General features: G+C 46.0%; 2 protein-coding genes across 2 annotated transcripts; one reads left to right on the plus strand and one right to left on the minus strand.

The window, feature by feature from the left end:
- Nucleotides 1–7044: 7044 nt before the first annotated feature.
- On the minus strand, nucleotides 7045–42647 carry LOC130474749 (kyphoscoliosis peptidase-like). Its single transcript, XM_056846448.1, has 14 exons — nucleotides 42557–42647; nucleotides 40672–40716; nucleotides 37740–37793; nucleotides 36420–36482; nucleotides 35053–35127; nucleotides 33170–33211; nucleotides 25513–25569; nucleotides 21704–21760; nucleotides 20468–20550; nucleotides 19855–19963; nucleotides 17309–17426; nucleotides 12684–12872; nucleotides 9538–9728; nucleotides 7045–7949 (listed from the first exon to the last, which is right to left on the minus strand). The coding sequence occupies exons 1-14, from the start codon at nucleotides 42645–42647 to the stop codon at nucleotides 7045–7047; spliced, it is 2079 nt and encodes a 692-aa protein (XP_056702426.1).
- A 15446-nt stretch (nucleotides 42648–58093) lies between these two features.
- Nucleotides 58094–59101, plus strand: LOC130474760 (zinc finger protein 436-like). The gene has a single exon (XM_056846460.1). It carries the CDS (start codon nucleotides 58094–58096, stop codon nucleotides 59099–59101), a length of 1008 nt encoding a protein of 335 aa, XP_056702438.1.
- The last annotated feature ends 1847 nt before the right edge of the window (nucleotides 59102–60948 follow it).

Here is a 60948-nt window from a genome sequence, read left to right on the forward strand (position 1 = left end):
AAGTTATGAAGGTTATAATATGTACAAATAGTGTAGAGAAAATAATAATTTACAATGTAGTTCTTCAAAGGAAGGTGGGAACATGAGACTGCAGCTCATGGTACACGTGGTAAGATGAAATCTTAATAACAAAGTCAGTGAAAGAAATGGATTGTATAAATAATGTGAATGATTCTACAGTGGTAACTATGTTTAATTAGACTACATCTGCATCGAAGCAATTAACTGCAGAAGTTTCCCACCAGCCATTAAAATGTATATATTTGAATGTTTATGCTGTCTTTGTGGGTGTGACACCCAGGGCACTTTGGCCTCTGGATCTGCATGCCATAAACCTTTCCCCCTCTTTTTCTCTCCTGCTCTCTGTTTCTCTGCTACACACTTCACTCAGTGTGCCTAAACAGCACACAAACACGTTCACATTCTTAAAGTTGCAACAATTCTATGCCAGCCAGCTCGCTGTACTCCCCTCCCGTTGCTACGGCAAAGACCTTCAGTAGCATCTCCTGACCAAAGAATTAGTTGTTTAAAAGGTTCTATTGTTCCTTGGAAATAACTTTCTGTGCTTAAGTCAACTGCAGTTCTAACACTTTTTGTCCTTTTAGGGTCCCTTTGTATGGGCCCATTTTATTTTTGCGTTTTGCAATTCTATACTAAAATTAATGGAAATTATAAAAAAAATCTCAACATTTTTTTCTTTTGCTTAGTCCTTTTTTTTTACTTTTTCAACTACTTCTGAAAATTTGTCTTTTCCCTCATGATGCAGTCAATCCCATCTCTGATAGTTTGTATGTGTGTAATGTCATTTCTCAGGTGGAAGGAAGCTACGTGTCTCCTTCCTGTGATGACAATCTCCTGAGTCTGTTCATTGCTTTGCGCAATCACGTGGCAAAGTGCACTGAATTGCTGTTTGTTGCTCATATTCGCAGTCGTCAGCCCTTTCCTGGCATCATCTCTGAAGGAAATGCCCGGGCTGACTCCCTTGTTTCCTATGCAGCTCTCTCCCCCATTGAGAGCCATGCCATGCATCACCAAAACGCCAATGCCTTGGCAAAACAATTTCACTTGCCCCTTGCAGAAGCCTCTGCCATCATTCGGCAATGTCCTCAGTGTTCTGGACAGGCTTCCTTTCCTTCCACTGGTGTCAACCCTCGAGGTTTTGGAGCCAATCAATTGTGGCAAATGGATGTTACTCAGTTTTCTTCATTTGCTCCCTGGAAATGTCTCCATGTGGTTGTGGACACCTATTCTGGTTACCTGTTTGCTACTCCCCAAAAAGGTGAGAAAGTTAAGCACGTTTGCGCCCATTTAATTCGTGCCTTTTCGGTTATGGGTGTTCCCTCTGCTCTGAAAACAGGACAATGGCCCTGCCTATTGATCCTCCGCCTTTGCTGCCTTTTGTGCCCGGTGGCAAGTACGCCATACCTTTGGCATCCCATATAATTCCACGGGCCAAGCCATCGTGGAACGTGCCAATGGCACTCTCAAAAGAATGCTTGACAAATTGAAACAACAAGGGGGAGTTGGCCTCTCCCTCTTGGACAGAGAGGGCCTACTAGCTCAGGCTCTCTTTACCCTCAACCATCTTAACCTTCTCTCTTTTAACTCAAAATTTGTTACTAGGACTCAGCGGCATTTCCAGGCCGACAAGCCGCTGCCACAGCCCCTGGTGCGCTACCGCCGTCTCCCCGACCCCCTTTGGCACGGGCCGGTGCCTCTCATCACGTGGGGCCGGGGCTACGCCGCAGTCCAAACATCTACTGGACCGTTGTGGGTGCCTGCACGGTGTGTTCGCCCTTATCTTCATGGCGTGGCAGCAGGATCTCCCCAACCTGAGTCCTCCAGCCAACCTGATTCCCCCCGACCCGAGTCCTCCGGCCAACCTGATTCCTCACTTCCGCCTTCAGTTGGTGGACCCTGAGCCCATGGCCGAGAGGCGTCGTGGTCGTCGCAGATCGAGCCCTCCAGTAACTTGGGGGGCCATCAAACGCTTGTCTGAGCAAGCTCAACTGGAGTTGGCTAAGCAGCACCTGCCCATGACCCCAAAGAACTTTCTGGCTGCTGTGTTTGCCCAGCTGACTGTGAACTCAGTTATGATCGTCTTATGTTTATGCCTCCTGAGCTCTGGGGTGCAGGGGGTCAAGCATGAGTCCTCTACTCCGAACTTATGGGTTCGTCATGCTTCTTACATGTTTGCTTTTCATGGCAAGAATGTTTCTCTGATTTATGAGCCTCCTCTCTCTGCCTCTGCTATGTCCTTTTTGCCTACTCCCTTTAACTCTCCTGAACTGGTTCTGTCTGAACTACAACATTTGAACCACTCCATGCTGTTTGCCTCCACCACTGACCCTCACTGGAACAGTACTCCTTTCCAAAGGTTTCGCTTTCATCGCTACCTACCTGGGTTGTGCTTCTGATGTTATGCTAGCAATCCTCTGTTTTCCCACTGGACTTATACGACTGCTGCTGATCAGATGTGGGGAAATAATGCAGCCAATTATACTGCTTGTTCTGACCGTTTTTACCTTTGGGGTACCTTTAACTCTTCTTTCCAACCCAATCTCCATCTCATGAACACTACCACACAACAGTTGTATCACCGTTTCCCGATGTTTTCCCCAAATGCTTCCCTGCTCACATCCGGTAGCATTTGTGGCAATTGGCTCATCCGCGATCCCAACCTTTGGTTCTTTTGGGGGTCAGGGTGGGCTACCAACTGTCATCCTGGGAAATATCAGTGTGCAGCTCTTGGGTATCTTACCTTGCCAGTCCAAGTCCTGGATGCTTCTGGGACACCTTTAGCCAATCACAAAGTGAGGCGTGCCGCAGCGGCCCCCCTTGGCCCCGGGTGTTCAGATGAGGTTATTGTGGACGCCCAACTCAGTGGGGGAAGCGACTGGGGTCGCGCCATAGGGGCTGGTCTTACTGGGATTTTGACTCTGGGGAGCTACCCAGGGATCATTGCCCAGGAGAACCGCCGTTCCATCTTAGGCCTCACTTGTAGGTTAGAAATGACTGTTAATGCTACAAGCCGCTTAATTCATGATTTACAGCAAGAGATTTCTGAATTGCATCAAATCACCTTACAGCATCGCTTTGCCTTAGATTTTCTCCTGGCTCGTCAAGGTGGGTTTTGTAAAATTGTTGGTCAGGCAGGTTGCAAAGTCACATTCCATGACCTCAACAAAACCATTGAGGACGAGCTGGAGAAATTGCGTCATATGCTCACTAACAATGTTATTACTTCCGGAGCTCCTGGTCTTTTTGATTGGTTGACCAGCTGGCTACCTGACTTTGGGTGGCTGCGAGCAACTTTTTTAGCGTTACTTGGAATCATTGCTGGTTTTATTGCATTGGGGTGCTTTGTCCAATGTCTGCCGAGCCTTTACAATATGTGTGCTTTCTCTAAGGAGCATGTGCAACGTCACTTTCTGTATTATGCATATCATCAGCTTAAAACGAAAAAGGGGGAAGTGTAGGGTTGTGGCCCTCTGGCGACGCTGGCAGACCACCGCTATGACCACTAGGCCGTGTTTAGCGAGTTGGCACACTGCCGCTATACCATGCACGGCCTTGGTGGGGCAGTCAGGTGATGGCTGGCAGGCCACGTCACTGAGGCTGCCCCTCCTCCGTAGAGGGGGGGGTAGAACAATAGACAAAGGCTTCTAGTTCCTGCACCATATATGCTCGGCTGACCTAGTTTGCTATCTCTGCCGCTACCATGGTTACTCACAACAGTTGCAAGTTACAAGCAACTGTTATTTACTACTTGCTATAAATAAAACGCAGCTCTGAGACCAGAGGTCTGTTTTCCTTGACACCGAGTCTTTGTCTTCACTCTCTCAATTCCCACACAGCACCATCCAGCTCTGGCATTGGTGTCAAGAAACGCCCCATGTCTGCAAACCCCAAGACAGAATTAAGATTCTTCACAAGGGGTCCACCTGTCCTGAACACAGAAACAAAACAAGTCTATTCAAATCCATTCGTCACTTGCTCAAACCAAGCTGAGCCTTTCTGCCTTTGTTCTGAGATTCTCAAGGTCAGTGCTAGTGACCACCAGTCATTAGGCCCCAGAGGACATAAGAACATAAGAAAAGCCTTGCTGGATCAGACCAAGGCCCATCAAGTCCAGCAGTCTGCTCACACAGTGGCCAACCAGGTGCCTCCAGGAAGACCACAAACAAGACCACTGCAGCAGCACCATCCTGCCTGTGTTCCACAGCACCCAAGACAATAGGCCTGCTCCTCTGATCCAGGAGAGAATAGGTATGCATCATGACTAGTATCCATTTTGACTAGTAGCCATGGATAGCCCTCTCCTCCATGTACATGTCCACTCCCCTCTTAAATCCTTCCAAGTAGGCAGCCATCACCACATCCTGGGGCAGAGAGATCCACAATTTAACTATGCATTGTGTGAAAAATACTTTCTTTTATCTTCTTTGAATCTCTCACCCTCCAGGTTCAGCAGAGTTCCCGATCATTCCTCCTGGTAATGAGGGCAGAGTGTAGAAATCACCTTATGCAGCTATAAAGATTCTACAGGTGTCTTGTTTAGTTGCTGGTTGCTTAAAAGGGAAAAAAAAGGGCTGACATCCAAAAGATTATTTTTGTATCATCAAGAGTTAGAGCAGAGGAGTCATTCGCTCTCTGGCATGGTGAAACATAGGGAACTTTGTGGCTGTCCAGTGTTTCACAAGCCAAACTTTTGAAAGATTGTTCAGTGCAGATCTCTCTAATGTTGCTGGGGATAATTCTCACGCTAAAGAACCTGGGACCTTCTGCATGCCAAGCAGATGCTCGGCCCCTGAGCCACAGCCCTACCTGTTGCAGTATACAGACTTGAAGAGAATTTCTGCACGTGATTCCAATCTTTCCTGACAGTGCAACTTTGGGGCCTAACGCACTCAGTATATACTACGTTTTAAAAAATGTGTTATCCAGGTTAGATTGCACCTCAGACCTCCCATTTCGGCTTGGAAATGCTTTGGAAGCGCCAAACATGTTTTTCCCCAAAATGCCTATACCACGATGTATTTCGTTATGTCGTTTCAAAACCGGCAATCCAAGGGGTGCGTTCAGTTACATATGCTATTCAGTTCTCCTCCCCTCTTTTTGCAACACCCAATGAAAAGCCTTTCTCCTCCCATCCCACCTTCCCCCTCCCCTCCTGTTTGCATCCACCAATCATTATTGTTACTTATTCCCTCCCTCCAAGTGCTTGTGGTCTTACAAAGGAACACGGGAACATTGGAACATTAGACCAATCATTTTTATTTGTGCAGGGTCCCAATCAAACATTTTCCTCATATGGAATGTCCTTGAAGTGGATTTTGTAAACAGTTTGTGGGTTTGAGGGGGAAGGAATGAAGAGGAGGGCGAGGGCTAGAAAAGTAGCAAAATTGCTGAGAGCGGCAGATGGGGGAGGGGGAGCAGCAGGAGGAGGAAGGAAGAGAGACTGAGGGATAGAGAGAGCGCCCGCGCGCACACACACACACACACACACACACACAAATCAGGGCTCTCTTGTCGGCACAAAGTTTCTCCCCGCCTGTTCCTCCCTTTCTCTGCCTCCCTGCTCTCAAAAAAATTTTTTTAATGTGCTCGTCCCAATGAAAAAATGCAAGATCGTTGGACCAACGCCCGAAAAGACGGCAGCTCTGTGATTAGCACTGTGCAAAGAACGGCTCATTTTGGGTTTTTTTTTGGGGGGGGGAATGCCTGTATAGGTTGTGATTAGGGTTTCCCTGCCATCCAAATGAGGCAATTCTTAATGGCGTACAGCGCTCCTTCGGATCAATGATATTGCACATACGTGAAAAAAAAGGGGAGGGGAGGCAGGGAAGCATCAGTGACGTAGACATGACGCAGTGCTCCCCCACACTCCTCCTTGCGATATGACGATAAACCGTCTTGGGAGCAGTCTTAACAGGCACGGTGCAATCGGAAATGAAGAATACGCATCCAAAACACACTCACCGAGCACAATGATAATATGCTGTAAATTGTTGGTGCGATAAGCCCCTTTGTCACATTAGCTAATACATACACCCAACAGTAGCATTCATTGTGGCTGCATTCTTCAAATACTGTAATATTATTATCAAATCTACATTATTATGACAGAAGAAGAGTTGGTTTTTATATGCCAACTTTCTCTACCACTTAAGGGAGACTCAAATTGGCTTACAATCACCTTCCCTTCCCCTCCCCACAACAGACACCCTGTGAGGTAGGTGGGGCTGAGAGAGCTGTGACTAGCCCAAGGTTACCCAGTTGGCTTTGTGTGTAGGAGTGGGGAAACAAATCCATCAGATTAGCCTCCACCACTCATGTGGAGGAGTGGGGAATCTAACCCGGTTCTCCAGATCAGAATCCACTGCTCCAAACTACCACTCTTAAGCACTACACCACGCTGGCTCTCACAGGTGGGGTATATGTGAAGAAGGGCTTGTATACTGCAAAGGTCACACTACACCCTCTACCTGAACCTTGTCAGTGAAGGCTGGAGGACCAGTGTCGGGGAGGTTTGGGGCCTTTGCATTGGATTCCCAAACACAGCCCTTCACTTTACCTCATAAAATGGAATAGCCGCTGACTTGCAGAGGAAATAGTAAGGGGTTTCACTGTCAAATGTGGGGACACCATGGTTTCTGCTCTAGGGAATTCCAACCACTGAAAATCAAGCCCCCATCAATCTATGTGACAACACCCAATTCTGTCTCATAAAAACATAAGAAAGGCCCTGGTGGATCAGACCAAGGTCCATCAAGTCGAGCAGTCTGTTCACACAGTGGCCAACCAGGTACCTCCAGGAAGCCCACAAACAAGACGACTGCAGTAGCACCGTCCTGCCTGTGTCTCTTGGTCACACTATGTGATTGAATGTTGGGAACTGGGGGGTATCCATAATGAGACAGGAATCATGAATGTTTTATTAACAGAGCACCTGAGGGTTGGATTGGCGATCCATAGAGTACAAGTCAAAAATCTTGATTGAAGAGACTGTCCACCTAATTAATGGCTTCTCGATGATCTGAGCTAATGAGTCTCCACTTTGTACTCCAACAAAGACCAGAGGGAATCGTCAGCATCTTTGGATATTGTGACAGTCACGTTTTTCCCGCCTGAGGTGTTAAAGGCTCCCTCCCAGAAACCAGCTTCACTCAGAATCAAAGGGAGAGATTTTTCACCACATTTGACTCTTGCTTGGAATACACCTGGCAGCTTGAGCTTAAACTGCACCTGGCAGTTGGCTGGCAGGACACCTGCGAGAGGTGCCACTAACTCATAGCCGTCCTCCCAGTTCGTAAAACTCTGTGGGAAAACCGGCCACACCACACTCTTATTCGGACAGGAGAGGAGGTAGCAGAGGGCACACTTGTGGCTACCCGGATCAAACGTCTTCTTGGCCCAGATGAGAAGAGCAAAGTGCCCCGCGTGGGGCAGGTAAATCTTTAACTCGGCCTGGTTTCCTCTGCAGGTTTTCCAGATGTGATGCTTCATCATGTCCTCGGGTATCCTGCTGTTATCGGCCTCGAGCGTGGCAAAGAAATCCAGATCTTCAGTCAGCGTGAAAGTGATGGTGCACCGCCCGTCATCTGTGTGGATAACAGGACCGGGAGGCAAGGCCTTCAGGACCCCTGCCTGCTCCGTGAGCCAACTAGGTCCCACCGGCTGGATGAGGCCTTTGGGCAAACAGATGCTCTTGTCCACAGAGCTGCACTTCAGTGAGTACTCTAATACCAGACTGTAGCTCTCTTTCGTGTCTTTGAAGTGTTTGGCATAGATCTGCAGACAGTGAGTCCCTGTCTGCTGGGGATACACCTCTAGCTTCATCTCATTCCTCTGGAGTGTCATTAAGCAATTCTCCCTCACCTTGTTTAATTCAAACACGAACCGTACTGGAGAGCGAGTCTCAATGACGATGGTTGCTTTGCCATTTTCTGTGAAACGACAAAAACAATTGTACAAAATTATTCCATGCACGGACTTTGTGGATGGCACGATGGGATATTATGTCATATGGGGACTCTCAAAGTAGACCAGACAGTTCTGGCGCCCTACACTTGCATGTACACGCATCATTTCAGACAAAGATGTTGAGCGAGTAGTCTCTGGACATACTCACAGACTGAAAACCCCACTGAATTAACATGAAGAAAGAAGCGTGCTCTTCAAGCTATCCAACTTAACAGTCCTATTTTCCTCCTGCTGCTCACAGGAGAGAGTGCAGACAAAAGAGGGTGGGACGCAGGGTTGGAGTTCCCTCCATCCCTCAGCAGTCACCTGGCCACCCTAGCTGGCAAGCACACTAACCCTCCTCTTCTCTCTCTGAGCCCTATTCCTTCCAACAACAAGAGTTATGGTTCACCATGTCCTCATCCGCTGCCTCCCTTTCCCCTTTTAACTCAACCAAAGGCCTGGTTTTAATGATTAGCAAGGGCCTGGCTTTCTGCTTTCACATGAGCCATTGGGGTGTTCCTCTCTGAAGCTTCCCGAAGACCTCCGTCTTAAACTACCAACACCCTGGGATCTGGCCCAATCACAGCTACGGACAGCTGGTGTCCACTCCGATACTGGTCGACCTATCTCCCCTTCCCTCCTTTGTCTGCTGACAAGGACCATTTTGTTTTGATACTGCTAGGGTTGCCAACTTCCAGGTACAAGAGACAAAAATAACCCTGTGCCAAACGCAAAGAGGGTGATCAAATCAACAGCACGGTGGCCAAACTATATCCCCAAACAACACAAATTAGTATTGCATATTAATACACATTCAAGAGTTTACAAATCAACTTTCACAATATCACAAAAATTTTATAATGAATTTCCCACAAGTAAGAATGCAGGTAAGTATAACATTTCAGGTATTGTTCTATAACTAAAAATACAAGCAACTATGTAAATTCTTCATTATAATTTTTTTTTGTAATATTGTGAAAATTGATATGTTGACTCCTGAATGTGTATTAATATGCAATACTAATTTGTGTTGTTTTGGGATATAGTTTGGCCATCGTGCTGTTGATTTGATTACCACCTCCAGGTACTAGCTGGATGTCTCCTGCTATTACTACTGACCTCCAGCCGATAGAGATCAGCTTACCTGGAGAAAATGGCCGCTTTGGCAACTGGAATCTATGGCACTGAAGCCCCTCCCCTCCCCAAACCCCACCCTCCTCAGGCTCTTCCACCAAAAACCTCCCACCAGGAAGAGAGACCTTGCAACCTTAGACACTGCCCAGCTCCAGGCCCCACCTGCCACCATCTAGCTGGGTGTTGGGCAAGTTGCTACCACCCATTCTTCTCCTTCCAACACGAAGTGCCAGGCAAGTCCTTAAGGGACCAATCCCATCTGGTGTAGGCATCAGCTCTTCTCCCCTCCCGCAGTAGCCACCCGTTGGGGGGGAAGGGTGACACCAGCGACCCCCGACACTATCCCTTAAACAATGTGGACGTGGTCCCTTTTATATTGCCACTGCATTAATACAAAGAAAGAGGGGGTGACAAAAAGCTTCTTGTTGTCTTTACCTGTTTGAATGACTGTCGTTGCTGGGGTTGCTGCCACCAGCCCCTCTGTATAAAATTCAGATCTACTCCGCATATTGCGTTCAAACTGCTGCAGAGTCAGGCTTGGTTTCAGAAGCTGCCACTCGTGGTCTTTTGGGAAGTGATCGGCGATAAAGAGAGCAGGATGGGTCAGGAAGTAAAAGTCTTTATACCTGAAACAAGGGGGAAGTAATCTCAACCAGAGCAAAAATCTATCCCAGGTTCCCATGCCTCCCCTCCTCCATTCTGCCCCCACAGCAATGCTGTCAGCTAGCTTATGCTCAGTGACTGGCCCAAGGCCACCCAATCAGCTTCATGGTTCAAATGGGGATTTGAACACGGGTCTCTTAGACACTAGTCCAACTCTCAACCCAACTATGCTACTCTGAAATATTGAAGCGTATCACGTTTAGGAAACGAACTCTGGGGACAAGGAGACAAAACTTCCTGCAGTGGAGTATGAAATTCTTATTGTCTAAAAGCATATCCTTGTTCCAGTTCTTTGCAATGCTTCGCTTTGGGGCTTGTAGTAAATCTGTAATCAGCAAGCCAGGCGTGTTTCATTCCCAGCTATTAATCCTGGGAGTAACAGAACTCAAAAACAAAAGAATGGAGCAATAAAGTGTGGCAGTGAAACCATCTAAAGCGAACGGAACTATAAATCCAAGAGGCGGCAGACTTTGTAACAAGCTGCTATGAGATGGTTATATTTTATTTCATTTTGGAGATTAATTACATTTTTATCCGACCTTCCCTCCAAGCAGCTCAGGCTGACAAAGTCCTGCCCCTTTCCATTTTATCATCATGACAACCATGTGAAGTAGGTTAAGGCTGAGGGCCAGACTACATGTTATGATTTTTAATGCATTGCGCCTGGGTTGCCCCAGCAGTCCTTCATGAGGTGCGAGGGAACTTGTTTCCCAGGGGTATGGAGCCAAGATTCAGATTGGAACTGCGGAGCAGAGAGAGACGGGGCTGTTTCAGGTGAGGAAAACAACATGGGAGAGAAGGCTGAAGTCCCTTCTCCCCCCACCTTGCAGTCCCAATCTGAACTGGGACCCACATGCTTGGGAAACAAGTTCTTTTGCAACAAGATCCTCTGAAGATGCCTGCCACAGCTGCTGGCGAAACATCAGGAAAGAAAATACCAAGACCACGGTCACACAGCCCGGATAACCTACAAGAACCAATCCATCTACTTGGTTCCCGCTATGGCTTTATTGTACCGTGTATGGTTTTAGGGTGCCTTAGATTTTTAAATTATGTTATAGTTTTAAATTGTATACTGTGGTTGGTTTTAATTGTGTGAAACTGTTGTGAGCCGCTCTGAGCCCAACCTGGCTGGGAAAAAGCAGCATAAAAGTCTAATAAACAACAACAACAGATCTGTTCCACAAGATTCAAGAAATCAAAGGGAAATTTAAAACACGATTAGGCATGCTGAAAGATCAACACAGAAATACATTAACTGAACAGGACAAAATAAAGAAAAGATGGGAACGATACACTGAAGAACTATACAGAAGAGATGAAAGGATGACATATTCCTTCAAAGAAGAAACTTTTGAAGAACCTACAGTTTTAGAAAATGAAGTGAAAGAAACCCTGAAAGCAATTGGGAGAAACAAATAACCAGGAGCAGATGGGATATCAATAGAGCCATTCCAACCCATAGAAACAGAGCCCATCAAAATCTTTAAAAGAATATGTCCACAAATGTGGAAAACAACACAATGGCCCACAGACTGGAACTGCTCAATTTACATTTCAGTTCTGAAAAAAGGAGATGTCAAAGACTGCAGCAGCTATGGGACCATTGCATTAACTTCTCACGCAAGTAAAGTGATACTCAAAACCTTACAACAAAGACTGTTACCATATATGGAATGAGAAATGCCAGATGCTCAAGCTGGATTCAAAAAGGAAGAGGCACTAGAAGTCATATTGCAAATTTACATTGGTTACTGGAGTATATGAGAGAATTTCAGAAGAAGTCAGTTTAGGTTTCATATATTACAGCTTTTGACTGTGTGGATCATGAAAAGCTATGTTTGGTTTTAAAAGAAACTGGTATTCTACAATATCTGATTGTTTTGATGCGCAACCTGTACTCTGGACAGGAGGCTGTTAGGACAGAATATGAAAAACGGAATGGTTTCTGATTGGCAAAGATGTCAATCTGTATGCAAAACATAAGAAAGGTGGATTAGATTTAGATGAAGGTGCAGTGAAAAATGGTGGAAGGAATATTCTGAGATATGCAGCTGAAGACTTGAAACAATTACTGACGAAGGTTAAAGCAAAAGTGCCAAAGCAAGATTCTAGCTGAACATCTGAAAAGTCCTTGGAAAGACGACTGCACCATGGAATTAAAAACAACATATTTATTACAGCTACAGAAATCATTAACACACGCAATGGCCGCAGCGGCCGGCTAAAGGAAAGGAGCAGGAACAGAGATAAAACACGGAGCATAACGCCCTTTACTTAAAGGGCTAAAGCTCCCACATAATTAAGTATTGTGAGCCAAACAGGTCAATACATTACACATCAAGAAGACAGAAGTAATGACTACTGGGGAATTACACACAGCTGCTATATTGAAGGCACCTAGATTTTATTGCTATTGTTATTTTATTGTAACTTGGCTGTTTTAAATTGTTTTAAATGGTTGTAAGCTGCTCTGACCTGGATGGCCCAGGCTAGCCTGATCTCGTCAGATCTCAGAAGCTATGCAGGGTCAGCCCTGGTTAGTATTTGGATGGAAGGCCACCAAGGAATACCAGGGTTGCTGTGCAGAGGAAGGCACTGGCAAACCACCTCTGTTAGTCTCTTGCCATGAAAACCCCAAAAGGGGTCGCCATAAGTCGGCTGCGACTTGACGGCACTTCACACACACACAAGCCGCTCTGAGCCAGACCTAGTTTGGAAGTTGAATAAACGAAAACTAAATTTACAGTTGAATTTCTGCTGGTTCTGTTTACAGAGATCAGTGCTGCTGCTTATAGTGCCACCCACTCTGGTCCCAGTAAAGGGACAAACAGGAAAACCCTGAAGGGAATTGCATCCTCTTTGTGGCCCATACTGCGTCAGGTCTTCCTACTGCACCACAATGTTCTTGGCCTTACCTGAAAGTGAACTTGGCGCAAGAGTCGTCCACAATCCCACTTCCCCACGTGCTGTCCAAAAGGTGCCACCTTCCATGGAGGAAAACAGCATTCCAGGCATGATCTGTTTTCCGCCCAAAGACTTGTCCTAGTTTATATCCATGCCCTTTGGAGTAGCCAGACACTTCCTTGCATTGGATCCCTGCAACACTGAGGGGAAAAATTGTTAGAAATTAGGCCCATGGATCATTAAGAACATAAGAAAGGCCCTGCTGGATCAGACCAAGGCCCATCAAGTCCAGCAGTCTGTTCACACAGCGGCCAACCAGGTGGCTCTAGGAAGCCACTAACAAGACGAGTGCAGCAGCACCATCCTGCCTGTGTTCCACCGCACCCAAAATAATAGGCATGCTCCTCTGGTACTAGAGATAATAGGTATGCAGCATGACTAATATCCATTCTAACTAACAGCCATGAATACCCCTCTCCTCCACTCACCTCTTAAAGCCCTCCAAGCTGGCAGCCATCACCACATCCTGGGGCAGGGAGTTCCACAATTTAACTATGCGTTGTGTGAAAAAATACTTCCTTTTATCTGTTTTGAATCTCTCACCCCCCAGCTTTAGCAGATGACCCCGTGTTCTAGTATTATGGGAGAGGGAGAAAAACTTCTCCCTGTCCACTCTCTGCAAACCATGCATAATTTTATAGACCTCTATCATGTCTCCCCTCAGCCGCCTTCTTTCCAAGCTAAACAGCTCTAAGCGTCTTAACCGCTCCCCATAGGACAGTTGCTCTAGTCCCCTAATCATTTTGGTTGCTCTTTTCTGCACCTTCTCAAGCCCTGTAATATCCTTTTTTACGTGTGGTGACCAGAACTGTACACAGTATTCCAAGTGTGGTCTCACCATAGATTTGTACAAGGGCAGTATGATATCAGCAGTTTTATTTTCTATTCCTCGTCTAATTATGGCCAGCATGGAATTTGCCTTTTTTACAGCAGCCACACACTGGGTTGACATCTTCATTGAGCTATCCACTACCACCCCAAGATCCCTTTCTTGGTCTGTTGCTGCTAGCACAGATCCCATCAGTGTATATGTGAAGTTGGGAATTTTTGTCCCAATATGCATCACTTTACACTTACTCACATTGAATCTCATTTGCCATTTTAATGCCCATTCTTCCAGTATGCAGAGATTTTTCTGGAGCTCTTCACAGTCCGATTTTGTTTTAACCACCCTAAATAATTTGGGGTCATCTGCAAACTTGGCTACTTTACTGTTTAACCCCAACTCCAGGTCATTGATGAACAGGTTGAAAAGCACCGGTCCCTACACAGATCCCTGAGGCACCCCACTGCTCACATCCCGCCATTGGGAGAACTGACCATTGATTCCTACTCTCTGCTTCCTATTTTTCAGCCAGCTCTCAATCCATAAGAGGACTTGTCCTCTTATCCCGTGACTATGAAGTTTGCTTAGCAGTCTTTGGTGGGGGACTTTGTCAGAAGCTTTTTGGAAATCCAAATACACAATATCCACAGGCTCATTCCTGTCCACATGCTTATTGACGCTTTCAAAAAACTCTTAACAGGTTAGTAAGACAGGACCTACCCTTACAGAAGCCATGTTGGGTTTTGCCCAGCAGACCTTGCCCTTCTATATGCTTGACAATTCTATCTTTAATAATGCTTTCCATTAACAAACGTTAAGCTACCTGGCCTGTAATTTCCTGGGTCCCCCCTGGAGCCTATTTTCTAAATGGGTGTTACATTGGCCATTCTCCAGTCCTCTGGTACAGAGGCTGATCGAAGGGACATATTACATATCTTTGTTAGAAGTTCAGCAATTTCCCATTTGAGTTCTTGAAGAACTCTAGGATGAATACCGTCTGGTCCCTGTGACTTGTAAGTTTGCAGTTGGTTTAGACGTTCTAGGACTCCCTGCCTTGTTACCACTATTTGCCTCAGTTCCTCATTTTCCCCTCTCCACTTGATTATGGTTATGCAAGGAGTCAGAAATAGCACACAAATAACCAGACAGAGTCTTTCCTGTTTCAAGAATCAAAATCTTTACTTATCTAAAGGAAAGGTAACGGGGATGAAAATAATAAATCCTTTCTACAGATCTAGTTTCCTATTAGCTTGCTATAAATCCTCTAGCAGGTATCTAAGGCTTAATCCTATCGCTCCATCTCTGCTCCTTAGAGCAGAGATGTTCCATCTTTTCAAAGTAAAATCCAAACGGCAAGTGAGTAGAAAACTACTCCTAAACTTTTCCTCTCTTAACACAGGAAGAGGGCAATAGAACACAGTTGTATCTACATGACTTGAGCCATGTTACCAATGGTGATTAGGTGACCAATTAACTAAAGACACGTGTTACATCATCACACTGCATCTGTACAAACAGTCAATACAAACAATTTAACCCTTTGCTGTCTGACAGAAACGAAACTCGCTATCTAATTCCCAACAAAAATAGTATTCAGAAAGATATCAGTACACAAAGCTGCCTTATACCCAATCAGACCACCAGTCTCATCACTTCCTTTCTAAAACTGTTGGTTCTTGCAAAGTCTCTTCTTTGATTTCTTCTTTGAAGGAATCTATTCACTGGAGATGACAGGGACTGAGCCTGGGACCTTCCACCTGCCAAGTAGCTTCCCTATCACTAAGCCATGGTCCCTTTCTTGACGCCACAGCTGCAGTTAATAGAACCATCCCCTTTATTTGTCTCCAGAGAAGGATGTCAAGATTACACCATGTGAGAACCGGTATTGGTACAGGGAGGAGCATTAGTCAGCTTGGGGGGAAAACCAATTCCAGTTCTTATGCAGCAAAAGAATGGACTAAAACATGCACAAGCAATTCAGGGTCAAAGAAGACTAACCCAGGGGGCAGTGGGGAAAGCAGCCTTTCCTTTGGTGGGAGGCAGGCGTCAGTGCTGGGCATTCTTCTCTGCCTATCTCCGTGACTCCAAGAGCCAAAATAAATCTTGCAAAATACAAAAATATTTGCAACTCTGCTTAATATGCATATTTGGGCAATAATGAATAAGAACCATAGAATTCCGGGGGTGGGGTGGGGTTTGCCACAGGATTCAGCTCACTGAGCGGGCCTCGCTGCATGACACATGTTCTCGGACCATGTCCCCAGGTTGTGTGGAGAGTCATGTTCTTCAGTTCCACATTTCTTAGGCACCTGTGGATCTAATTCAGATTAGGATTGCACGGCACAGAAAAAGAGAGAGAGGACCTTGGCCTTCTAGCCCTGGGCTGTTTTCCCAACTTAAAATGGCCCCCAGGGTGGCGATAATTACCCCATTGTGGAAACGTAATATGTAGCTTATCAGTACACATGCAGTCCCCAGTGGGGTCTGTCAAGACAAAAGAACCATTTTGATTTTTGCTACCTCTATGATCTCCATTTTGTGATCCTGGGAATCAGTATTCAGTAGTTTTCCACATAGGTCTTGCTCATTTCGTTCTCATAACACCAGCTGTAGCTTGTTCCATCAACAGGCCTGGCTATCAAGGTCACCTGAATGAGAACAACTGTGTGAAGACGGGAGGGGGGAGATCTCTCGTCTCCTCTGAGAGCCTTATTCTGGTTCAGACCGGTTTACACCAGCTAGAGACTTCTCCCAAATGTCCATCTGGATTGGGAGTTGAGGGTCACCTGTCCTAGGTTCACTTTTCCATAAGATTGACTATGCCTTACAGTAGCTAAGCTTCCTTCATGCTGTGATGTCGGCGTGTTACTCTGTCACTTTGAAGAACATCTTTTGCTTATCATGTAACAACGTAGTAAGTATTATGTAGCCAGCTAGATTTATTATTTTATTATTGCCATTTGCCTAATGACTATGTAATTTGTATTTTAACCCTTTTCTTTGACTTTCCTATTCATAAAGCTTTTTAAGCTACATCATTGAGTTCACTGGTCTAACCCAGAGCTGTTCAGTCACTCTACCGGTACCAAGACAGGGTCTCTGTCTTCATAGGGTCATTAGTAACCCCCAGGCCATTTGTGGTTGGGAAAACTATGCAGGGAGGGCAGTCTACTCTCTCCATGGTCCTGATCTGAATTGGTCCCATGTCCACTGGGGAAGCACACCCATCCAAATGCACCTCCATCCAATCAAGGGACATTCCTGGGGAAAATGTGATGGGTAGTTAGGCCCAGGATGGGTGGATGGCCCAGGCTAGCCTGATCTCGTCAGATCTCAGAAGCTAAGCAGGGTCAGCCCTGGTTAGTATTTGGATGGGAGACCACCAAGGAATACCAAGGTTGCTGTGCAGAGGAAGGCACTGGCAAACCACCTGTTAGTCTCTTGCCATGAAAACCCCCCAAAAGGGGTCGCCATAAATCGGCTGTGACTTGACTGCACTTTACACACACACACACACACACACACGTGCACACGTGCACACACACACACACACACACACACAGTTAGGCCCTCAGGCACAGACTTCTGATTTCTTTGGTTAAGCAGAAAGCATCCCCAGCTTTCCCTAAGAGTGAATCACCATTACATCTGAATGTATCTCAGAAGTATGAATGACCTAAAACTGGCACAACAATAATATATTTGATTAGGTGTTTCTAGGTTTGCTCAATGAGGAGCGCTGCAAGTTACCTGCACATTTGTTCAAAGAGCTTGGAGTAGCCAGCACAGACACCCTTTCCTGACCGAAGGACGTCCATTGGCTCACAAAATCTCTCAGCTTCGTTACGATAGGCTTTCACGTCATATTCTGGAGGAATAAAAAACTATTGCCAGATATCATCCTGGAGAAAATAATCAGTCAGAGGCTGCAACAGCCCCCTACGGGTTGAATGACTTTGAGTGATTAATCATTTTTCTAGGCACACGTGCTGAGGGGAAAGGGGTCTTTTTAAAAATTGAAACCGACCTTAGGGATTCGATGTTCACCGACGGTATCTGGTCTTTGATTAAGGCTGTGCTTTGGAAGGCAATAAGCAACATGGTAAATTATTGGCATTACTGAGCCCGGCTTTGGCCGGGAGAAAGGGCGAGATATAAATCTAAAATTAAAATAAATTAATAAATAATTTAGTGGGGACAATAGCTTTTCTCCCCCATTGAACATCCTCAAAGTATCACTTGTATTAAGGGGCCTTCTCCTAAACGGAATCTGTTATCTGTTCATAAAATGACGATTTTCATCGCTTACCATCTATTTAGTGCTAAGATTAGCCTAGAACAAGAGTCCCTAAGCTTGATAAGCCCGTGAGTACTTTTGGAGTTTTGAGAAGGGGTAGTAGGAGCCCCGTGGCGCAGAGTGGTAAGCTGCAGTACTGCAGTCAAAAGCTCTGCTCACAACCTGAGTTCGATCCCGACGGAAGTCGGTTTCAGGTATCTGGTTCAAGGTCGACTCAGCCTTCCATCCTTCCAAGGTCGGTAAAATGAGTACCCAGCTTGCTGGGGGTAAAGGGAAGACGACTGGGGAAAGGCACTGGCAAACCACCCCGCAAACAAAGTCTGCCTTGGAAACATCGGGATGTGACATCACCCCATGGGTCAGGAATGACCCGGTGCTTGGACAGGGGACCTTTACCTTTTGGTGGATGTCACCTCAAAATTTCCAGACTACAGAAGTCAGTTTCCCTAGAGGAAATGGCTGCTTGGAAGGCGAACTCTAGGGTATTATACCCCTCTGAAGTCCCTCCCCTCCCAAGTCTTGCCTGCCGCAGGCTCCATCCCCATAGCTCCAGGAATTTCCCAACCAGGAGCTGGCAGCCTTAAGAGGTAACTGTACTCCCAAGCCAAGCATTCTTCTGTGATGGGGCATCTGAATGGGAATTCCCTGCAGGCCGTCGTGATATATCCTGGGGCTTTCTATACATTTCCTGCTCTGATGAGATGGAGAAAATTTAGGATTGGGTATTTGCTCTGGGGAAGAAGTGTTTTGGGAAAAAGAAAGTGGGTGCCAGGTAATACCTCAGGAATCACTGGCCTAGATTATATGTAGAAAACAATAAAGGCATGGCCCAGTCACTTTAATCTTCAAAAGTAACAACATACTTTGTCAGTGCATGAAAGCCAGCATGGTGTAGTGGTTAAGAGCAGCAGACTCTAATCTGGAGAACTGGGTCTGATTCCCCACTCCTCCACATGAAGCCTGCTGGGTGACCTTGAGCTAGTCACAGTTCTCTCCGAACTCTCTCAGCCCAGCTACCTCACAGGGTGTCAGTTGTAGGAGGGGGGAGGGAAGGTGATTGTAAGCTGCTTTGAGACTTCTTACAGTAGAGAAAAGCGGGGTATAAAAACCTGCTCTTCTTCTTCTGTGTACATGTTGCATGAGCTTGCTTTGCCCTTCACCAATGTATGCTGATATAGTAGCAGAATTCATGGATATAGCTGGGGGTTTCCTTGTGTTGCTCTTTAGTAAAAGTCCACACTAGTGCATGGGTTACACTAGGAACATGGGGGAACTCTTATTTTTCTCAGTGAGCTTCATGGCTAAAGTGATTTTTGAATGTGAGTCTCCCACAGTTAAACCCAGTTCACTAGCCACTGATCTATGGTTATAGCCCAGAGACTTGTGTGGGAATGGGGTTCCAATGACAGGCTATGGAAGGAGAAGAAGCCTATGAACTCATCTTCCATAGCTAGCCATAGCAGCCCCGTATGTGCCTAGGATTCTGGATCTCTGCCAGAAGTCTCACGTTAAGGATTGCAGTGCCAGTGGGTTTAGTAAGTCAGTGAGAAATCTGACTGGTTTAATTTACCAGTTGGAGTAGCTTCGTTCAGGCAAGGGGATATTTTGAGGTGACTTCGTTGTGTCCAACTCTGACTGTCTTGCAAATATACATTTCTGCTCTACAATGAAGCAAGAGCAGCCATCGCAACAGGCTTTCCTGCTGATGTTGTGGACGCTTGTTTTCCTTCTGTCAATAACTTTTCCCCCTTCTAGCAAAGCTCATATGCTTTTGACAGCTGCATGACAGGCAGAAGAACAAGTGGAGCACGCACATGCATACTATCCTTCAAGCACCAACGTAATATGACAGGAGAAAGTTTCAGCTGTTGAATGTCTTCATGAAGACTATCACAAAAATGGTGGAATCCATGGCATGGATCCAACCTTCTTCCTAGAAGCATTCACACTTTCCTCAGAGGTGTGGTAGGAAAGGAGTAGGATCCATCCCCATAGCTACCTATATGATGGCAAATCCATATCCAAATGGCTCGAAGTTTCTCCAGGTCACTGTGAGCTTCTTGCAGCAAGACACTCACTAGGTCTTCCACACTGCTTCTGACATTCACCTGGTTTGTAAGGAGCACATATGGAGGAAATATGAAGGCAGGCTTTCCACTCCTATCTTCTGCCACCATCCCTCCTTATTCTTATCCTCTTTTATTGGATAGTAAGAACCTCATCTTCAGAAACTGCTCACCTTGGTCCAAATTTACCAGATTTACCTTTTCTTAGAGCTAAACTTAACCTGATAGCAGGGGATCTGTGAAGAAAAGCTTCCCTTGACCCTGGTTTATTTCTTGAACATGTAATCAGAGCATTAAGTAAAGCAATGTTATCCCAGAATAATTTAGTGTGTAATTAAGAATGCTCTCCTTGCTATTCGTTTTGTGCCATCAGAACCAAGATCTCTTGGTTCATGATAGTTCCATGGTCTCTCTTGATGTGGACAGATTAAGATAGCATTTGTCAGTAACGTACCCTTGTGAAGTATCATTAAAAACACAAAGCTATGTGGAACATCTCAGTATTCCAATGACAGGCATACAGCGTGACAGTAAATTAAGGCTTACCTTTGCTGCATAGGCATCCAAGTTCTTAAAGTGTTGCAAGTCTATTGGCATCGATTTCAGACAGGATTTATCCCATGGATAAGCTAGGGAAAAAACCATGGAAAGTAATTCTAAAAGCAAAGCTAAACCAGTGGCTGGATCAATTTGGTTGCTTCCACATGGAAGTTTTGCTTCCATTTGGCATCGAAGCTGGAGCAAGTTTTATTTGGAGCATCAATGTGATCTTGCCCCTTAGTTGTCCACTTTCTGGCTCGTCGCTGCTTTGTGATCTTTCCCAAACCTGTGTCGATACAATTATTTTTTGAAAGATTGCACTCAGAACACCTTTGCACAATCCCAGTTTTTATCAGCACTATCTGCTTTAACCATTTTTCTAATCTCTATGTATTTTTAATTTGTATTTCTAATTCTCTATGTATTCTTAATACGTAGACATAAATAAATATAGTCTCCTAATAAATTTGACTTTAAACTGAAACAAAGAAAGAACACCTTTACACAACTTGTGGATGGGAAAGTTGGCGTCTTTGACGGTCTTGTCCACATTGGCACCATTTCCCTTGCTTCAATCCCTGTAGGCTGCTGTTGCCCCCACCATGCCACTGGGTGTCTTTATCAAGCTTTTTAAAGTTAATCATTGCTAGATTGCTATCCACAATTTCTGAACCCCCAACTTCCATTTTGTTTTTAAAAAGCAAGCCTCTAGCCCTTTTCATTCCAGAGATATAAAGTGCATGCCTTATATCTTTGCAACGAACAGGGCTAAATACTTTGTTTCAAAAAAAATTACTGCTGGGAATTCAGAGAAGGTAGTAGCATCTTTCATTTCCTGGACCACTCAAAACAGACATCTTACAGTGCAATCCTATGGTGAGTTACTCCCATCTAAGGCCATTGAAATCAATGGGCTTAGACTGGAGTAATTCTCTATAGGATTGAACAGCGTTGCAGATAAGTCACATTATCCATTCTGTTCAGTGAGACATAAACTGCAGGTTTATTTTGAGGAGGGAAACAGGTACAGCGCAGGGGAAATGTGCTGTAGATGTTGCATCCTCAGCAGATTTTAACAAATGAGAAGGAGCTTATATGGAAACACTAGAAGCAGATTCAGGTCATTAGTTGTGCAAGTAAGTGTTATGATAAAATTTGAGTTCAGTAGCATCTTAAAGACCATCAGAGTTTCCAGGGTGTATGCTTATGTGAGTCAACGCTCACTTAGTCACTGTTACTTACCGTGCAAGTCTTGTTCATCTGGCAAAGATGATCCTTCTTCCTCATAATTTTGAAATCCTACAGAATTTTCATATTGGGAACGGGATGCAAAGACAAGAGAACACAAGGTTGTGGAATCAAAGAGAAAAAGCAAAGGGAAATGGACAGAGAAACAATGTAGACTTTCCTTTCTACAGCATCAGCCAGATCCAAACTGGAGAGTTCTCAGTAGTTATGCAGGGAAACAGTTCAGTGTTTGTTAAATGTGTAATTTATGGTCGTACCATCAGCTTACAACTATCATCTATCACATAATACACATTTTAACAAACAGCAAAAAAATGAGTTGCAAAATAGCACATACACTACAATCAGGGATGCTGCTGAACTGGGACAGTTTTGTAGTTTCCTGTTCTGCATCCAGCTACAAGTGGAATTCCAATCATGCTTCCTAATGGCACCTAATGTAGTGTTATATTACCCCTAAAATCCAGTAATGCCCATCCCCACAGGAAAGTCCCATTCAGCAAATTAAATTGGAACACCCAAGCAACATCATGCTCTTTTTTAGCTCATGGATTTCCTTGGACTTTACCTTTAAACTAGAGCAAACAACAACAAAAAGCCGATTTTAATCTGGTTCAAAGGGGAAACTGCAGGGTGGCAGTGGGTGGATCATCCATCTGGCTGTCCTACCTACAGCCACCACTGGGGGGTGCTGAGCTCTGTATTCCCCTCTCTATTACCTTTCTTGCCTTGAAAACCCTATTGGGTTGCCAGCCATAAGTCAGTTGCGACTTTAGGGTACCTTCCACCATCATTTCATCTTTTAAAACGTCTTTTCCCCTCTCTGCTGAGCTGCACTGTAGCGTCCTAGCATGGCTTGTTCTGGAAAGGGAGGGAGGGAAAGGGCCACAGGGCAAACCACCAAACCCCACCAAAATTGCTAAGGGGCAATGGAGAAAGGGGGGGAATAGAAACAGACAGTGGCACACGAATGGGGGCACCTGGATGCCTTTTCTGCCTCCTCCCATTTCAATCTCTAGTGCTCTCGCACACCTAGGGTTGCCAACCTAGAGGTACTAGCTGGAGATCTCCTGCTATTACAACTGATCTCCAGCCGATAGAGATCAGTTCATCTGGAGACAATGGCCACTTTGCCAATTGGGCTGTACGGCATTGAAGCCCCTCCCCACCCCAAACCCTGCTCTCCTCAGGCTCCGCCCCAACAACCTCCCTCCGGTTGCCAAGAGGGACCTGGCAACCCTATGCACACCTGTCTAGATGCAACCAAAGAAAACACTACAGGGGAAAAAAGAGTGATGAACAGGATTTTGAAAAAGTGAACACTCAGTCATCTAAGTATGTCTGAGGAGATATTTCCATTCCATCCAAATTGCTAGTTTCCCCATGAAAATCGGAACTGGAGAGCATTCTGTCAAGTCCCAATTCTGCATCTGCCTGCTAACCACCTTCAGACGAATCTCTTGATTCTCTGCCTCCCCCTATGACTTCCTTCCTAAGATTATGCTTCCCACACTGCTATTTTCTATATCAGCATTCATCGGCTCACACTACGTACCCTGGTCAGATTCACAAGTAATGACTGGCTGCTGCTCATGATAGTGCGCCCGGCCTGTTTCAAGAACAAAAAAGGCAAAAGGATTTGAAATTACGAGGCAGAATCACCAGGGTTTTCATCAGCCGGAGCTAGGAGGCCTTGACTGAAATGTTACCATCTCCACTTTCCCATGACCTTGAATGAATATGTATGCCTATTTGGCTGATCCTTATAAAAGGTATGTGGGTTGAATTATGGGTTTTGAGATTTTCCTTTTCAACCAGCACGGCTGCCACCTTCTTCCTGTACACCCCTAACACTTATCTGTAAAATTCCCTCGTTTGCAGAGCTGTTGTAAGAGGGAGTATCATAAGGATTGTTAAGTATGCTGCCAATTAAGTAAGAGTACTTTCAGCTCATTCCTAAGCTCGTTCCATATCGGGTCTGCTGTACTATTTTCCGTTGCATTTATTGTATTGGGACCTTATCCCCACCGAGTGCTGTGACAAGTTGGGATATTTCATTGCCTTGGTTGTTGTTGTTCTGTCCCCACCGACTGATGAGACAAGTTGGAAATTTATTTTATTGCCTTTATGACCCATGATTGTTGTTGTTTATTTCTGTTTACAATTATATGTGTACTAAGACTGTGCCTTACAATAACAGTTTCTTATGTAAGCTATGATTGCAATGAAATATTAATTATTTATGCAAACTCCTTTTCTCCTCTTTATTTACCCACGTTATTAACATCACCATTATAATGGAAGCAAATAATTTTTTTTGCTTTTTGAAGGCTGGCTAATCATAGCATAGTGTTTCAGCTCGAACACACATTATTTTTAGAGCCCACGTGCCACCCTTTCTTTCAGTTTCTACTAATTACGGCATAGGTTACTATTTTTATCCAGCAGTCCTAAACTGCAGCAGCTGGAGACGGCATGGCCGTGGCATAGGGTTGCCAACCTCCAGGTACTAGCTGGCGATCTCCTGCTGTTACAACTGATCTCCAGCTGAGAGAGATCAGTTCACCTGGAGAAAATGGCCGCGTTGGCCATTGGACTCTATGGCATTGAAGTCCCTCCCCTCCCCAAACCCCCACCCTCCTCAGGCTCCGCCCCAAAAACCTCCCACTGGTGGCGAAGAGGGACTTGGCAACCCTACCGTGGCGGCACCGCTGCAGCAGGGGAGGAACGGCTATTTTAAAATAAAAATTAGGAAAGGGGGGGGCAATAAAATAAAAATTAGGAAAAGTCCCGTTGAAAACAGCGATGCTGCACTAACAAAAAGTTGGTGCAGCACCACCATTGCTTAAGGGGTGTTCCTGAGCTTAAAGGGATTAGGAAGCTGCCCCCGGAACGCCCCGGGAACCCCTCCTAGGACACTGTTGTGAGGGCTTGCGCCAGGAAGAGAAGCCAAGCTGGCGTCCATGCCAGTTTAGACTGCGCAAGTGGCATGGACAACCTTTTGAAACTTGAATGCTGGAAGCATCTTTGGAACTTGGTAACTATAAACCTGATGCAAGAAACCTTTGCCAATCCTTTTGAACCAAAAAGGCTTTTGAATGTATCAGCTAGTTATGCTAAATAGTTTATTGTTTTCTTGCTTAACACTTCATGACTTTTTCTTTCCTGTAAACCAGCTTGAATCTTATAAATAAATTGTTAGCCTTTACATGGCTTGTGTCTGTGATTTTGGGATTCCAAGCCTAAAGTCTAAGTGCCTTGTGTGAGTGTAAAACCACCTACCAAAAACCTAAGACATTTTGGGAGTGTAATCTTTCCCTGGCATGCCTCTACCTTGCAGGGTAAGCGTTGCACTCAATTTTGGAGTGAGTTGGGAGAGGATTGCCCTTATCTTCCCCCTGGAGCTCAATCTTTTGAAAGGGCTGGTGGCAGCTACTCCTTGGACTTGGGGTGAAAGCCTGGAGTTCAAGGTTTTGTCTTTTAGAAAACTTTTGACCAAACCAAAGCAGCCTCCAACTGGTGGAGACAGGTTGGGGAGCTCTTTGACATGGCCTTTTAAGCCCATTCGACCCCCAACCTCAGGAATGGGCTGTTAAACAAATTGGGTTACGAATCCCACTCAGGGTTCAGCCTGGGGCATGCTACAGAAGTAGGGGTCACACCGCCTTTTAAGCCCATTCGACCCCCAACCTCAGGAATGGGCTGTTAAACAAATTGGGTTACGAATCCCACTCAGGGTTCAGCTTGGGGCATGCTACAGAAGTTTGTGCCAAAGTAAACCCCCTACTGATTATGATATTTACCATGCAAATCTTGGCCCTGAGATAACGATGGTCCTTGGTCCCCTTCATCGTGAAATCCTGTAGAATTGTTATAGTTGACATGAGATCAGCAAAAAGGAGAAAATAAGATGGCGGTCTAACACGAAATGAATGTGATGATAGGCTGGGGTTAGACCAAGCTTCCAAGTACCAATCCTGCCTCACTTCCGAGATCCGATGAGATCAGGCTACACCATGCCACCTTCCCTCCCATTGGACAAATAAGCAATACATAATTACTTAAGGGTGTAAATAGTATGTGGTATAATGGCCACAGCTTGTATTAAAAATTAATAAATGAAAAGTAAAAGAGCTGAAGTTGGTCTGAAAGAGAAATATCTGCTAACTGTCTGAACGCACATCCCACTTTCCCTTGTGATAAACCTGTGCTCTTTCAAACATCTGCCAAACCTCTTCTACCTGAGGGAGCCGTGGGGAAAAGTGTGTGTGCGCGTGCACCACAGGGAGTGAGGACTCTCTCAAATCATTTGACATAATCTGGGTTTGGAGCAGGCAGGTTTGACAACCTGCCTGCTCCAAACCCAGATTATGTCAAATGATTTGAGATTCAAATGATTCGGCTGCACCCGCCATCTCTTGCACGTCTTGCACGTGAAGGGAACTGCTCACCTGCTGCTCCATACCAACCCACAGACGACAGCATTAGCCCTAGCGGCCACCAGATGGCAACACAAAACCCAACCTTCCCCAACCTTAAAGCCAGGAGCGGTCCTGTAACAAGAAGGGAAGTGGAAGGCTTGCTGAGCTCAGCAGCTTGGGAACCAGGAGGGAACCAGCTCTGGGCAACCCCTGTCGCTGCAGCAACTTGTCAGCGTTTGAGTAGGTCAGGTCAAAGTGAAATGTGCCCTCAGCCATGTGGGGTTCTTTTGCTGACATTTCTGTTTCTTATCCGAAGCTGAAGCTGCGGTCTCCAATGGAAGACCACTGTGGCGGCAGCAGAGCTTCTGAATAACTTCAGTTTCTCTGCCACAAAAAGACCCCTCCGAAATGCCTTTTTCCCCCCTGCAAGGGAAACAAGAGTGGTACCCTTATCTTTTCCACAGCATAGTAGAAAGGGGGGGCTTTTGGGAGGGGGGCTCTCAGAGGTAGGGTTGCCAACCTCCAGGTACTAGCTGGAGATCTTCAGCTCTATCAGCTGATCTCCAGCTGATAGAGATCACCTGGAGAAAAATGGCCAATTTGTAGAGTTGTCAGGTCCTTCTTCACCACCAGCAGGAGATTTTGGGGGTGGAGCCTGAGGAGGGCGGGGTTTGGGGAGGGGAGGGACTTCAATGCCATAGAGTCCAATTGCCAAAGCGGCCATTTTCTCCAGGGGAACTGATCTCTATCGGCTGTAATAGCAGGAGATCTCCAGCTACTATCTGAAGGTTGTGCAACCGAAACAAGAGCTAGTGCCCCAAATGTGACTACTGGAATTCTCAAGCACTTATGGCAAAACAGACAAAAATATGCCATCCACCTTTACAAGTGAGCTAAGAGCTTGTTCAGCCAGAACATATGTTCTGTGGATAATGTTATAGTGAACTGCCAATGATGAAAAAGCGTTCATGCGAAATAGGACTTTTACCGGAAACCTATTTTGGAGTTCACCTACACAGCTGCAAGGACTCCTTTACAATTGGAGTTCACCTACACAGCTGCAAGGACTCCTTTACAAGCTGCTTGGAGTTCACCTACACAGCTGCAAGGACTCCTTTACAAGCTGCAAGGACCTTAAACTACATGGGCTGTTGTATTTTCTTCTTTGAAATTATTTGTGTATATCACTATCTGAAGGTTGGCAACCCTACCACTTTGGCAATTGTATTGGGGAGAGATCGGGGACCAGTTCCTGTGAAGGAAACCCCGATACTTAATTTTCTGCTACCAAATCAGAGGGATTGGATCGTTCCTCTTGAACTATGAGAATTGAGATCACACACACGCACAAAAGAGGCAAGACGCATTTGCCTTGAAGTAAAACAATCTTTACTCTAACTCAGGGTAGGGAAAAAGTCACTGGGATACAAAACAAATAATTCTGTCTACATTCTATGTTCCCTATACTTGCCAAAACCTTTGGCAAGGCACTAAGCTTACTTATGAGTAGGCACCCTTAGCAAAAGGAGAGCCTCTCTCCATCCTGCCTGTTGAGCAGTCGAAGCAAAAAGTGTCCAACTACTTTCTCTTCTAACAAAGAAATCGAAAGCAGTTAAACATGCAAAGTAGTTGTATACGTGACCCTCGGGCACGATTGCAATGGCCACCACAAACTGGCCATTTGGTCAGTTACAATATTAACCCCTTAACTGTCTGACATGTAACAAAGCTCGCTCTCTAATACCCAACAATCCCCTTTTCGAGGTTTCGTTACATTCAGACATATAAACACAATGCATCACGTAAGTATTCAAAGTGTTGTCTGAGCAGTGGCTTCATCAGGATATCGGCCACCATCTCTTTACTTTCACAGTACTTCACTACTACGAGACCTCTTTCTTGTTTGTCCTTTACTGAGTCCATTTTGAGTCGAAGCAGTCTCTTCCCTTTCTTAGAGTTCTCGCCATTCAGTAGTGCTATACATGCTAGATTGTCCTCAAACATTGTAGCAGGTGTCAGTTCATCTAATCCAAAGTCGTGTAGCAGTTCAATTATCTCTTCCAGCTCTGTACATGCGCACTTGGCTGCTATGCATTCTGCTTCAGTTGAAGATGTTGACACAACTTGCTGTTTCTGGCTGGTCCAGGAGATCAGGTTTTCTCCAAAGTAGAACAGATATCCACTTGTAGATTTGCTGTCTGTTCTAGTACCACCTAGACTAGCATCCATGTATCCTATCAGTTTCAGCTCAGTATTTGGAGTTATCTTCAACTTCAAATCAATAGTTTTCTTTAAGTATTGTGTGAGATGTTTAATTGCGTTCCAATCATGTTCTGCAGGTGTGCTGGTCCTTCTACTTAGGATTCCAACTGCTGCACTTATATCCGGTCTACTAACGTTGCTCAAGTATAGAAGTTTTCCAATAGCTTCTCTGTATTTGTGATTGTTAGGCAATAGTTCACCTCCGTCTAGATCCATATATGAAGGGTCAAGTGGAGTGTTCTTTGTCTTGCACTCCTTCATATTCATGAATTGTAGAAATTCCAGTATTTTGCTCCTTTGATTGATTGAAAATCCATTGTCTTGGTTTCTTTCAATCTCCATTCCAAGATAGTTCTTTACTTCTCCAAGTAGTTTCACTTCTACTGATTCATTCAGTTTGTTTGCAATTTCTTTTGCAGCTTCTTCAGTGTCAGAACATATGAGAAGATCGTCTACAAAAGTTAAAATGAAGTCCCATCCATCATTCTTCTTCCTTCTGAATAAACATTTTTCTATATTTCCTTGTTCAAAGCCTTGAGCTTTCAACAATGAGGTAAGTTTGTGGTTCCATGCTCTTGCTGACTGTTTGAGCCCATACAAAGACTTTTCAAGTTTACAAACTTGATTTTTAGCATCACAGTCCTTTAATCCTGGTGGAAGTTCCATGTATATTTCTTCTGATAAGTCTCCATTCAGGAAAGCTGTTTTGACGTCGAGTTGCAGTACCACTTTATTCCTGGAGGCGGCTATACTCAGCAAAGTCCTTATAGCCGTGTGACTAATCACAGGTGCGTAGGTTTCTGTGTAGTCAGTTCCATACTTCTGGGTAAATCCTTTTGCAACTAGTCTTGCTTTGTATTTGTCAACAGTTCCATCAGAATTTTTCTTAACCTTAAACACCCATTTACACCCCACAGTCTTCTTGTTTGGTGGGAATTTGGTTAGTTTCCAGGTATTATTTTTCTGCAGTGAGTCTAATTCTTCTTGAATTGCCTTCAGCCATCTTGACCGCTCCCCATCGGGCAACTTTTGCAGTTCGTCCCAACTTGAGGGTTCCACGTGGCTGTCAATTCTAGTGAAAAAACTCAGTTTCTCTGCTGGTATTCCTTTTGTAGTCCTTGAAGCACTGTCTATGAAATGCAGAACATATTTTGCCCCTCCTGCTGAAGGCTTGAGTGGGCCAATCAAGTCTGAGTGTACTTCTTCCAAAATCTCTGCCTTAACACTGCTTGGCCTTTGCACGTGCTTAGGCGCTGTTCCCTTTCCTCTGAGGCACACTTCACAACATTCTTTGTCCTTAAAGCATTCCTTAACTGGCATTCCACAATCAATCAGTAATTGCTTCACAGACTTAAAGTTTGTATGAGCTAGTTTCACGTGCCATTGGTACAAACAGTCCTTGTGATTACATTCTGCAGCCTTCTGCTCTGTTAATCCTTTATTAAAAGCAACTAGGCACTTTGATTCTTCCTCAACATTATCCTCATTTCCATCAAAATCACTTTCATCAGAATCAACATTGCTCTCAAAATCACTACAAGCATATTCCCCAATTGACCTGCAACATTCTCCAGGCAATAGTGCGAGCCTACTGATAACACTGGGTATTCTCTCCCTTCAGAATCAAATAAGCGACATTTGTCCTTTTTTATAGACACTTCAAAATCAGCATCCACTAGTTTGTTCACGGACAGTAAATTCTCGTCTGAATTAGGCATTAGAAACACGTTTTGCAAGGTTAAATGCATTACATTTCCACAATAGCTTTGAATTGCAATAGAAACTTCACCTTTCTGAGTGCATAGAAACTTTTCTCCACAAGCCATAACTAATGTTTCATCACAAGGCTCTAGAAAGTCAAAAGCTGATCTCAAGCCAGACACATGTACATCTGCACCACTGTCCAGAACAAATGTATTTACATGCTTTAAATAATCTTCGGTTGAAACTTTATTCGAGACTAGGTAAGCCTTTGGGTGATTTTGCCATCTGGGCTTCCCTTGGCTTGTGCTTGGGCTCCCTCTTATGGATGATTGGGGCTGTTGCCTCCCATTTGGTTCCCTTTGTCTGAATTTGGCGGGCTGTTCTTCCCGGCGAGAGGGGGGGGGAATTTCTCCCTTTGTAACACGTTTCTCACATTGAAACGACCGGTGACCATGCTTTCCACATGAGAAGCATCTGATTGTGGATTTGTCATTTACACGCAGTACAGACACTCCATGAGATAATTCCCTCTCTTGGCTCCTGTCTGCTTCAAACTGTTTAAGCGCAGTCACCAGTTTAGTAAGGGTTAAGTCCTCTCTCCCCAAAAGATTTCTCTTCTCTGCGTTATATTTAGAATGCAAACTTCCCAGAAATAGTATGAGAAACTCCTCTTCACCGATTTCCCCTCCTACAGCCTTCAATTCTGATTCCATATCTTTCATTTTCTTAAGGTGTTGCAAGAGGGTCATATCTCCAGACATTCTATTTGCATACAGTCTAGTTTTTAAAATCATTTTCTGGGTCTTGGACACAGTTCCAAATTTCTCATTGAGTGCATCCAGCATTTTCTTGGCTGTATCATTATTTAAAATTATTGCCGTTTCTTCTGGATTAATTGCATTGGCAATCAAATTCATTGCCTGGGCATCTGCAATTTTAAACTTCTTAAGGGCTTCTCTATCTGTGTCAGCTGGTGGGTCTTCATTCAAAATGTGATTCACCCCAATTGCTGTTAAAGCATTTTCCACCATTCTCTTCCATACGGGGAAGGAGGCTTGGGTGATATGTGGGACAGAAACGGATTGGGCCCCTTTTGAATTCATACTTTCCTTATCGTTGCTCATTCCAGCGGCTCAGGGCTGCTTCTCTCCCTCTCACAGGATCCAGGCGTGGGGTTGAGTTTCCTGCCGTCCGTCGCAGACCAAGCTGCAGGCTCCGTCACAGGAAAATTCCCTCTAGGCGTTTGTAAATCCTTTCGTCTCCAGTGAAGATCCCAAAAGCAAAAAAAGAGTGCGGTGTGATCCTATCTCGATAGCCAAAATAAAAACCAACCGTACTATGCTACCACTTATTGGGGAGAGATCGGGGACCAGTTCCTGTGAAGGAAACCCCGATACTTAATTTTCTGCTACCAAATCAGAGGGATTGGATCGTTCCTCTTGAACTATGAGAATTGAGATCACACACACGCACAAAAGAGGCAAGACGCATTTGCCTTGAAGTAAAACAATCTTTACTCTAACTCAGGGTAGGGAAAAAGTCACTGGGATACAAAACAAATAATTCTGTCTACATTCTATGTTCCCTATACTTGCCAAAACCTTTGGCAAGGCACTAAGCTTACTTATGAGTAGGCACCCTTAGCAAAAGGAGAGCCTCTCTCCATCCTGCCTGTTGAGCAGTCGAAGCAAAAAGTGTCCAACTACTTTCTCTTCTAACAAAGAAATTGAAAGCAGTTAAACATGCAAAGTAGTTGTATAGTGACCCTCGGGCACGATTGCAATGGCCACCACAAACTGGCCATTTGGTCAGTTACAATATTAACCCCTTAACTGTCTGACATGTAACAAAGCTCGCTCTCTAATACCCAACAAATTGGACTCCATGGCATTGAAGTCCTCCCCTCCCCAAACCCCGCCCTCCTTAGGCTCCGCCCCAAAAACCTCCAGGTATTTCCCGACCCGCAGATGGCAAACCTACTCAGAGGAGACCGTACATCCCATTCAAATTGCAGCCTTGATGGCTACTTTAAATACTGATGCAGAGACAGCAGAGAAACAACAGATAAAAATAAGCGTTAGAGTATTTTTAAGGGTAAAAGCAGTGTGAGAGCCAGCATTGGGTAGTAGTTGGAGTGTGTGAACCTCAAACTAGGGAGTCTTGAGTTCGATTCCCCTTTCAGCCATAGGTGACCTTGGGAATAATCATTCTCAGTTTCTTGAAGGAAGGACAGGATATTAAAAACTGATTGATACTGATAGGTTATTGTTGTTGGGGGTTTTTTTGTTTTTTTTTTGTTTTGTTATCCAAATGGAGTCATGACCTGGATGGCCCAGGCTAGCCCAATCTTGTTAGATCTTGGAAGCTAAGCAAGGGTGACCCTTGTTAGTATCAGAATAGAAGAAGGCTGGGGTGGGGTCGCAACGCAGATGCAGGCAGTGGCAACCATCTCTGAATGTCTCTTGCCTTGAAAACCCTACGGGGTCGCCATATGTCAGCTGCAACTTGACAGCGCTTTTCCACCAGCACAAACCAAATGGAACACGGGAAAGGTAGTACAGAAATGGGTAAAAATAAATAAACAGTTTCGGTCTTAGTTACTGTGCTAGTGTGGTGTAGTGGTTAAGAGCGGTGGTTTGGAGCGGTGACTCTGATCTGGAGAACTGGGTTCGATTCCCCACTCCTCCACATGATCAGGGGACGCTAATCTGGTGAACGGGGTTGGTTTCCCCACTCCTCCACATGAAGCCAGCTGGGTGATCTTGGGCTAGTCACAGTTCTCTTAAGAGCTCTCTTTCAGCACCACCTACCTCACAGGGTGTCTGTTGAGGGAGGGGAAGGGAAGGTGATTGTAAGCCGGTTTGATTCACCCTTAAGAGGTAGAGAAAGTCGGCATATAAAAACCAACTCTTCTTCTTCTAGTGAAACCTGGCTTCTCAACTGAAATATTTCAAAGAAATAAAACTGCTCGCTGGCTTTCAGTCATGACTTGATCTGGACTTTCCTGCGTGGCAAACCCCTAAGGTAGCTCTCCTGTACCTACATCAAATGGCATGTGGAGCGGAGGCCTTACCTTCGTTATCTTGCCCTCTCAGGTGGGGAAATACCTGGGTTCCTGCAACAGCCCCAGAAAAGAAAAAGTAATTAGAGAAGATTTATCTGAAGAATCTGCATGCATCTCTCAGCTCAAAGATACAAACAGGAATGATACAGGATTCCAATAAAACAAAACAGGAGTCACACATGAAGCCGCCTTATTCTGAATCAGACCCTTGGTCCATCAAAGTCAGTATTATCTACTCAGACAGGCAGCGGCTCTCCAGGATCTCAGGCAGAGGTCTTTCACATCACCTACTCGCCTAGTCCCTTTAACTGGAGATGCCGGGGATTGAACCTGGGACCTTCTGCATACCAAGCAGATGCTCTACCACTGAGCCACAGCCCCTCCTTTAAAGACTAACACAACTGGATGTGTATCCAGGAGAATGTTGGACTAGGATCTTGGAGACCCAGGTTCCAGTCCCTACTCTGTCATAATTAGGGTTGCCAACCTCCAGGTGAATAGAAAATCATCCAGGTGAATAGAAAATCATAGGGCAGCATTGGCCCTAAATATACAATGATAAATAAGTATCAAACACAAGGATAAATAATACGGCTTCATATTGAACAATACAATATTGACTGCTTTGACAGCCTCTTTCATGAACGCCATTGAACTGATTATCTAAATTGCTTTATTATAATGAATTACTAGTTAGTTCTTGTACATTTATGTATTGTACACCGTTGTTTATTACAACTTCATATGTTGTTTATTGATTACATAGGAAGCATTACATCATAGCCTTCAGTGTTGCTTATATTGTATGTTTAGGGCCAACGCTGCTGTGATAGGGTTGCCAACCTCCAGTTGGTGGCTGGAGATCTCCTGCTATTACAACTGATCTCCAGGCGACAGAGATCAGCTCCCCTGGAGAAAATGGCCGCTTTGGCAATTGGACTGTATGGCATTGAAGCCCCTCCTCTCTCCAAACCCGCCTTCCTCAGGCTCTGCCCCCAAACTCTACAGGTATTTCCCAACCCGGAGCTGGCAACCCTATGCTGTGATTTTCTGTTCACCATATGGTACAGCACGGGTATATATTTTGTTTGTAACCTCCATGTGGTGGCTGGAGATCTCCTGCTATTAGAACTGATCTCCAGGTGAAAGATATCAGTACACCTGGACAATATGGCTGCTTTGGAAGGTGGACTCTGTGGCATTATACCCCATTGAAATCCCTCCCCTCTCCAAACCCTGCCATCCTCAGGTTCCACCCACAAAATCTCCAGGTATTTCCCAACCCGGAGCTAGCAACCCTAGCCATGATGCATGCTGGCTGACCTTGAGTCAGCATGGTAGTATGGATAAAATGGAGGACAGGAAAACAATGTCGTAAGCTGCTTTGGGTTCCCAGTGGGGAGAAAAGCAGGGTATAAATATCCAAATAGATTTGTTGAAAGCAATGCAGCATAGCTGGAATGGATCTGCACAGGAATGTACCTCAAGAGCAAGGCTACACATCTAATGAAGTTTGCAGTTCAGGCTATATCAGGTAGCATGTCTGTATAATTGGAAGACTGGACAGAGAATCAAGAGAGAGGGGGGAAGAAGGAAACATTTTCTTTGCCCATGAGAGCCTCTTTTTCTTTCTCTCTCTCTCTTCCTTTTCAGGAAGTGTCTGGCCAGGCCGGCTGAAAGTACAGCTGCTTCTCAAGAAGGGAGTCAATGAACTGTTGAAATACGGATCTATATGGACTCCAGGCAGACATGCAGAATCATGGAGATGAAAAAATACTGCTCTTGTGAACTACACCCAACACATATACAATACCAACACAGTGACTCCACTTCTATTAATATAAGGGGAAAGCGCTGGCCTAAAGATTAAAAACAACAACAACCGAACCCACCTTTGTTGAAGAAATGTTCTTTTCCTGTCTGGGATGTGGTTTGTCTAGGGTGTATTTCTACAGTGATGTGATTTCCTGAAAAGGACAAAGCCAACAAAATGAATAAATAATAAGTAGAACTGATAGAGAAAATAAACTATCAAAATAGTATAAATGTGAGTCACATATCTTTCATGCAGCATGTCATTTGACCCTTCCTTATAAGGTAAAAGTCCTTTGTGCAAGCACCAGGTCATTCCTGACGTCACATCCCAACATTTACTAGGCAGACTATGTTTATGGGGTGGTTTGCCAGTGCCTTCCCCAGGCTTCTACACTTTACCCCCAGCAAGCTGGGTACTCATTTTACCGACCTCGGAAGGATGGAAGGCTGAGTCAACCTTGAGCCGGCTACCTGACACTGACTTCCATTGGGATCGAACTCAGGTTATGAGCAGAGCAGAGCTTGGACTGCAGGACTGCAGCTTACCATTCTGCACCACGGGGCTCCTGACCCTTCCTTTGGTAAAAAACCAAAGTGAAGGGAAAAGCAGCTGAATGTGTAGTGCCCTAATTAACTTAGTTTATAGAGAAAACATATATGCTGTCACATATATGCATATTCACATAGCATAACACACACACACATATATAATATTCTTATGTACAAGTCTAGAATCACTTTGCATTATGGGTAACATGTACTTTGGTCAAGAGACATTCATTGCTGAGGAGCCTGGGTCAGAGTGACCTGCAACTGTTTGCAGGCAGCTGACTAGATGAGATCATTCCCTCTTAGTACAGGCAGGTTCCTTAATTAAGCCTGGAGCTTTGATTTAAGACAAGAAGTGTCATCTTGGAATGTAAGGTTGTGCTTCCTCATTAACCATTAGGGAACGCCTTGAAGAGCATTTTCTATTGGATATGCAAATAATTGCTTATACGTCCAAAAGGTTTATTGGACAGTTCAGTCTGACGTGTGTATTATGCTTTTGTAACCACCCATCATCAAAGTCTATATCCATGCTTACAATCCTTTGATGTGCGTGGAAATTGCTCTGCGCTTTAGGCAGTTTTCACCAGCATCTTGTATATTGGCCAATAAAACAACCTGCTTTGAATCTTCAGCTTCCAACTGTTTTATTGTGATTGAATATTAATACAATAAGGCAGGAAGACACTACAAATGCAAAATGGCACTGAAGAAAGAGCAGTGGGAGGAAATAGGCTAAAAAGATCACATGAACACATGAAGCTGCCTTATACTGAACCAAATCCTCGGTCCATCAAAGTCAGTATCGTCTACTCAGACCGGCAGCGGTGGCAAACGTTCTGTATAGCCCTAATTCTATATTTTAGCTTATTACATTATGACTGGTACTACGTACCGTGGTCAGGTTCAGAAGCCACGGCTGACGGCTGCCCATAATAGCGTGTTTCACTTGTCACAACTGTTTCAAGAAAGAAAAGAGCATTTCAGAAAATCAAAAGCAAAGAGAATTTAAAACCACGCAGACCCAAAAGGAACATCAAACCTTCCACCAGAGGTAGAATAAGAGCTAATTCATGTAACAAAGTCCACATGTTCCCCATACGTCATTTTGTACAGATGCATTCTGGGAATTTCCTGCCGGGAACTTGATTCCCAGGCATACACAGGCATGATTCTGATTAGGACCATGGAGTGTGAGAAGAAGGGGCTTCACCCTGCGCACATTGAGGAAGCCAATTGTACTGAAGGTTACATGTAAATTTCCCCAACGAGGCATATAGCAGCTCTCCAGAAACATTTCAGGCAAGAAAAACAGCATGGGTGGAAGGATGAGATCTCGTCGCTTCACATGCCACAGTCCTGATTTAAACTTAGTTCCCAGTGCAGAATTCCAGGCACATGTCTGACCCAAAGACTTTAGGGTGGCCACATAGCCAACGCATGAAATTTGTAACATGTCTCTCAGCCAAAAAACATCCTTGTCCTTTGAAACCAGTGTTGCCCAGGGGCTAGAGAATCAGGTTTGGAAAACCAGGGATGAAAACTTACTACCACATGGCCTCAATGTGTGGCGGATGCTTTCTTGGCCTCTTCTTAATTTTATTTAACTTTAATTTTTTTTATTTTTTGCTGTCAAGTCACAACTGACTTATGGTGACCCCACAGGGCTTTCAAGGTCAGAGACATTCAGAGGTGGTTTTCCATTGCCTGCCTCTGTGTCATGCCCCTGGAATTCCTTGGTGGTCTCCCATCCAAATATTAACCAGGGCCAACCCTGCTTAGCTTCCAAGATTTGACAAGATCAGGCTAGCCTGGGCTATCCATGTCACAAGGCTTTTCTAAGGGGAAGCATCGTAATGACTGGAAAGCACATGGTAGATTCCATGGCAAGTAATAGCTGATTTGCAGACAAACTGATTTCAGATTGTAGTTGTCCACTAAAGGATTCAACTCAGGGCATGTAGCAACGTATTTTTAAAGGCCTTTCCCACTCTACTTCTACCACCTTTAACAATGGACCTTTAAGAAGATCCTGCTGTAGAAGAGGGGAGACACTACATTCTATTAAGAAAGAATCTGGGCCATTAAATATACATAACCGTAACAAGGAAGTGTTATCTCATAGTGAATAAATGGTGAAAACTGCACAGACCCCTGCACTCAGGTGGCTGCGTTGAGTTTGAACATTTTACAGTCCAGGAAACAAATCACTCACCTGTGGATCGGGGCTGTCTGACGGTTGCTTGCGCCTTCCCTTCTTCAGCTTGAGCTGTTGGAAACATGGGCTACCATTAGTGGGTTCCTGTCCGAAGCATGGGGCCGAATCCACTTAATGATTTCTAATAACTCCATCTAAATTAGCTGAGAACATCTCAGGAACCTCAGAGGCAAAATCCTTGGACTGCCTGAATTGTCTGTCCACATTACTTTGGAGGCCTGTGAGGAGTACATGAGTTTTTATGATCCTTATTTGTGCATATGAAGATCCCAGCCTGGTCAATGAGTGGATCAGCCAACATTACAGCTGGTTTTAGGTGCCTGTCATTTTCCTCTTTAGGTCTTCCTGTGCATTTTGTTTCCTGTCTGTTGATGACAGCCCAAGCACCTACTCTTGAGGTCGCATTTTGATTGTGATGTCATACTTTCTGTTTTCTTCACACACTTTAGGCCAGGGGTCGGCAAACTCATTAGTCACAAGAGCCAAATATCAACAGTACAGCGATTGAGATTTCTTTTGAGAGCCAAATTTCTTAAACTTAAACTATATAGGTAGGTACACTGTTTATTAACTTAATAAACTTTAATTAAAGTTTTAAGTCTTAATTAAACTATAGGTACACTGAATAAAACTTGATATCATACTTAATAGTGATCTTATTTATTGATAAAAATTTAATTGTAAGTCGCTGCCATTTCCCCCTCCCCGTCCGGAGTCCTCGTCTGGAGGCCTGGTCTACCGCCATAAAAGCCTATTGGTAGACCTGGCCTCCGGCTGAGTCCCATTGGGAGGCCAGGTCTACCCATTGGCTTTCTTGGCAGTAGACCTGGCCTCCGGAGGCCCTTAGAAGCCAATTGGTAGACCTGACCTCTGAAGGGGGGCTTTTTCCCCTCCTCGGAGTCCAGGTCTACCGCCAAGAAAGCCAGTGGGTAGACATGGCCTCCCAATGGGACTCAGCCGGAGGCCAGGTCTACCAAAGGAAGCCTGCCTTGCCCAACAGGCGGGGGGGGCAGGAACCGCTGAGCTGCCCGCCCAGCAATCACGCAGCTAGAGGGGAGGGGAGGGGAGGCTTTAGCCTCCCAACCATTGAGGGCAAGGGAAAGGGGGACCCGGACATTCTCCACGGTAGCGGGGGGGGAGAGACAGCGCGCCTGCTCGCCCGCTCTCTCTCTCAGGCGCGCCAGCTCCGCAGTCCAGCTGCCAGAGTGAGCGGGCGCAAGAGTAGGGGCTCCGAACCAAGTTCGGAGAGCCGCACTCAACGGGCCAAAGAGCCGCATGCGGCTCTGGAGCCGCAGTTTTGAGACCCCTGCTTTAGGCAATAAAAAGAGTTCAAACACAGTTAGTGTCAGTCTTCCAAGGCTGAATCATTAGGGTTGCCAGTTCCGGGTTGGGAAATACCTGGAGATTTGGGGGGCGGAGCCTGAGGAGGGCGGGGTTTGGAGAGGGGAGGGACTTCAATGCCATACAGTCCAATTGCCAAAGCGGCCATTTTCTCCAGGGGAACTGATCTCTGTCGGCTGGAGATCAGTTGTAATAGCAGGAGATCTCCAGCCACCACCTGGAGGTTGGCAACCTAATGAATCATACAACAACACACATGCACACCCTTGAGTTTTACAGCAAATTCTTAATGCAGGAGCACAAAACAGAGACCCAATAAGTCTACCATGCTTATGAATAGAGTTGCCAACTGCCAGGTAGTAGCAGGAGACCTCCTGCTAATTCAACTGATCTCCAGCCAATAGAGATCAGATCACCTGGAGAAAAATGGCTGCTTTGGCAATTGAACTCTATGGCATTGAAGTCCCCTCCCCAAACCCCGCCCTCCTCAGGCTCCGCCCCCAAAATCTCCCACCGGTAGCGAAGAGGGACCTGGCAACCCTACTTATGAAGAATGACTGGATGCATAGTTTTTGGTAACACACTCAAAAGAGCACTCCTCTTGTAGCTGTCAGGTTGGGGAGATTGCCTCAGTTTGAAAAGATGCCTCATGGACGGACTGAGCTCTCAGGAAAAAAATGCTCAGCTGTCACTCCAAATGCCACACTCAACAGGAACATTTCCACCGTCTCAGTCCTGCCACTAATACAAACTGGCTTGCTGTGCATCTTTCCCTTTTTTATACCAAAATGTCAAGCTCAGAAGCATGCAAGCCTTGCTCAACAACCAGAAGCAGCAAACAGAATTAAAGCGGGGGAAAGCAATTCCTCTTTTACATTTCTGCCAACCATCTGATTCCTGGCAGGAAGGGGGAAAGACCAGGTGTGAGAGCCAATGTGGCACAATGGCTAAAGTGCCAAACAAAGGCCCGAGATGCCCCAGCCATGAAGCTTCATGAGTGACCTTGGTCCAGTCATTCTCCGGCAGCCTAACCTACCTCATGGGGAGAGCCAGCATGGTGTAGTGGAGGTTAAGAGTGGTGGACTCTAATCTGGTGAACTGGGTTGGTTTCCCCACTCCTCCACATGCAGCCTGCTGGGTGACCTTGGGCCAGTCACAGTTCTCTCTAAACTCTCTCAGCCTCACCTACCTCACAAGGCATCTGTCGTGGGGAAAGGAAGGGAAGAAGATTGTAAACTGGTTTGATTCTCCTTAAAAGGTAGAGAAAATCAGCATGTAAAAATCAACTCTTCTTCTTGTTGGGAAGGTAAAATAGAGGAGGAATGAACCATGTGTTCATGTGGGGAGGAGGTATGGCTCAGTGGTAGAGCATTGGCTTGGCATGCCGAAGGTGCCAGGTTCAATCCCCAGCATCTCCAGTTAAAGAGACGAGGCGTCTGAGTAGACAAATACTGACTTTGATGGACCAAGGGTCTGATTCAGTAGAAGGCAGCTTCATGTGTTCACATGTTGGTGAAGACTACCCTGAGCTCCCTGGGGGAATGATCAACATGTAGTTTTAATAAATATAAATGTAATTTTCACTTACCAAGAGTATCAGGCTTCCCTTTGCTCTCGTCGCTGTCTACAAAGCCTACAAAAATATCGTTGTTGTTGTTGATAATGATAATAGTAGTAGTAGTAGTAGTAGTAGTAATACAAATGTAGCCCACCTTTCTCACTGAGACTCAAGGTGGGTTACAACATATGGAAACAAATTCAATAAGACAGCAGTTGCCAATTTTATTCATTTGCAGGATGGCTCCTTCAGAAGGCTTTGCTCAGATGACGAAAGCCATCACTGCGGAGCAAGGCAGGAGAGGTGGTCCCACAGCTATGTGGATCTAAGGTCATTAAGGGCTTTGTGGCTGATGACCAGAACCTTGAATTGAAGCCAGTAACTGGGTGGGAGTGGGAGTGATGGCGATTTCGATAGCTGCCAGGCTGTGGTATTCTGTACCAACTGGAGCTTCCAAATTGTCTTTAATGGCAGACCAATGTAGAGTGTATTATAGTCCTCTAGCCTTGAGGTAACCATCTCATGGACATGGCCAGATTAGCCAAATCAAAGTAGGCAGCCATCTTCCAAGCTAAGTGAAGCTAAAAGGATGTCTATTTTGCAGCTCTATTAGCTCGTTTCTCCAGCATCAAAGCTGAATCCCAGGGTTACAAGGGTCCCAACACCACTCTGGCGACTGGTGGGAGGGGGGAAATCGCCATTGCGCAATGGCATGGCATCACTTCCAGGGTAAATCCAGAAGTGATGCCAATCCACTCCAGGAATCACTGGAAACTCTATGGTTTTATACCTCCATGTCCCTACCCCCATCCCTGGGCTCCCACCTGCTGCTAGCAGCTGGCTGGCAACTCTACTAGATCTAGTGTAACCACTAGGCTCTTAACCAAGTCAGTGCATTTCAGTTGAACCCTATCAAAAGAGGGAAGCATAGGGTTGCCACCTGTGGCTTGAGAAATTCCTGGAGATTTGGAAGAGATGCCCAGGGAGGGCAAAGTTTGAGGAGTGGAGAGGACTTAGCAGGGATGTCATGCCATAGAATCCACCCTCTGAAGCTGCCACTACCTTCATGGGCACTGATCCCTGTATTCTGGAGATCAGTGGTAATTCTAGGAGAACTCCAGGCCCCATACACTAGACATTTTTACTGTACAGCTATATAAGTTTTATACCAGTGTCACAGTCATGGCATCCCACAAAGAATCCTAGGAGCTGTAGTTTTGTGAGGGGATGAGAACTCTGTTAGAGATTCCTAGCCCTTGTCATAGAACTATAGTTCCCAAGGTTCCCTAGGCAGGGAGACTATGAAGCTACATTTAAATTTGTGATGAAGATAATCTGCAGGCTTGTCATTGGGTAGTGTGCATCACAGAGATATGCACCAACCATCTACTACACGTAGGGTGGCCAGGTCCCTCTTCGCCACTGGCGAGAGGTTTTTTGGGCGGAGCCTGAGGAGGATGGGGTTTGGGGAGGGGAGGGACTTCAATGCCACAGAGTCTAATTGCTAAAGTGGCCCTTTTCTCCAGGTGAACCGATCTCTATCGTCTGGAGATCAGTTGTAATAGCAGGAGATCTCCAGTTAGTACCTGGAGGTTGACAACCCTAACTACATGGACTCAGGATAGGGTTGTCAGGTCCCTCTTCGCCATCGGTGGGAGATTTTGGGAGTGGAGCCTGAAAAGGGCGGGGTTTGGGGAGGGGAGGGACTTCAATGCCATAGAGTACAATGGCCAAAGCGGCCATTTTCTCCAGGGGAACTGATCTCTCTCGGCAGGAGATCGGTTGTAATAGCAGGAGATCTTCTGCTATTACCTGGAGGTTGGCAACCCTAACTCAGGAGCTTGCACTGAAGCATGTGTTATATTAGCAGGATATGTACCTCTCCATAATCGAGTGCATTGTTACTCTTACTCACATAGGTAGCAGAGATAGAAAGGCAGCAGCGGGAAGCACACTATTGCCAGCAGTATTTGCTGAACGGTAGTCAGACCATCGTGAAAGGCCATTCTGCCCGTGGATGTTTTGCTGAAAGGGACAGAAATAACTCAGTTGGCCGTTTGCATCTTAGAACTGTGGACATGTAACAAGTGCTGCGATGTAGATGGATGGTTCAGAAAACAGTGAGCAATAGGCTCAAGACAGACAAAAGGAAATATTTCTTTACTCAATGAATTATTAAATTGTGACAAAGTGTAGAATCCACTGCCAGCACAGTGCCAGGTGCCCCCCTCGATGCCAGCGGGAGCTTCGTGGGTGCAGGGTGGGGGGGTGACGTCCAGCGTGTGCGGTGCAATGACATCACTTCCAGGTTTACCCCAGAAGCACCAGCATCACGTGGGATGCTCTAGCACATTCCTCCGAAAACTCTGTGGAAACCATAGAGTTTGGGGGGGTGCTAGAGTGTCCCCGTTGTGATGCTGGCGATTCTGGAGTAAACCCGGAAGTGATGTTATCGTGCTGCCCATGCACGGGACACCTCCTCCCCCCAGCTGGCCTGTTTTTGCCTGCCAGCCAGCTGAGCAACATTGGGCAGCCCCATTAATTGGTGGGCAATTGCCCATCATTACTGGGCAGTTGGCAACCCTTGGCTGTAGCGATGGCCATGAGTTGATTCATATGGAGGACAGGTCCATCAGTGGATGCGAGCCATGATGTCACTCAAAAAATATCCTCCAGCAAAATAACAAGAGCACACCCACCACAGCTGATTTTAGTGGTGAGATGCAGAACTCACGACTGTCCTCTGAAAATGAGGACTTGTGCCCACCCTACAGATCTTTAGCCTAATCTGCAAAAGAAACCTTGCCCTTCAGTCCCGTTTACAAGGCATGGCTTCATGCTATGTGCTACTTATCACTCACCAAAATGCTCATTTATAAAGAAACAAACAGGAGAGACTGGCTCTGCTCTCACCGTTCAGGAAAGACCAATGAAGAGGTATCCTGAATGAGTTCCCGCTCCCCAAAAATGCACCTTGGACAAGTTTCTGCCCGCTACCTCTCCTGGGCTTCTGTCCTTCAAAGCTGACGCTTCACGAGCCCCAGACACTTCTTTCATAGCAAATGCCGCTTTTCAAATAAGTTGCTGTCTCATTACCTTTTTGCAGGGCTCTGAGCAGGGGTTGACTGATCCCCTCGCAGGGGGAAAAAGGGGTGCAGAAAATAATCTTCCTTTCTTCAGGCTCTGCGGAACGGGTAAGTATTACATTTCCTTGTGGCAGAAATTTTAATCTTTACATGTGTGTAGACTGACCTTTGTCTCTGTAACATTGCATATGCAAGCAATAAGATTATTTATGGAGGCTGAAGGGAGAAAAGATTTGATACCTCCCAGGTATATGAGCAAGGCGTAACTGACTGGAAATATGTCATATTTTGTGACTTTGGTCAGGGACCTAAGAAAATAATACTAGTGTTTCTCGGTGCCTGGAGATAGTTTGCAATCTCTTTTGTGATCTGAACTTAAAACGGAGAAAACAGATGGGAGAGAAGAAGAAGAGTTGGTTTTTATACCCCGATTTTCTCTACCTTTCAAGGAAACTCAAACTTTGTGCCGTAGGTGGGGCTGAGAGAGTTCAGAGAGAACTGTGACTAGCCCAAGGTCACCCCGCAGATTTCATATGGAGGAGTGGGGAAACCAACCCTGTTCACCAGATTAGAGTCTGCTGCTCATGTAGAAGATTGGGGAATCAAACACAGTTCTCCAGATTAGAGTCTACCACTCTTAACCACTACACTGCGCTTGCTTTACCTAACCAGATTTTGGGAAATGTGTGATTGTCCACTTTTTAAAAATTGATCTGCAGTCCTGCATGGCCCCAACTGAGATCAGGGCTGCATGGGTGGGTGTGGAGGATTGATCCTTCCACTTGACACAGTATACCCAATCAAAACTACCCTCCCTGAACTGCTATTAAATAAAAAAATGTTCTTTTATTAGTGGAACATCAGGCCTCAAGTAGGGTTGCCAACAACCTGGAGGGGGAAAAATGTCCTGACCCTTTAATAGAGGACTGATGTATGAAAATAGGTGGCTGAAACTGTTCATGGCATGGAGATAAATAATATCACCTGGTAAACAACATTAAACCTCTATTAAGAGGGTAGAAATTTTCTGACTTTAAGGGTGCTGAAGTGACCACTAGATCTTGGGGCGGGGGGCGGGAGGCACTGCCAAAGCAGATATTAAGTGGTTTGGCATCCACCGTTATGATGTGTCTCCTTAAAGACCTGTCTATATTCAAAAGTTATATTCGGATTTTGCAACGAGTTTCTTAAAAAAACAAAACACATGTTGTGGGCTGTAGTTTGATGAGACTGCTGAGAACTTTTTGTTGGTTGTCCTCAGCCTTCCCCACATGAACACATAAAGCTGCCTTCTACTGAATCAGGCCCTGGGTCCATCAAAGTCAGTATTGTCTATTCATACCAGCAGTGGCTCTCCAGGGTCTCAGGCAGAGGTCTTTCACATCACCTACATAACTGGAGATGCCAGGGATTGAACCTGGGACCTTCTGCATGCCAAGCAGATGCTCTACCACTGAGCCACAGCCCCTCTCACAGAATTACAGTTCCCAGACTTTTTAGAGGGAGAGAGAATGACAACTAACCCAAGGGCCAAATTAGTGGCCACAGGATTGTGGATGCCCCATTCTAAACCTGAACACACTTCAACAAACACGGAAACAATAAGGTCAGACTGGGAGCTTGAACAAGCAGTATGAATAAAAATTATACTGGCAGTCCCAAACTTTGGGCAAAAAAAGAAGAAAGTCTTTTAGCCACTTTTCCTCACGGTCATCAAGAAGCCACACTCTCTCAGGATTGAAGGCTCACTCCAGAAGACGGCCACTCCTCTGCCAACTACCTCTCCCCTTCTCCAGTCTTTTCCCCTCAGGAACATCTTTAGAAATTCTCCACACCGTCAGGAGGAAAACACCTCATCTGCCTCTCTGGCTGCTTCTTCCTCTTGAAGTTTACCCTTTCCTTCTTTCGCCCTGTTTCCAGGTGACCACTCTCACCTAACCCCTCTGTAGGAAGCACCTTTCTCTAGAGGGAATTGTTTCCAATCTACGGCCAACAATGCAGGAGAAAACATGTAACACTTTTTAATAATAAATACATATTATTTAGGAGAGGGGCTGTGGCTCAGTGGTAGAGCATCTGCTTGGCATGCAGAAGGTCCCGGGTTCAATCCCCAGCATCTCCAGTTAAAGGGACTAGGCAAGGAGGTGATGTGAAAAGACCTCTGCCTGAGACCCTGGAGAGCCGCTGCCGGTCTGAGTAGGCAATACTGACTTTGGGGGTTACCGCACTTGTATTCCCAGAGATGTATTAAGAGTTTGAAAACATTATAAAAAATGCTGTTCGCACTTTCTGTGTATTCCCACCGATGTATTAAAGGAGTCACTGATAGGATGGAAAAACTTTTGAAAAAACATAACCTACAAACAGTGTTTAAACCCACCAAGAAAATACAACAGATGCGACGATCAGCAAAAGACAAAAGAGACCCCCTCTGCAGGAGTATATCGTATACCTTGCAGTTGTGGACAAGTTTACATCGGGACCCCACAACGCAGCATACAAACAAGGATAAAAGAACATGAAAGATACTGCAGACTTGGCCAACCTGAGAAATCAGCAGTAGCTGAACATGGACTGACCCAAACAGGACACAGGGTCTTATTCCAAGACACTGAAATACTAGACAATTCTACCAACTATTTTGTCAGATTGCACAGAGAAGCCATTGAAATTCATAAACATCAGCACAACTTTAACAGAAAAGAAGAGAGTTTAAGAATGAATAAGGCTTGGCTTCCTGTCCCGAAAACCTCCAGACTAACAAAGACTACAGTCCACAATAGCCATGCAGATTAGCCTTGAATTCCACATGTTAACAGATCACTTCAGGATACAATGGTTCCACATTAACATACCACACCCTCATTAGCACATTATCTTGATACTTACAGGACAATGATTTGCACATTACCTTTAATACTTTGCAGGACAATGACTCAGCTCAAACCCAACCCCCTTCTGACTATATATTACTCTTCCTACACAACTGACACTGAGAGACACTGTCCTTCAGAGTTACTCCTCTGAAGTTGCCTGCCACAGCTGCGGGCGAAACGTCAGGAAAGAAAATACCAAGACCACGGTTACACAGCCCGGATAACCTACAAGAACTGATGTATTAAGAGTTTGAAAACGTTATAAAAACTGTCCGCACTTTGTTTGGCCCCTTTGGCTGTGAAGACGTCTTCCAACCATTTATAAGCCGTGGTATCCAAAAACCCTTTTAAAGCGATGTTTTTGACAACATTTTCAAACTCTTAATACATCACTGGGAATACAAAGTGCGGTAACCCCCTTAGATGGACCAAAGGGCTGATTCAGGATAAGGCAGTTTCCAATATCTGCAGTGAAAAGTTTGACCACCAATACCAGCACAACAAGCAGTACTGTTTAAAGGGTTCCATTGTTATTCATAGCAACAGGCCTGTGCTTTAAACAGCAGACAACTTTGCCCATCATGGAGAGGAACACTCCACCTGTTGGATGTAAGCCTGGTTTACTGCAAGGAAGAAAACAAAAACTCGAAGGTGAGAGAACATGAAGCAAAGCCTGTGCTACTGAATGTAATGTCTGGGGTGGAATACAGGGGAGCGATCCAAGAGCCACAGCTTCATGAATAGAGCTCCTTGTCGCTATTCAAAAGAACATTTGCTTGCTGAATTCATGAAAAAAAATCTTATCTCTATCAGGAAATGCAAATAGCAGAGATGACTGTAAAAGTTCTCACAGGCTGCTGTACAAATAATAGTCCTTGCAACTATGTGACAGTAACTATTACTGAGGCATGCCGAAGGATTTTCCCTCCACTCAGGTACACACTTTATCTCTCCGAGGTCAATTGTCAAGTTCTGTGTGTACATCCTGGTCAGCGATGCAAATGAGGTGTGCAGGATGAGGTGCCAACTGGCAGCAGCAGCAGCAGGAGGAGGAGGAAGAAGAAGAGTTTTTATATGCCGATTTTCTCTACCACTTAAGGGTGAACCAAACCGGCTTACAATCTCCTTCCCTTCCCCTCCCCACAACAGACACTCTGTGAGGTAGGTGGGGCTGAGAGAGCTCGAAGAGAGCTGTAACTAGCCCAAGGTCACCCAGATGGCTTTGTGTGTAGGAGCGGGGAAACCAAGCCGGTTCACCAGATTAGCCTCCGCCATTCATGTGGAGGAGTGGGGGAATCAAATATGTTCTCCAGATCAGACTCCACCGCGCCAAACCACAACTGTTAACCACTACACCACGCTGGCTCTGATTCTTTAACAGAGGCTTAACAGACAAATGGGCAGTTGAAACTTTTCAGGCATGGATGTAAATAGCAGCAGCCCTAATAGCCCAGACTAGACTGATCTTGTCAGAGCTCAGAAAATAAGCAGGGTTGGTGCTTGGAGGGGAAACCCCCTAGGAAGGCTAGGGCTGTTATGCAGAAGAAGCCAGTGGCAAACCACCTCGGCTCATCTCTTTTCTTCAAAGCCCCATGAGGTGGAACTTCATTGGGTGGCCATGAGTCAGTTGTGACTTGATGGCACACTTTACTTTCTCCCCCCTATCAAGTCACAGCTGATTTATGGCGACCCCTTAGGGTTTTCAAGGCAAGAGACATTCAGAGGTGGTTGGCCCTTGCCTGCCTCCGTGTCATGACCCTGGTATTCTTTGGAGGTCTCCCATCCAAATACTAGCACAGAGTGTGTGACTGGCCCAAAGTCACCCAGCAAGTTTACATGGCACCAGTGGGCATTCGAACCTGGGTTTCCCAGGTCCTAGTCCAACACTTTAACCACTATACCACTTAATTAAGTCTTTAATGAAGGGACATACCATTTTTGTCAGACCTGTTGGCAACCTTAATACCATCCCCCTTCAAGTGGTCTGCCAGCAAGATCAGGTAGAGGACAGATTGGGATTTTCACAGGGGTCCTGCAACGCCCTTCTGCTCTCTGCATACAGCAAGCAGATCAGAACTTATGCAAAAGAATAAATGCAAACAAATAGGACATTAAAAGTGGCAGTTTGTGGTTTGTTGAAAATCTCCCTTCTTCAGCACAAAAACAGTAGGTAAAGTGCTACTTAGGACTTCCCGCCCCTCAGAGAAACGAGGCATGAATCACCCCCGTTATCCTGCTAACACATGCACTTCTGCTGCCGCAAGGAATTTCTGCGATGTTAAAAGTGGGTATTATCGAACTGTTTTCCATTTTCACATATGATCTTATAGATCTCTGAATGCCAGGTGTTAGGGTAGCAACTCCAGGGCCTCCGTGCCCCTGCTTGCAGGTCTTCCGGGACCATCTCATTAACCACTGTCAGAAACAGAATGGCGGACTAGATTACTGTTGGTCCAATCCAGCATGGCTTCTCTTATCTATTTATTTATGTTATTTAAAGGCCTTTTATGCAGGGAATCATAGAATCATAGAGCTGGAATGTTTCCCCGCCGTCACCCCCCGCTGACTGTTTCGGGGCTTCCTTTTGATTATGCATGCCTTTTGTGTGTGTTAAGTGCCGTCAAGTCGCTTCCGACTCATGGCAACCCTACGAATGAAAGTCCTCCAAAATGTCCTATCTTTGACAGCCTTGCTCAGGTCTTGCAAATTGAGGGCTGTGGCTTCCTTTATTGAGTGAATCCATCTCTTGTTGGGTCTTCCTCTTTTCCTGCTACCCTCAACTTTTCCTAGCATGACTGTCTTTTCTAGTGACTCTTGTCTTCTCATAATGTGTCCAAAGTACCACAGCCTCAGTTTAGTCCTTTTAGCTTCTAGGGTCAGTTCAGGCTTGATTTGATCTATAACCCATTGATTTGTTTTTTGGCAGTCCACGAAATCGGTAACACTCTCCTCCAACACCACATTTCAAAGGAATCTATTTTCTTCCTATCAGCTTTCTTCACTGTCCAGCTTTCACACCCATACATAGTAATAGGGTCGAAGGCTTTCACGGTCAGAGTTCATTGGTTCTTGTAGGTTATCCGGGCTGTGTGACCGTGGTCTTGGTGTTTTCTTATATAATATTATATAATATTACTCTTCCTACACACTTGACACTGAGGGACACTGTCCTTCAGTGTTACACCTCTGAAGATGCCTGCCACAGCTGCTGGCGAAACGTCAGGAAAGAAAATACCAAGACCACGGTCACACAGCCCGGATAACCTACAAGAACCAATAGTAATAGGGAGTACGATGGCATGAATTAATCTAGTCTTGGTGGCCAGTGACACATGCCTTAGACTGCATCAAAATGGGCCTCTGCATTTGGGTAACTGGCCCCTTGACACCCTCCCATCAGCATACTTTGTGGCTTTGCCATCTCAGCCCAGTTTTGGTGTGAATTCTTCTCATGTGTGGAGAAGCCTATCCAGGTGTAAATAATTGCGACAGAGCAATGATAGTGCAATATCCAACACTAGGGTTGCCAATCTCCACGCAATAGCTGGAGGTCTCCTGCTATTACAACCGATCTCCTGCCGATAGAGATTAGTTCACCTGGAGAAAATGGCTGCTTTGGCAACTGGATTCTATGGCATTGAGGTTCCTCCCCAAATCCCACCCTCCTCAGTCTCCGCCTCCAAGATCTCCCACTGGTGGCGAAGAGGGACCTGGCAACCCTCTTCAACACTGTCTGGATGCAGCCTAACTCAGAATTCTCAGCACCTCACTAAACTACAACTCCCAGCATTCTTTTAGAGGAGGGGGGAGTTCTGACAATCAAAAGGGTGTGGCTAATATGCCCTCTGAAGCCTAGGCTGCCATTAGCCCCACAGCCCACTTAGCTTCATCTCCCCACATATTCTTCTTTCCATTCTCCTAGCATTTGCTGACATTCCAAATTCCTTGAAAATTCAGCTCTTGGTCGGTCCACTGTACCAATGAAAGGGACGCCCGCAACCCTCCTTAACTGCTTACTGACCCGCTCCCAAAATGTTTCCTTGGTTTAGAACTGGGGGTGGGTGGGGTTGTAGTGGCCCACAGAGAGCACGGTTGTCAGAGAAGCCAAAAAAGAAAAGTGGCTGCCCTCAGTCCTAAGAGGCCAGCAGCGCAAAACAATGCAACAAAGTCATACGAGACCATTAAGTTAATGCGATTCGTTAGGTCAATTAAAGAAAACAATGGGCGGATTGCAAAAGGTCTAATTATGAATATTAGGGGCTTGCGGAGATGGCAGTTCAAACCATGCCACATTTGAAAATTAGATGGTGTTCTTCTGGGGTGTCGGAAATTACAGGCCCGTTGCACAGAGAATTGCTCTGGGCAATTAGCACATGGAGATCAGCCCAAGGTTCTGGAGGGAGAGAAGCCAAAACAAGCCCCAGGCGCCATCTTTTCTGCTGATGACAACTGGAATGCCAAGGAGGACCCGCCTGCCAAGATCACGGGCAGCAAGCCAGCGTGGCTGGCTTTGCCTTCCCTAGAATGGCACAGTCATATTGTTCCTTCTAAATCATCCAGGCCGGCAAATCTTGCACAGTTCAGAGAGGAGCAAGGAAGTCAATGGGAAGTGCTAGCGGACCCACAGATAATCAGCAGATCTTAATTGCATATTGTTAATACAATGTGCATATAATTTGGACAAAGGCAGCTGCTAAGGCACAGCTGATGGATACAGGGGGCCTGTTGCTTAGAATCCTCTATGGCCAAACCTTTACACAATCGCAAGACAACACATGAAGCTGCCTTATGCTTAGTCTGTAGGGTTGCCAACCTCCAGGTACTAGCTGGAGATCTCCTGCTTTCCAACTGATCTCCAGCCGATACAGATCAGTTCACCTGGAGAAAATGGTCGCTTTGGCAATTAGACTCTATGGCATTGAAGTCTGTCCCTTCCCCAAACCCCACCCTCCTCAGGTTCCACCCCAAAAACCTCCCGCTGGTGGCGAAGAGGGACCTGGCAACCCTATTAGTCTTGGCTCTCTCAATGTCAGTCTTCTGCCTGGCGGCGGTTCTTCAGGCCCTCAGGGGGAGGTCTTTCCTATCACCAACTACCTGATCCTTTTTACTGGAGATGGCTGGGATCGAACCTTCAACATGCAAAGCAGATGCTGTACCACTGAGCCACGGCCCCAATCATTCAACCTCATAAATACTATGCAATAGACTTCAGACGAGGGAAATAAAAGGTCCCTTCTAAATTCAGTTTTCCCTTTCCTTGCCTCTTAGTGCCAAAACTCCTGAGTTTTGTTGTGACCCAATTATTTATAAGAGTCCAATGAAGACAATAGGGAGGAGGCTGGATGAACTACAGCTCTTTTATTTGGCCAAAGCACAGAGCTGGGTGAACAGATCCCAAAACAGAGTCAGGAGGCTGTCCCACCCGAGCAGAGGAGAAACAGTTCTCTTTATACCTTAAAGGCGGTTACATTTCAGTAAAAGATACGTTCAACCATACAAGTCTTCAGTAGCATCATTGAGACCCTTGCTGACTCAGTTAAGAGCCTTGGGGTTATACTGGACCCAGTGTTATTACTGGAGAAGCAAGTTAATGCAGCTACCAAAAAGGGTTTCTCCCAACTCAGCCTAGCCCAAAAGATGGCCCCATACCTTGATGCGGCTGATCTGGCCACCTGGATCAATGCCACAGTAACATCGAGACTAGGCTACTGTAATGCACTGCACATTGGTCTTCCCTCAAAATCAATTCAGAAACTCCAGTTGGTGTAAAATGCCAAGGCTCGGCTATTATTGGGAGCTAGACGGAGTCACGGAGCACACATGCTATCCTGCAGTCACTCTGCTGGCTGCTGTCAGTCATCGGGATCAATTTAAGCTATGGCTATCCCATACAAAGCTTTCCATGGCCCTGGGCTAAGGTTGCCAGGTCCCTCTTCACCACTGGTGGGAGGTTTTTGGGGCGGAGCCTGAGGAGGGTGGGGTTTGGGGAGGGGAGGGACTTCAACACCATAGAGTCCAATTGCCAAAGCCGCCATTTTCTCCAGGGGAACTGATCTCTATCGGCTGGAGATCCGATGTAATAGCAGATCTCCAGCTAGTACCTGGAGGTTGGCAACCCTACCCTGGGCCCTCATTATCTGCGAGACCAGTTCTCCCCCTACGTTCCACCACACAGCTTTGCTCATCGGAGCAGGGCTTCTGCTGCTGCAAGCCTGCACATGGGCAAAATCAATGCAATGACTCACCAACGTAATGACTAAATGACTCACAAAGTTGGTGGTGGAAAGTGCTGTCAAGTCACAGCTGGCTTATGGCGACCCCATAGGGTTTTCAAGGCAAGAGACGTTCGGAGGTGGTTTGCCATTGTCTGTCTCCATGTGGGCTGAGAGAGTTCTGAGAGAACTGTGACTGGCCCAAGGACACCCAGCTGGCTTCATGTGGAGGAGTGGGGAAACCAACCTGGTTCACCAGATTAGAGTCCGCCGCTCCTGTGGATTAGTGGGGAATCGAACCCGGCTCTCCAGATTAGAGTCCACTGCTCTTAACCACTACACCATGCTGGCTCTCACTCACAAAGTTACTTGGACAAATTACTAGGGACTGTGTCCTATACTACTGTGTATAGCAGGGGTGGGGAACATCAGGCCCGGGGGCCTTATAAGGTCCTCGAGATCATTTGGTCTGGCCCCTTCATGGGTCCTGGCAGATCTCTAGCTCAGAAGGATGCTGCCCTGCCTGAATCTCTTGGGCCCAGCTGGGGACAACAGAGCTCAAAAGTGAGTCGCTCTACATGGCAGACACTCAGAGCCGTCTCCGGTTGTGCCTCTTGGCTAAATGTTTGACCAAATATAGCAGGCTAATTTTTAAGTTGATAATTTTGTATGGCCCGCGAATGATGTTATAAATATCCAAATGGCCCTTGGCAGAAAAAAGGTTCCCCACCCTGGTGTACAGTTTGCTGTAAGTAAGATCCTACTATGTAATTTTTTGCATCATTCAATGTGTCATGTTAATACTTATGCTTTGCTCCAGTTGTGTCGGTTCTACAACCCTAACCTTATAGTGTTGAGTCCCACCCTGTTGATAGCATTGACTCACTCCGTGCACCCCACAGTGTCCCAGTGAGAAAGGCAGACTATAAATAACGTTAATAGGATTTTTTTAAAAAATAATAATAATAATAATAAAACTTCAAGAGAGAGAATCTCTGGTCTGTGCCTGTGGAAGGCTGCATGTGTTAGGACAGAGGGGGGAATCTGGTGAGCGGCGACCACCAGAGGGCTCTGGCTATTGCTGACAGAAGGGGAAAAGGGAGAGAGAGAGAGAGACAGACAGAGAAATGCTGCCTGCCCCTCTCCGTCAACTTCCTGGGTCAACGCTCCCTTCCCGCAGTGCCGCCTCCATTGTGCGAGGAGGCCTGTGCAGAAGAGAGCCCCATCCCACCTTTCTCCCGGGCTCGGCTGAGGTCGGAAGCTGGACGGCGGGGAGGTGGGGGCAGAGGTGCGAGTGGGGGAAACTCTCTGGGTCGGCAGCTCTCTGTCCTTCAAGGGGGCCAGAGAGGGCAGGGGTAAGATCTGGGGGTAGGCAGGAAAACTGGCACCTGCATGAGTCCTCATGAGCCCTCAGGATTTCTCTCTCTTTCTCTTCCAATTGACACATCTGTGGCCATTGATGCACGGGAGGTTTTGCCTTGGATTTGCCGCTCTCTACATGCACATTTCCCCCATCCTATGCACAGGGGCTTATTTTTGAGTTTTGAGAATTCGGATGGGGGAAATGTGCATCTAGAGAGCGGCAGACCCCAGGCAAAACCTCCCATGTATAAATGGCCTGTGCTTCCTAGAGGCGCCTGGTTGGCCATTGGCCACTGTGTGAACAGGCTGCTGGGCTTGATGGTCCTTGGTGTGATCTAGCATGGCCTTTCTTATGAGAGCCAGCGTGGTGCAGTGGTTAAGAGCGGTGGTTTTGGAGCGGTGGACTCTGATCTGGAGAACCGGGCTTGATTCCCTGCTCCTCCGCATGAGCGGCGGAGGCTAATCGGGTGAACCGGGTTGGTTTCCCCACTCCTGCACACGAAGCCAGCTGGGTGACCTTGGCCTAGTCACACTCTCTCGGCCCCACCTACCTCACAGGGTGCCTGTTGTGGGGAAGGGAAGGTGATTGAAAGCCGGTTTGATTTTCCCTTAAGTGGTAGAGAAAGTCGCCATATAATAACCAACTCTTCTTCTTCTTATGTTTTTATGTTGTCCTGTGCTAGCCCTGAGGTTTCAGCTATTTGCAGTGGCAAACCAGAAACCAGTTCTGACGAGAGAAAGAAACGGCAATTGGAGGAGGAGAGGGCAGCAGAAGGAATGGGAGGAGAGGCCCAGGCAGACTCCCTGGAAAAACCCGCTGTCAGTAGGGTTGCCAGCTTCGGGTTGGGAAATGCCTGGAGATTTTGGGGGCGGAGCCTGAGGAGGGCAGGGTTTGGGGAGGGGAGGGACTTCAATGTCAAAGAGTCCAATTGCCAAACCCGCCGTTTTCTCCGGGTGAACCGATCTCTATCGGCTGGAGAGCAGTTGTACTAGCGGGAGATCTCCAGCCACTGCCTGGAGGTTTGAATATATATCCCTAAGTAGACAATATTGGTGCTGGAGTAGATATTCAGTAATTAAACAGCACTCTTGCTCAATTTTTCTTTAAAATTATTTTCAAAATTCAAAAGAAACCTATAGTCTATATGGTATGCCTCAATGGGTTAATTATTATACTGATTTAAAGTGTTGAAATCACACTATAATAACAGACTAAAGACTAAATGTATCATTCAAAATTATTCAAAATTATAGGTTATATTTGAATAATGGAATAGTGGTATATATAACCTGTATGATTTATGCTTATGATATATTGTGTAGAAACAGTGGAGAATGTAAACTGTATGATTTAAACAATGCAAGATATAAACTGTATGATCTATATAATTTTGAATGATACATTTAGTCTTTAGTCTGTTATTATAGTGTGATTTAACACTTTAAATCAGTATAATAAATTAATCCATTAAGGCATACCATATAGACTATAGGTTTCTTTTGAATTTTGAAAATAATTTTAAAGAAAAATTGAGCAAGAATGCTGTTTAATTACTGCCTGGAGGTTGGCAACCCTAGCTGTTAGGCTTGGAACCATGCCTTCTGTGCATCCCTCCTTCCACCCCTCTTTCAGCCCAAAGTTCCTGGGCCTGGAGGGTTTCAGTTACTGGGGCCTGTCCAGAGCAGATACTAACAGGCAGCTGATCTGCAGCATGTCTACCTACAAATGGCCAGGACGTGGTGTTGACATAAGAAGGAGTTGCATTTTCACGGTTCAGCACTGCTGGGGAGGGAAGAAACTCCCAGCCAACCTTTTATCAAGCATGAGCTCCTTTTTTAAAAAGGGTGTGTGCATTGCTAATAGTGGAGTGTAGGAGTTATCAAAATAAAGAATTATGATGTCCCCCCCTCCCCAAATGAAATAAATTTTGGTGCTGGCACCATGTTAAATTATCATGGTCATCAGAGAAAACAGCTCTCTGTTGAGTTGGGAATGAAAAAGGGATTAGGGGAGGGGCTGTGGCTCAGTGGTAGAGACTCTGCCTGGCGTGCAGAAGGTCCCAGGTTCAATCTCCGATATCTCCAGTTAAAGGGACTAGTCAGGTAGGTGATGTGAAAGACCCCTGTCTGAGACCCTGGAGAGCTGCTGCTGGTCTGAGTAGACAATACTGACCTTGATGGACTAAGGGTCTGATTCAGTATATGGCAGCTTATATGTATATGTATGAGAGGAGAAGCAAAAACAAAAAGCTGCTTTCAAGAATGGAAGTTTTCTTAGGCAGAGGTTTTTCTAGGGAACCTCTTGAAGAATTGCTTGTCTGCCTCCCCTTGGGGGCATTGCCTTCTGTGCCTTAGTCTGTTGTACAGCCTGTGTGTGCATGTGCATGCATGCATGTATGTGCATGCGTTTAGGGAGCAACATACCATGCAAGTGCACCTATCTACAGTCTGGTGCGATCTCAGCAGGATTATTTCTTGTCAGTTCATGCATTCACTTCCAAACGTGCACATGTACTCCCTCTTGGCAACTACTTGCCCTGCCATCAGTGGGGTCTGAAGGAGGGTGTGCGATGGCACATGGGCCTCTGGAGAAATCTTCCATTTTTTTTATGAGAGGGGCAGCCTAGGTAGAAGCTGAGTATGACTCCTTGGAGCCCTGCAGAAACCTCTGGGGAGATGTTGTGGGGGCCACTGGAATGATCTTCCATTTCTGGCAGGGAGATGTGATGACAGTGTATGTGCTCCTTCAAGGCCCCTTCCCATTAGCCAAGGATTGGCTCTGAAGCCATGCGCCCCAGGAAGCAGAGATAAGTGGGGGTCCCATATAGGATACTGGTAGCTGCCCAGCCATACTGCTTTTGATGCTAGTCCTGCAGATAAGCTTATTTTCCATTTTAATTAATAAAATAATGTTGTGGAAGAACTAGGGCTCAGTGGCAGAGCATCTGTTTTGCACGCAGAAGGTTTCCAGGTTCAATCCCTGATATCTCCAGGTAAAATGGATCAGTAAGTAGGTGATATGAAAGTCCTTGACCTGAGACCCTGGAGAGCTGCTGCCAGTCAGAGTGGGCAATACTGACCTTGATACATCAGTGATCTGATTCAGTATGGTAGCTTCATGTGCTTGCATACATCTGATAAAGATAGATCACGATGGGTACCCATGTTAGTCTGTCTGTAGCAGCAGAAAAGAGCAACAGTAGCACCTTAAAGACTAACAAAAATTCTGGCAGGGTATGAGCTTTCATGAGTCACAGCTCACTTCTTCATTGTAAGCCGGTTTGAGTCTCCCTGAAGTGGTAGAGAAAGTCGGCATATAAAAACCAACTCTTCTTCTTCTTCTCCTCCTCCCTTGTCAGAAATTTTGTTAGTCTTTAAGGTGCTAGTGATCTGAAGAAGAAGAGTTTGTTTTTATATGCTGACTTTCTTTACCACTTAAGGAAGAAATAAGAATCAAACCGGCTTAAAATCGCCTTCCCTTCCCCTCCTGACAACAGACACTTTGTGAGGTAGGTGGGGCTGAGAGAGTTCAGAGAGAACTGTGACCAGCCCTTGGTCACCCAGCTGGCTTCATGTGGAGGAGTGGGGAAACAAATCCAGTTCACCAGATTAGTGTCTGCCGCTCATGGGGAGGAGTGGGGAATCAAACCCAGTTCTCCAGATCAGAGTCCACCACTCCAATCTGATGGAGATTCATTGTTCACTTTTTAGTTGAGCTTTATGTAGGCTTGTTGTCTTAAAATAACAATTTGTGCCCGCCGCTGACGGGAGAGTTGAATCGCTTTGTCTGTGATTCCCGTTCCAGAATACATGGAGTGACTCTGGTCATCTCTAGTTAAGCAAAGAAGCAAGCAAGTCAGCACAAGGACTGAAGGTAAAAAGGTCAGTGCCTCGACACAGAAGGAAGCTGCCTACGATGTCTCCAAAGAGAGCGAAAGGGAGTGTTCCTCAGCCTCTCGCGCTAAGGAGGACCTTCAAGACCAAGACCGGAGGGCAGCTGCAAAGCTTTGCAGAGGAGAGAGTGAACAAACCTGCCCATTGTGGCAGCAGGCGCAAAGGCACCGCCGTCCCCCAGAAAACCTACACAGGAGAGAAGCCCAACATCTGCATCGAATGTGGGAAAAGCTTCTTGCAACGCTCGGATCTGGTCAACCACCGAAGGGTCCACAAGGGAGGGAAGCCCTACCAGTGTCTTGACTGCGGGAAGAGCTTCTGCAGGAAGTGGGATCTGAGCCGACACCAGCAGAAACACCTGGGCGAGCGCGCCTGCGTATGTGCCGACTGCGGGGAAAGCTTTGCTGACCCATCAGCTTTAGCTCGGCACCAGAGAGCCCACTTGGAGGACAAACCCTGCCAGTGCATCGACTGCGGGAAAACGTTCCGTCGCAGCTCTCAGCAGAAGCGCCATCCGAGGGTCCCGCTGGAAAAGCCACAGGGGAAGAGCCGTCGGGAGGATAAGCCTGGCAACGTTTTCAGGACTGCCTCGAAACACAGAGGGGCAAAAGTCTCCAAGAGGCCGGCTTCCTCCAGCATGTCGGTCCCCAACACCTGTGAGGAATGCTGGCAGACTTTCAGCCAGAACTCAGATCTGGTCAAGCACATGCGCATCCACACCGGGGAGAAGCCCTACGCGTGCAACCACTGCGGGAGACGCTTCAACGTCAGCTCCAACCTGATCAGGCACAAGAGAATCCACACTGGGGAGAAGCCCTACACCTGCTCCGACTGCGGGAAAAGCTTCACCGACAAGTCCACCCTCACCCAGCACAACCGCATCCACACGGGGGAGAAGCCCTACACGTGCACTTACTGCGGGAAAAGCTTCAGTCGCAGCTCCCACCACAAGAGGCACCAACGGACCCACACTGGGGAGAACTCCCTCTCCTTCCTTCCCCTGTGGCCGTACCCGACTCAGGCATGTTAGTTAAAGCACGTATGATGAAAGGGATGCTGGGAAAGGAGACTGGAGGAGGACTCTCGGGGGAACTGGGGCCAGAGGGAGGGAAGGAGCTTCACAACTGGTTGACTGGGGCAAGCAGCAGATTGCCTCCTCAGCAGGGTGAGAAAGGAAATGTGCCCAGTGGTTATCAACAGAAGTATAGCGTCCAGATCACGCAAAGTGATGGTATCACTCTGCTCTGCTCTGGTTAGGCCTCACTTACAGTATTGTGTTCAGTTTTGGGCACCGCAATTTAAGAAGGATGTAGACAAGCTGGGACGTGTCCAGAGGAGGGCAACAAAGACAGTGAGGGGCTGGAGACCAAGTCCTATGAGGAAAGGCTGAAGGAGCTGGGTATGCTTAGCCTGGAGAGGAGAAGACTGAGAGGGGATATGAGAACCATCTTCAAGTACTTGAAGGGCTGTCACATAGAGGAGGGTGCCGAGTTGTTTTCTGTTGCCCCAGAAGGTCGGACCAGAACCAATGGGTTGAAATTAAATCAAAAGAGTTTCCATCTAGACATTAGGAAGAATTTTCTAACAGTTCGAGCGGTTCCTCAGTGGAACAGGCTTCCTCCGGAGGTGGTGAGCTCTCCTTCCCTGGAGGTTTTGAAGCAGAGGCTAGATGGCCATCTGTCAGCAGTGCTGATTCTATGAACATGGGCAGTTCATGAGAGGGAGGGCATCTTGGCCATGGGCATGGAGTAGGGGTCACTGGGGGTGTATGGGGGAAGTAGCTGTGAATTTCCTGCATTATCCAGGGGGTTGGACTTGATGACCCTGGTGGCCCCTTCCAACTCTATGATTCTATGAAGTGGGAGAATAACTATTGAGTAGTTAGAGGTGAGGTAGTATACGGGAATGTGCATTTAAGTGTTCGCACTTTTTGTGTTATGGCTTTGTGTGGAAGGAACTATGGCTCTCCCATTCCAAGTGACAGCTGCATACAGATTGCCAGAAACAGCAGCAAAACAGATGTCTCAGTGAAGAGTTTCAACCAATTTAACAGAGCACTTCTCCTCTGTACTCCAGTTCTCCATGACTGGTCCGAAGCCTAGCCACTGCAGATCCCCAGCCTCAGTTTACTCAGACCAAGAGTCAAATTTTGACTGGATTCTTGATGTCTTTGGGTGGTGCTATTTTCCAATGTTACTGCTACACAAGGCAATCACCTCACACCTACTTTGTTCCAGTAACATCATCCCTTTATTCTGGGGTTGCAAAAGTGTATATGATTCTGGTGGTAATTTGCCACTGAGGACATTTTTGCTTATGTTAGAGTTGATATTCTAGGAAGCGTATCTTCTTTTCTGTGACCGGCAGTAGATCAGATGCATGGATCAGATTCCACAATCCACGGATGCAAGGAGTGCAGGATATTTCCCACCCCTCTGGAGCCAATTCTGATCCAGGAGAGGTTTACTTCTGATCTCCAGGGTCTTGCCTGTCCTAACAGCTGCACTGGCCAGGCAGCTGCAGTAGGGCGAGGGAAAGGGGCCAAATTGCTCCTTTTTCTTCCATGAACAGAACTCTGCTTGTATAAGAGGCAAAAAGGGCCATCTCATTCCCTTCCCTCTTCCAACCACAGCTACCCAACCGATGTGACTATTAGGACACACATCCCTTGTCCCGGGGAGGGGCTGTGGCTCAGTGGTAGAGCCTCTATGTGACATGCAGAAGGCCCCAGGTTCAATCCCTGGCATCTCCAGTTAAAGGGACTAGGCAAGTAGGTGATGTGAAAGACCTCTGCCTGAGACTCTGGAAAGCCACTGCCAGTCTGAATAGACAATACTGACTTTGATGGACGAAGGGTCTGATTCAGTAGAAGGCAGC

Source organism: Euleptes europaea, chromosome 1 (assembly GCF_029931775.1).
Source record: "Euleptes europaea isolate rEulEur1 chromosome 1, rEulEur1.hap1, whole genome shotgun sequence".
Lineage (NCBI taxonomy): Eukaryota > Metazoa > Chordata > Lepidosauria > Squamata > Sphaerodactylidae > Euleptes > Euleptes europaea.

Coding starts and splice junctions, on each gene's coding strand:
- LOC130474760 (XM_056846460.1), top strand. CDS start 58,094: ATGTCTCCAAAGAGAGCGAAAGGGAGTGTTCCTCAGCCTCTCGCGCTA.
- LOC130474749 (XM_056846448.1), bottom strand. CDS start 42,647: ATGGCCTTTCACGATGGTCTGACTACCGTTCAGCAAATACTGCTGGCA. Junction 20,551..21,703: donor AGATGAACAAGACTTGCACG/GTAAGTAACAGT, acceptor TTTTTTCCCTAG/CTTATCCATGGGATAAATCC. Junction 12,873..17,308: donor CTCTTTGAACAAATGTGCAG/GTAACTTGCAGC, acceptor TTTTCCCCTCAG/TGTTGCAGGGATCCAATGCA.